We start from the raw sequence: 59809 nt of genomic DNA, 5'->3' as shown, positions 1-59809 counted from the left end.
TTCCATTGATGCAATGCATCTAACCCCTCCTTCCTCTTTCATTAAACAATAACAACAAATGTGCTACAACCTCATTAATGCTTTCTCTCCTCAATCATTCACTTAATGAATTGGCAACATCCACAAGATTTCATCAATTCATTGCCTCAAGTGGGTTCCATCCACACTGTTCCCCTTGGATTTGCCTTCTGCTTTGTCATCTTACTACAATTCTTGCACTTACACTTCCAAAATGGATAAGCTATTTTCTTGTTTTACCGACAAACTAGATTTTTAAACTACTTCTTGACAAAGCATCACCTCTGGCTCAATTCACACCACTGTTATCTGAGCATAAAACATCAACTGAAAATTACTGCTATCTATTTTTCCCTCACACTCCCCCCTCTTAATTTACATGCTCCTTTCCAAAGAGACCAAAAGAGTCATGGAAGGAAATTCTTAGACAGATCACATAACACATACTAATAATGTTCCTTCCTTTTAAATAGGATTTTACTTTCAGTCTTACACATGACAAAAACAAAGAGAAACAGCAGTAAAAATGATAAACCGGATTTATTTATGAACTGATATGATCAGTTAAATACTAGTACTGCATAATTTATGTAACCAACTTGTGAGATAATATAATATTGTGATTGTGATAAAGGTTGACCACTAAGTTTGATGGTTCTAATTTCATTAACAGCACCTTTAGTTAGGTTCATCTTATTATAAAAAGACTGAGTAGGGATCAGTCGACATAGCCAAGTGAAATAGCGACACCTCCTGAGAGAAATTGGAAAGAAAAACACTGTTGAATTTGCAACAAAAAAGAAACACTTGTTAATATTATTGTTGTTGCCGTAGGTCCTACGAGACATGGACCTCCCAGTTGATTATTCATTGTCACAACAATTCAATCTGGGTCCATGTGTGGAACTTGGTAGAACATATGGAATCACGTGAATAGTTTTTCACAGTAGTTTTCGCAGGTAAAATATTTGCCAAGAATTTTTCAGCAAGATTTGGAATTAGTTATGTGAGATTTATTTATGTACGATTAATATTCTCAACCACCAAAAAGAGACATATCCGAATAACCAGCCAAATTCAAATTCAACTTAGAATCTCTAAGTTCAGATTGACAAGTAACTAGCAGACATCTTTGGCAATTGACAGGAAACTAATACTTTGGATTAACTCAAATGCTAAACACTGAAACTCAAGTCTTGGGTTTTTATTACATTTGAGGTTACCCAATTGATTATTTTTGCTGCCATGATAGTTAAATTTATTTCTCAAAGAAAATGGAGAAAGGGAATTCATCAAATTCAATAAATTCAATAGTTTTCTGAATGTGTATAGCAATCAGAATAATATGATCCGAAAACAATTTTATTCCCAAAATCATAAAGAGATATTCGCCTTTACTACTCAGAAGATGAAAGAATCCTTGTACTGGTTTGAACTTTTAAACTTTGAGGTGGAAATGTATCTAGCAAGATAATTGATCATGCATGAATGGATAACTATAACTGAATAATGCCCTTTTGTTACACAACACTTACTGCCACTGCAAACATATCAAACAAAGAAGTTTTAGGTTCAAGATTTTGCATGCACAAGGGCTATTAATTCCAATAATTGTTGGATTAATTAATAACTAGCCTGAATGCACATGCTTTGGTCGAAGGCAGAAATACATCGTAGAATTATTTCTTCTTATTATATTTTTCCCTTTATGATTGTTGTTATTTGAGGAATGATTATTGGTGTCTGTGTATTTGGCCAGATATTGTCAAATCTGCAAGTACTGCAACCCACCACACCATTCCACAGATAAAAAATATATATGAAATGTGGGCTTTTTTCTTTTTATTAACTTCCATTTGATTTCTACACATGTCTGAAGGATTGTACAAGCAAGAATGTCCACTTGTGCAAGCAGCACAGAGTGGAAACAAATTGATCTTTGTAGAAAGTAAAAGTAAAAGAGCAGATGAAGTGTGATCTCATGTCTTGTATGGCTGCTGAGTTAAAACGTCCAAAACTGAAGTCAAAGTGGCCAACTTGGTTGAAAGCAAGAAACTCCTCCATACCCTTCTCTCTTATACCTCCCTAACTCTTTTGCCTCTGATGCTCTTGCTCTCTGCCACAAATTAAAAAAATCAACATGAATATAATATAATATACTTTGAATTTGATCATTCAGTGACACAACTACTCTTAGATTCATTCTTATCCATCCAAACAGTTTGCACATACATGAATTAAGAGGTTTTCATGCTTATTAATTAAATACCTTGAATTAAGAGGTTGTCATCCAAAAAAGGAGCTTTCGTTAAAGCAACACAAAGCTTTATTTAACATTAAATAAGACCTTGAAAACTTTAGAAGTAGGTACCTGCATTGTTTCTAAAGCATCTGTCTCGGAATTGAAGTCATAAAAGGTGCTTGCTGCAGTAAGCTTCAGAGAAAGGAACTGCAAAAAAGCCAAACGTGGATTGCTATCAATATTAGTAAGGCTATGTTGAAACATAAAAGTATCTTTTCTAACAACAAATGAACACCATCTTTTTCTAAAAGAAATTTTGATCACTTACCTCTACTTGATGCTGCAGGGACTGCACATAGTTTATGATTTCGTCCAACATTACTGCCATACCCATGGTCTGCAAACATTAATTTAAAAGTTGAAATATGAGAGTTTGGTTCATGAAGTTGCACACAGATTGGAGCTTTTGAAGGAAACATGTCTCTACCTTGTAACATCCTGGAACAATATTCTGTAAGCACCTTAATTTCTCATTGATTTTCCCTCTTCTCACCTGAACAACAATAAATGGTATACAAATATGCATCAGTCCACGTTCAACACCATCAAACAGACAACAAAAGTAGCCAAAGTGAGATTGAATATGTTATTTGATTGTTTCATTTGTTTTTTAACTTGTGTTGGTATTTAACAATTCTTTCTTGGTTCGAAGAAAGTGAAGTAGGAATTATATATATACACACCCTTTCTGCTAAACTGTGACTATCGGTAGCTTGACCTCTTCTGGCTCTCACATGGACCACTTCCTTTGCTTTCTCTTCTTCTGTCACATTGCTTTTTGCTCTCTTTCCTTTTCCAGAACTCTGAAATTATTCAGAAAACAAAAACCAAACTCAGTCTTGCTCTTGCATATATATTTTCAAACAAATTATTATCCAACACATGCATGGGGAAGAGAAGTGAAAAAAGAAGAAAAATTTACTTGTTTTATCTTGCTTCCAGTCTCAGAAACTGCAGGAGTTGAGTTAGCTGAACTGGTCTCTGGAAGATCCACCGATTTCCTCTTTTTACCTTCGTGGATCTCATTTTCTGCTTGGAAAATGGGGAGGGAAACAGGAAGTGCATTGTGGTTGACATGATGAACAAGGGCAGGGAAATTTTCCTCCAAGTTTCCCGGAAACTCAGGTTCTTGAGGGCCCAAGAAGGTGTCACAGGAAAATGGCATCAAGTTGTGCATAGTCAAGTTTGAGTTGTCTATGACATGTTGGTTGATCCCAATGAATTGGTTTATGAGTTCCATGCTTGGATCAATGTCTAAGAATGGAAAAGAAGAGGGTCTAATGCTTTGAAGTTGCAAATTTTCTGAGAATTCAGCCATGTGATTATATATCACAGAATGAGAGAGTGAGTGAGTGTTTATGAGATGTTTAAGTGGTATTTGGATAATGTGGGTTACACTTGTTGTATTTATACTGTGGAATTGTGGCTACATTGGTGAATAGAAGCTATTCTTAGGTGGCCACGTGGCACCTCAAGCTTCTGTAGTTTTTGTTCCCTTAGTTGGCCCCTTGCACAGGGAAAAATGTCCAATATCAATAAGGACCCATGTTTTTGTGAGAAAAGCACGCCTAGTTTTGGACCTTTTAGACTTTTTAATTTCAATTTTTAGCTCTAGTGGGAATTTGAAAAGTGCACTTCTTTAGTGGGGAAGCATGCCTTTGGTGCTAAATCTTCCAAAATATATCACCTTTCTTCACTTCCTTATTCTATGTCACCACCATAACTTCCATTTTCCTTTTTTCTGACTCATCTTCTCATATTCACAACATATTAAACAAACCATTTTCTTAACATTCAAACCTAAGATCATTAACAAAAGTTTGATGCATTCAATGATTTCATTTTCGTATGACATTTTATATTACAACTTAGATAAAGTTACTTCATCTTATAAGATTGAATTAAATCTAAAATCTATTGTTTTATGTATTATTATTTAACGAAAAAATATTTTAAAATGTCTTGTGAGAATAAACAATCTAATAATTATTTTTGTTATCTAGTTAGACAAAAATTATATAAATAAAGAAAAATATATATTCAAACGTGATTAATTATTTCACTATACAGTATTGTCCATTCCAAAGAAAATTGTACCAATCAAATCGATTGTACCTACGTCACTGTTCACTACCTAGTATCTGTATGTGTACGAGAATTTCTTCCGTGAAATTATTAATATTTTTTTCAAAATAACTACGTAATAACTTTTTTTTAATAATAAAGCAATATATTGAGATGATGGTAATAAAATATATATAAAGAAAATTTTAAAATAAAAGAATAATATATTTAGCTGAATAATAATCATATAAAACAGTAAACAGGTCAAAATATCATTAATGTAAATGAAGATTAATAGTGTAAGAGTGTTTGCATCAGATAATACGAGGAATAAAATTAACTCAAAGAAGTTGAGTTGTGTTTTCAATTGAGTCAAATTTGGTTGTTGAGTTGGTATCTAACTCAACTCAACTAAAATTTTAAATAATATTAACATTAGTAATAATATCAATATAATTATTTCATTATTATAATTATATTAACTAAATGTATCTTTTAAAATATTAAAATATTTAATCATTTAAACATTACTAATTGAATTAAATTCAGCTTAATTAAAGATGTGTTAAGATAAATTGAGTAAATTAATATCTTATTCCATTAATTAATACCCACGTATATACTTTTTAATACTCTATTATCTACTCTTTAAAATTAAATTTATATCTCAAATTCTAAAATAATGTCGAGATCGATCTCAAATTCATTAAATGGTCACATATCATATTATTGATTTAATATCACCCTACTAGACTACCTTTTTGGATTTCATTATTTGTTTCCTTTTTTTTTCAAAGAGTAAAATCAAAAGTAAATTTGTATATAGTTAAAGTATAAATTGGATAAAATTAACGAAGGAGGAAAAAGCAGCCTAGAAAGATTGTCACTTAGTTTTGCACCCCATTACAAGCATTAACCATGGTGAACTCAACTTTTCAAATGGTGTATGTTGTGATGTATACTGTGCACAGAAACTGTCATTGTTAGAGTGCGATCTTTTCTGCAACTTGTTCTTCTGCTTTGTCCATACTTGAGGCCACATAGGCATGGTGCTTTATATTCAGTACCATGAACCTTTGCTCCACCCCATTAAAAGTGTTCTTGTTACGTAATGGACGAGAGGGTATAGACCCATTAACTCGCCAACATCAATGTGTGAGAAAAGGACGAAACAATAGTTTTCTTAGTGAACAAGTCACATTAGCACACTGTGTTTGGTCAATCTATCAACCAACCTAACCAAGGACCTAAACATCAACTTCAAAACAAAAAAACATTGGTAAAATTTGTTTAGTACCAAAGAATTGCCATGCAAACTGATACCACGGCTACTAAACAAATATAGTTTCATAAAACTAACTCGTTTAGTAAAAACTTTAAAATAATCATAACCAGCTGAAAATCTCACCTCTACTAAAGATAAACTAATTTATAATAAGTAAATATAAATCTCAAACTTACAAGTTGGTTTTGTAAAGTTAAATTAAGTTTAAAATACTCTTTTGGTTTTATGAAATTTGAGTTAGATTTATAATCCATTTCTTAAGATTAACCTTCTTTTTGTGGTTCTGGTTTTTGTGGTGGCTGTCTTTCTACTGTTATTCTTTATATTTTTCTTGTTATATATGAACATGATTCAGTGCTAAAATTAATACAAGGATACTGCATAATTAAACATTTTTCCAGACAAGAATTGTCATGTATGAACTGTTCATGTATAAACTTAACCTTAAATCTTGTAAATAGGTTAAAAGAATATGTAAACCATGCTTATAGATTTGGAAGAGTACTCCAAGTTGTTAAACCTTTCAATTTCTACTGTTTGGCCACAGAATTTGTTGTCCTATGTTTGCTCAGACTGCCTCTGATTTGAACTGATATATGAGAAATGAATGAACCAAACTTTGAAACAGGTTTCTGACATGTGGGGTGTGTGTTTGGCCTGTGGCAGTTCATTAAATTCTCATTAAGGGTTACATTCCTTGGTCTCACTGACACTCCAAAGAAACAATATGGGCATTGAAAAGTTGGAGTTGCCCCTATATGTACACACACCCAATTGTAGCCTTGCCAAAAATGGACATCATTATCATCATTTGCTTGTAGCCATTGACGGCTCACACAGAAAGACACATTAGAGTTACTTAGCTTTGGAAGCAAACCTTTCCTACAGTAGAAACCCTTCATCAGCGTTTTGCAAATCTACACGGTTAGGGTTTTGAAAACTAAATGCAAGACCTTAGGACTATAAATAAAGGATTTGGTTGTGATGTCACATTCCCCTATGGGAGAATATCTTCCATATTCTAAACGTGCAATGGTGAACTTGCCCATGCATTTTCCTTTAAGCCTTAGTATGAATGAAAGGTGTGCATCCAAACAAGTTACTTTGGAAGAGAATGCCATATGAAGATTGCCTAGTCTATGGCTACAGTAGGTATAGGCCGGATTTACCTAACATAACTGTAATTGTCTTGACTTTTGACATTTGGGAGCTAAAATGTACTATGTTGCACTTGTTTTCAAATACCTCTCTTTATCTTGTCTTCAATTTTTTAAGGTAGCATTTCTCATGACCACTAATATTTTCTTAAAAAATGTCAGATATGCATGTCAGTTTAGATACTGAGAAAATGTGAGAGAAAGAGAAGAATTGCCTATATTGAGAAATTAATTTGGTGAAAGAATTACTTGCACTTAATGGATTGTACTATTCAGCAAGTTATCTTAGCTGTGTTTTTCAAAATTACAAGTTAAATACCTTTTATATGTATCTCTCATTAACGTGATAAAGGTATGAGAAAGATATTATATAGTAAGTTTAGTAAAACTGTGAAAGCCAAGAGGTATAATTTCAAACTTCTTTTCGGTATCTCTCTTGGTATCAGCAACCACTCTTGGGAGTTAAATACCGAAAAAATGTAACAGAAAGAGAGTGATGATTATGCAGATAAGTTTGAGAAGTTAATTTTGTGAAAATATGACTTAATTGATATACTTTTAGCAAGTTCTTCAATTCAAAAACATAGATTGAATACATTTTTATAACCCCTTTAAAACTCTTGTTCAAGAAAAACTATCAATACAAAATAGATAGAACAACACACATGATCTGATTTAAAACTGACACACACAATTATCATATCCTCTTAATTTTTCTGTGTAAAGTCCGAACCGAGTAGGTAAGTTTCACTTCAACACTCAAGTTAGTTAATTATATTGATCAGTTATCATAGTTAAGTCTTAAATATTCAATAAATACAATCATTTACTTCTTTATTTTACCTTTATATTTATAGATTTCGAAGTGAATTTTTGGTTAAGACTGACCCAATTGTGGACCAATAGCCTATAAGTATGTTTTATTTTTTGTTTAATCATATTGAATTTATGCTGATGACTTTAATACAAATGTTACCAAACGAGATAATGACCTATCTGTGATCGTGGTCTCCAAGATTACTAAAAAGTACTAATTCTTGATAGTAGACCGATCGTGCAAAGGATGTGTTGATTGGGTGGTCTATACGGTATACCACCGAAGAATTTAAAATATCATGATTTGGTTAAAAACTAACACACAATTAACATACCCTCTTAATATTTTTTTGGTTTTAGACACAAAACTTGAAAGTCATCCTTTTCCTTTTCCATTGAAAGTTATATTATAAAAAAGTAGCGGTACCTTGACACGCCAACGTGACAAAAACACTCATTTGACACGTCAAATGTCATTAAATTTTTAAAGCATGTATTGTGATGGTATGAAAATTCAGTTAAAATAGATTCCATAATGTCAAATAAATGTTAAAAATCAAACTGTGTCAAAATATTATTATTAATTCTAAAATAACTTGAAACAGTTAAAAGAGATTATTGTTCATCCGAGGAATTTAAAATAGCATGAAGAGGATTGGATCCTAAACACTGTATGAGAAAGTTGTGTCATTTCCTGCAATGAGAAAGTTGGTGTTTTCTTTCAAAAGAAAAAAAAAATTGTAACCCCACTATATGAAACTTCAACAGTGTCACCACATATTAGGACATATATATAGGCTATTATTACGTGGTTCAATTTAAATCACCTCAACTCGTAATGAAGTTCAAATATAATAATATACTTAATAACCATGTTGAACATTACCTTAAAATATTTATCTGAAATCTATGGTGCAATCATGTAGTTGAACAACCTAGGAAAGATGACAGATTAAGTGACAAAATATAGTCTGCTTTTTTTGACCTAAAAGATGATTTGATGATTGATAAGATGTCCACTTACTTATACTATGTCTAAATGCATTTGAAGGAAACATTTTCAAGCAGAAAAATTGTAAGTGGGTGCGTATGATGAAATCAACTATAAATGGAAAAGAAAGAAAGTTGCAATCTCTCAACAGTTCATTACTACATTAATTTTATTGTGGCTGAAGGGTATCATTATTCTTATACTATTAACATATATTTGTAAAGAGGGTTCATTGAATCCTTGGGATTTATTATAGTGGCTTTACGAAGTGATTGATTTACAATATCTTTTGTAATACAATGTGCACATCAAACAAATTGCTTTTTAGTATATAATCATCGTTTTTAAATTGTTTTATTACATAAACTTCTACATTTGATTACAACTCAGTTGCATATATGTTATGCATTCAAATTCACCACCTCCCCTAAAATAATTACAAATAATAATTTTTAATGTCGTGGTTATAAAAAAAAATGTCATGGTTATAAATATAATTATAAAAAATTATAAATCCACCTTTAAAATCTAACAATAATAATAATAATAATAATATATAATTTATAAAAAAAAATTATGATTTGGAAATCTAAAGAGTATCTTCCACTATGCAATAGTATAAAACATCGTAAATTTGATATTTTTAATAAATTATAGCAACCACTATCATGGTTTGGTCTAATTACATATACATTCTCAATTTAGTTAGTTGTTAGTATTACATTAACGCACAACTTGATTTTCAATCAAAATTTAAAGATGAAATGGTATACTTACACATACATTCTTTAAAGATGAATTTGTCTCATCTCCTTTATTAAGTAACATATTTCAGATTTTTCATTCATGATCTTATAGAAACGAGTTTTTCTTTTCGTCAGAATCACTACACTAGTGATGTTTTTCTTCTCAAATTTAAATGTTCATTTTATCGGTAATTTTTTTATTGAACTTTTCTATATTTATTTTATATTTCGCGTGACTAGCTCGGAAAACATTGAAATTACACATTCTATTCTATATTAAATAGATCATCTTTAATATTTTTATATTTTAGCAAATTAGTGTGATCAGAATACTATTTTTTTATATAAACTATTATGGAAACATTGGTTATATTTCTTTTTCTTTCTATAATTTTTTTATTCTTTGTTTTTATGTTATGTATACTTCTGATATTCTTACACTTATTAAACCTTTTCTTGTGAGCACATCTGATTAGATAATTAGTGCTTATCCCAATAATGTTGTGTTTTTTTATATTTTGAAAAAAAAATGGAAATATAAGCATATACAATTCAATAGATTCGTTTGAAATTTGATGATTTCAATAGCTCAGAAATCCTCTTGTAATTTGTCTTTTTCATTCTCATGCAAAATGAGTTTTTCTGCTTCACCATCATTCTCCAATGGTCCTTACAACCATGTCAAATCACACAACCTCAACCACCATAACCCAACTACAAGTTACAACATTCTTAACTATGAAAGACTAGTGTCTTGCACAAGTTAATTTTGACCAAATTAAATTGATATTGAGATTTTAATTCAATAAAGGAAATATATAAATATAATATAGACGATACAATTCTCCAGGTCTCAAGGCATTGAAAGATGGCCAAATAATTATAAATTGACTTGGCAACATATAATTCAATATAAATTATAGATACATAAAATATTAAGAAAGATATATCCAAAGAAAATTAGGTAGAATGAAACCTCAAAAGATTAAGAGGTTTTTAACTTTTGTCCAAATAATGCTACCATACCCTTGGTTCGGTAGTAATGATAACAGTATGGTATAAGATAATGTTTAATTAATACAATTAAAATTTAATCATAATTAGACGTCTCAGTTATTAATTTTGTTATTGCCGGATCTATAATTTTCATTTTTCTTTTAAGAGTAGAAATATAAGTCGTTGTTAGTAATTAGTAATAATAATATAATTTTTGTATATATCTTTTTTATTCACACAATATAAAGATGATAAGTTTAGTCACACTAATTAATTTAAAATGAAGTTAAGTCACACTAATTAGTTTATAAAATATTATTCTCTAACCCAAAAAAGTTATTATTGGTCAAAATTCATTGTTCTTAACACACCTTTTATTTAATTTTTTTCCTTTCTTATTTCACTTTTAACACTACGAGTTTTTTCCTTAAAATTGACAACTCAATGGTGTTATCATTAAATTATCCATCAACCTATAACATAATTAGTAATAAGGTTAAGGTTGAAAGTGATATATTTAGGGGCTAAAATAAAAAAAATATTATGAAGATTAAAAGAATTACAACTCTTTTTTAAATTTCAAATGATATGTGATTGATTGACAAAATTATATACTATAAGGATAGTTAGTACGTAATCAGTGCAGTCTAATTATGTTTTCTTCATAAAGCAGAGGAAAATAACATATTTAAGAATGTATATGTTTTCAAATATACGAGAAGTTTTCATAATGGAACAAAAAATCATCTGCATATATATTAGATATTATAGTTTTTTGTATTTTTTTTTTTAAAAAGAAGAAATCCTTCTGCTTTCGAGAATTACTATTTTTACACAACTAACAAGTGTAGACCTTTTTTCTCTAACTTGACCTATTTTACTAAATTTTCATGTTGGTCGGTCGATCTATTTTATTGGTATTAATAAAAGCTAACATTTGTAAATAATTAGTCTTATAGAAGAAAACTTATAATTAATTGAGTATTGTATTGTGAATTTTAATAATAATGATAAATATTATCCCACTTGCTAAAAATAAAAAGTTCGGTAAATCATGTTAATATTAAAAATGATTGATTTGGAAACTTTTAAGCATGGATAATTTATATAAAATATATAAAATTATTAATCAATTTTAGTGAAAACATTTGTAAAATATATTTTACAAATATTTCAGTTTTATTTCAATTATTTTGATATATATTTTTTTCTTTTTTATGTAATTATGTTTAAATGAATAATATTAATTTCAATTATTCAAATAATTTTTAGATCTCACATTTAATTATTTGTACTCTGTTTTATTATTATTGTTTACTTTTTACTCTTTTGCATGAATATGTTTTATTCTCTCAATTTGTGTTTAATCACATAATGTTTTTATTTATTGGGTAATATAAAAAAATATCTTCTTTATTTTATTTTAACCTTAATTTTTGTTTTATTTGAAAATTCTTTTATTGTACTCAAGTAATTTTTATTATCTCTTAATAGTTTAATTAGTTTGATATCTATAAAGGTTTTTTTACATCTTTAAGTATTTTCTATCTTATTAATTTTTAATTATATTTTTTTATGTAACTTTATTCAACAGTGTATCAAATAGTTTCATAAACATACATTTGACTTTCTTACTTTTTAATACTTATTATTTTTATCCTAAAATATTTTCTAAAAAATCATTTTGGTTGCTTTCTCCCAACAAGCATACAAACAAAAGATAAAATCCTAAACAAATATTCAGAAAAATAAAATCTGAATTTGGAACATTATTTTATTTTAATCAAAGGCTAATATCTGTTATCATAGGTGATGATGAATGATGTCATATCAGTGAGTCTTTGTAACTATTATCACCACAGTTGATAAATGATCACCATTTAATCATATCATAATAATAGTAATCATCATTTTTATAATTATCTTTTTGACCTTCAAAGAATCACTCTCATCTATTATGTGGCCTTTCTTCTTGCTCTGACTTTTGCAAACAACCTTCTTCTGCAATGGATCATGCCTGCTTACTTGGCACTTTCACTGTGCTAATTACATGCTTGCCTCATGTCACACTCACCAACATTTCAATTGCATTATTGCAACATAAATTCAACACTACAAAAACAAATTAAGATTAATATTAATTAATCAATAATTAGGAGATTAACTTGAGCAAAATGGAGAATGGGCTGGGCTTTCAGCTTTATATGTTATAGAACAAACAGGAAATGGTTACTGACTGGTTGTTACCTATGCAGAATAGTTACCTAAACCCTACAACAGTAGCTACTTCTTAATGCTATGGCTTATGGGTCACCAAATATAGACACCCTTTTATTTTTTTCTCCCATACTTTATGGAATGTATTTCAACTACGAACTTGTACAACTTTTTCACTCAACCTGTCCAATCTCATGTCACCTTTTCAAAATCCATATCTATGACCTGTATATCTATTTGAAAATTTTTAAATCCTAGATATTCGTACATTTGACAAAATTATATGTTTATATCTATTTTATCTTAATTTGTTATTAAGAGTAACACACCTACCACTTTTATATCGTTTATGAATCGAGGTGTAAGGCTGTTTATTTTTTTTTTCATCATTAGAAACATTTTAATGATAAAACAATAACGAAGTTCTACATTTTTAAGTGTCGCAATACTTTAAATGTATGATAATCGATCTTAACAATATTACTCAATTGACTTGAGATTGAAATATTGACATTCATGATAAAGTCAATAACATAATTATACTAGTTTTTAAAGTCTTTCATTCGAAATGACCAAATAATTATATCTAAAACCAAAATTCATATTAATCACATAAAAAACATGTTTGAAATAAAGTTAGTATAAATATTTTGTTTTCACAAAATTGAGTTTTCAAGTTGTATCGTATGATCTTTCGGTCAACCTTGAATCCAAAAGTCCAAACGGTTAATTATGCCACCAACATAACCATGCACTACTCTTGTGACCATACAACCATTACCAACAAGACGAATGAACAATTATGACGAAAATATCTTAACACGGATCAATTTAAGATAGATAAATTATAATTATTATCAATTGGACCGTAATTAAGTCCCAACCAATCAAAAGTTCATTTCAAAATCTGTAAATACATATTTAAGATAAAAAGGTAATTGATTGCATTTAATACATCCTTCCTCTGCGGGTAATATTCAAATATAACATATGAACAAAAATAAACACTAATACAAAGATAAATACTTAGACCATTATAAACTGGTGACTTTGATCTTCCAAAATACAAATCAATGTTTATTTTACATCAACATAGGTAAGAGTAATCATATGCATACATTATTGAAGTTATTTTTAAACCTAATTTAGAATGCTTCAAACAAAAAAAGTCAAACATAGTGATCATTTCACGTTTAAAATCCTAATTAGAACAGAAACAAGTTATATTACAGAAAACTTAATTATAGAAGACAGCAATTGCAATTAATTGTAGAGAAGATTTAGTTATTTTACCAAGCATGCAAGAAAAAAAATTTAACTTTCATTGTTGACTAAGCTTTTTTTTATTAGCCTTATTGACAAATATATACCTACCACATTGAACTCAACCACAAAATTTAATTTAATATTTATTTCACTTTTCTCCTGTTGATTGTTCAACCAAGTTGATTGAGACAAGATGATGAAGCAGGCACCATTTATCACCCTCTTGGTTGTTCAAGTTTAATGGCATCCCCTTGATATGGAAGTTATAAACATGTGTATTGGAAGACAATTATAGGAATAGTAAAACATTATAGATGACTATTCTCAGTGTTTGTGTCTTCTTCTCATTGAATTTTCCGCCAGAAGAGAACCCAATGAAGATTTATAATCTGGACAAAGGAGAACCACATTGAATCTATTCTTATACCAAAGCAGACATCATGGGACAATTATCAACCAAGAAAAAAAATGTGGGTGAGGTGTAAGATTCGTAGCAGTGTTTCAATGTCGCCAACACACTACAGCAACAACATTAACATCAATTTTTTTATCTGGGAGTATTTATCTCATAGGTTTAATTGAAATTTTGATTTTTATACGTAGACATTTGATTTAATTTTGGTTATTATATTTGTTTTTAACTTTGTTATTATATTTGTTTCTAACTTATAAATTAAAGAAAACCAAATAAATTAAAAATTTAAACCAAATAAAATTAAATTTAACCCAATTGAATAAAAGAAAACCAAATAAATTAAAAATTTAAATGTAAAAACCAAATTGTTAATTAAACTTATGTTATATATCTTATGCTCTTTCTTTAGGTAATCATGGAAACTATATTACATAAATTCATCGATTCAATCGATAAAATAATAAAATGTGTGCAGTAAAGAAAATTATGCTCAAAATTCATAAGACCAGATTTATTAGTAGAAATTTGAGTAATCCCTAGAAAATATTAGATTTTAACTTCATTGTTGCTATTCTGTAACAAACAGAAAATGAACGAGCTTAATTACATCTTTGGTTTCCCATATATTATAAATAAATGTGAAATTTGTTTTGCAACTTCTAATTGATGAATTAAATGGTATTGTTACTATTCTAATTTCTTTATTTAAAAAGAAAAAACTCAAGATATTCCATTAAAGATAGAATTAAAATCAGACTATTTCAGTGCCAACAAAACTAAAATTACAACCTGGCCTTAGAATATGGTATAAAGTAAGAATATCTCACACATTAATAACTGTAGATTTTTATAATGCAACCTTTTCATTATAAATTAATAATGGTCAAAATCACATTATTGTGGTTAGTGATACAAATACCCTAATTTATTTGGTTTCACACACCTGTATTAACTTGATTCTATACCAGAATTACCTACAAATGCATAAAATCACTTAAAAAGAAATTCTTAACAATTAATTTATTACTTACAAAAAAAACATAAAACTAGTGCAGCAACACAAAATGTACAGGGAAAAAGAACATTGCAATTCAAAGAACTAAAAGATATTTTATTCATATAACTTTTATTTTCTACCTTGAAGAGAAAAAGGGAAATCTTTCTTGATGCTAGTATAAAATATATTTTTTGGTCTAATATCCCTTTAGCATCTGTACTTGGAACTCACTTTTTAACTGTAATTGTGTTTATAAAGACAAATTTCTCTTTTAAGACCTATTATTTTTAGGGTAATAATATGTTAACACAACATTTTGACACTTGTCAATTTTTATTAAGTTTAGAATACATTAATACAAACAAATAAAAAATATCACATGTGCTATGTAAAAAAAAATAACACATGTGTCATGTCAAAAAATTTATGTAAAAATATCTTTTATTTTTTATTTTTAGTATCAAAACTCGAATAAATACGTCTAATTTGGAATTCACTTTTTAATTGAAGTTGTGTTCTCTTTTAACACTTATTATTTTTAGGGTAATGACATGTTAACACAACATTTTGACACAGTATACCTGTCATTTATTATTAAGTTTAGAATACATTGATACAATAACAAATAAATAATGAACCAATAAAAAATAACACTTTTTCTTATTTTTAGTACCAAAATTCGAATAAGTACATTCAATACATCTTTCACGCCAAGGTATAACGTGAGATTAGACATTAATAAATAGTTCGACAGTGACTTGATATTGGGTGAAACAATATGTTCATACAAATTTCGCTAGGATAGGTTCTAACCTGACTCTTATAGTATCTTAAGAAGTGAATGTCTAACTCAATCCATAAAATTAGCTTGTAAAGTGAAGTTTGCATCCACTTAGATATTATAAATTAGTCTTATCTCTAGTCGATATGGAATTTTCAACACGCAAAATGTTTATTTATAGAGTGCGATTCAAGTGAATTTGTTCTTTGACTGCAATAACATAGCCAAGTTCCAGTTATCAACTTATAAACTTTGTCCCTTATGATAGAAGAATAGTTAATATGAGTATGTGATAGAAATAAGCTGTAATTTTTTATATTCTTCTAGAAACGAGGTAAGATGCTGAACAATGAACCTGTCCAACTTTTAAAGTTTCATGGGGCAGAGACCATGAAAAGTATAAGGAAGCCACAATATGGAATTTGCAACAGCAGTAGTAGTTTTTTTCCTGTCTTTAGAAAAAAGCAACAAAGTTCATATTGTTCACGTTGACAAAATCCACAAAAATATGTTACACTGTTAATAGATTCAAACCAGTGTACTTATATATCTGGCGTAGGCTAATTTACATACTTATAATGACTCTCCTCTGCATATATATGCATGGTGTTTCTAGTTTTGATCAATGAGACTTGCCATGTCTGCTTCTTCAAAGAGCATCATCTGTTACAGTGAAGAAGATACTGAACTTAGAAGAGGGCCATGGAGTATTGAAGAGGATGATCTTCTTGGGAATTACATTGCCAATCATGGAGAAGGGAGATGGAATTTGCTTGCTATACGTGCAGGTAATCCAAGATAAGAATGAAAAGAAACCTTGTTGGTGGTAACTTTTATATTCTTGTGAACAATTTGCATGCTAATTCTGATTACTTTCTTTATCTTTTGTGATGACTAAATTTTCTCAAGGCTTAAGGAGAACAGGAAAGAGTTGCAGATTAAGGTGGCTAAATTATCTAAAGCCAGATGTTAAACGAGGCAATTTAACCTCAGAGGAGCAGCTTTTGATTTTTGAACTCCACTCAAGGTGGGGTAACAGGTGCATAGCTCATATTTACTTGTCTTAGTGAAACTGTGCTTATTCAAACGCTTTTTATTGTTGAGAAAGAAGCAAAACGGGCCACTAGCCATGTGCTAGTCAAATTCAGAATAATATCCTTTCTTTGGATTCTTATTCCCACTTATGTGATTGTTGTAGGTGGTCAAAAATTGCACAACAGCTGCCAGGCAGAACAGACAATGAAATAAAGAACTATTGGAGAACAAGGATTCAGAAACAAGCAAGATATATGAAATCTGAGACACAGAGAACAACAGGATTTGTAGAATTTTTCAAGGCTCTACAGATGACAAGATGTCTTCATAAAGCACAAGAATCATCTCCTTCAGCCATGTCACTCCAAGACCAAGAAATTCATATGCCTTCTAATGGTGGTTTTCATTATTCATCATTTGGGATTGAGGCAACACCAGAAACACAAATCACTAGCCAGCGAGGTGTCAACCATTTGAATCAGCATGAGCAGAACTCAGACTCTGAGCACAACAATGGTTCAAGCATTTCCAATTCAGAATCAGTAAATATCCAATATATGACTCAGCCTTTGGGGTGCACTACAAATCAATTCCAGGCCTTAGACAACTATGACTTTGGCATCTGTTCATATGATGGCTACAACATAGACAACAGTGCCTATGACATGGATTCATTCAACCTGGCAGCCACAGTGGATGCTCAGAATCTGGAACTACCAGTGATTGGTTGCCAAATATCAGAAACCAACTCGCTAAATATGGAATCTGAATGTAGCACAAGGAGCAATGATGAATTATGGCAATTTATGAACATATAAAGAAGAATATTTAGATTTTAGAGCACTCTTTCAAAACCCCTCACAAACTTTCTTTCATATGCAGTGCTAGCTATTAGATAGATAATCAATATAAATGTAAAGACTAATTGTTTTATAATTTAAATTCTCTGAAGTGAATACTGTGATTAGTGCATTGTTGGAAAGTTGAAAGGGCGTAGATATTCACAAGCCCATAATATAAAAATTGAAACTTTGAGTGTAAAACCACAACACTGTCAAAGATTTTATAAATTTCATAAATGTGCTTGAACAGTCAAGACTTGAATTTGAATCTAGGACTACGGCTGGAAGGGAATATATGCAAATTTCATGGACATTTCAAAATAACCATTTTTTCAAACCTTGATGGGAAGATTACTTTTTTCAGTACAAGTCAGAGTGCAGCCACCGCCAACTTTGATGGAACAGATGATTCATCGAGAAGAAAGCGAAAATTTGCAAACGACTCTGAAACATCTGCTTTTGAAATCTATTTTCTCATAATTTTCTTCTCTGTACGGTCTTCTTACTCTACCTTTTTCTTTAATTTTTCATATGTTGGTTGATGAATTTATTTTATTTAAATGTTTTTTATTTTTAGAAACAAGTCAATAATAAAGTATTGATAATTTGATTATTCAATACAAAGTTTCCTTGAAGCTTTTTCAATTTAAAATCAATTATATTCTCAATTAATACCATAATGTTCAACCAAACATACAAATATACTATTTTTTTCAAAATTCTTCTAAAAAAATTATTTCAGTTTAACCAATACTATTTAATTTAAATATAAATATATAACTATATTAGATATTTTTAAAATATAATTATCTCTCTTAAAGAAATTTGTAATCTACAAAAAAAAATATTTTACTAAAGTTCAAACACTGCATATATTACAAAGAAAAAAAAAATCATATAATGTCACTTTTTCTTCTGGTTACTGTAGTTTCATAAAAGGAATTTAGAACTTACACTAAATCCGCAAATATATTACTGAAATTACAGTGTTCCTGAAAAAATATTAAATATTTTTACTTAAATAAGAAAAATAGTAAAAAAGAAAAAATAGTTAATCGAACGGCTAGTATACATAGTTTCTCTCACGGAATCAGAACCGTCCATGTGTGCTAACACTCGATCTGAGTCGCTCATTAAATCTTTATATACTAAATTTAATCACTCACATTAGGGTTTCACTGCAGCGAAAAAAGAGCAGAGACTCACTCTTCAGCAGCGGCACTCGGTGGCTTTCATCTTCTTGGCTGAGGTAGGATTCTGACACCCTTTTAGAATTTGAGTCACTCTGCAACGACTTTACCAAAATCAGCGGGAACGGAATACAAGTTCTCATTTTTAGGTTTTGTGTAATTTTTGTTCATTTGGGTAATTGCTGCTATGGAAATTCGATCGGTGATTCTCTTTTGTTTTGTTTGGATAATGGGAACTGACTTTAAAAAAAAAGGGTCTTGCTTTTTTATTTATATTTTTGTATTTGTATTTCTTTTAATGAAATTCTGAAACATGTTGCACCTTCAGCATTACCTATTGGTGATGATAATAGTTGGTTTCTCCGAGTTTACTTATCTGTAACCTCAGAGAAGTGACATGAATCTCAGTCTTAGTTGTTGTGTCGCCCTTTTTGAGAACTAATCGGTGTTATAAACTTTAGCATTGGTTATTTATCTATATTTTCATTGGTAGAATTCTTCTCATCTTCATGATATATTGTTTCAATGAGAGAAGTATATCACTGAACTTTCTGGCCAATGTTTTAAGTTTTACAATGGTTAATCGATGGGGAAAAGTGGACGATTGTTGTATCGCGGAGGTTGTTGTTATCTTCACAATGCCGAGAATATTTGGCTTATTCGTGCTGAATGTGTTCTGTAATCTGGGCAGTCTGTTGATTAAAAATTATGAGATGTGACTGGGATTAGTAGCTTGTTCTTCATTATTTTAGACCAGTGTAGCATCTAATACAGTTTTAATTAATCTATTAGTTGATGATTAGATTGTGCTTGTTGTGAGGTGATTAAGTGTTAAACATTCATTTTATGAAGCTTAATCTACAACATTTATCTAATTCCGTTGTTTGTTTGTAGTTGTCAAGATGTACACATCAAGGAAGAAAATCCACAAAGATAAGGATGCTGAGCCAACTGAATTTGAGGAATCAGTTGGACAGGTTTATTTTGGTTCTTTAAACTGTTGTTGATGCTGTATGGAGCTGATAATCAGTTTCAAGTGCAATGCTTAAATCTTCTTTGTTCATACTTTGTTTGTTGCAGGCATTCTTTGATCTTGAAAATACCAACAATGAGCTGAAAAGTGACCTGAAAGATTTATACATAAATTCAGCTGTGTAAGAATGTGTTTTAATGGTTGTTTGTGGGCAGATGATGAATTATTTGCATGTCTATTAGTATTGACTATCATTTTTCATAATCTACAGCCAAATAGATGTTTCTGGGAACCGCAAGGCTGTGGTTATTCATGTCCCCTACAGATTAAGGAAGGGATTCAGGAAGATCCATGTCAGGCTTGTAAGAGAACTTGAGAAAAAATTTAGCGGGAAGGTAGGCAGAGTCTTATCCATTTGTCATACATATGAATTCAATAGATTAAAAGTTAGTCTTGTTATCCATAATATCTGTTGTCTAGTCTTCTTTTTTTTTTTCAATAACTCTTATTTCTCCGTGGTCTTCAGTTGCTTTTCTTTTTGTATTGAACTGTTTAGTGAGCTATAAAGCTTAAATTAAGTAAGGTGCTGTGCAGTTAATGTGATGACATGATAAATTACCTATGAAAATCATCTACCCTTTAAAGGCATATCCTTTTTTAGGCATCTGTAGTTCGTTTTTTTTTTTGGAAATGTGTGATACTTCATTTATTATATGTTAATGGCTGTTAATCTTGTAGGATGTAGTCCTGATTGCCACCAGGAGGATAGTGAGGCCACCAAAGAAAGGTTCTGCTGTTCAGCGTCCTCGCAGCCGCACACTCACTGCTGTGCATGAGGCAATGCTGGAGGATATTGTATTACCTGCTGAGATTGTTGGAAAGCGTGTTAGGTTTAGAATTGATGGTTCCAAGATTATGAAGGTAAAGTTTATACCCAAAGAACTTCCGAAATTACTTATTGAGTATCTAATCCTATCTGTTGTTAACCATACTACTGTGAGCATATGAATGTAGTATCAGAAAAATGCTTAAATTGTTCTCTTCTGGATAGGTGTTTTTGGACCCCAAGGAGAGAAACAACACTGAGTACAAGTTGGAGACTTTTGCTGCAGTATACAGGAAGCTTTCAGGCAAAGATGTTGTTTTTGAATATCCTACATCTGAGGCTTAGGTTCTATTTGTAGGCTTTGAGTTTGTTCCTCCTGAATTACATTACCCATGGTGGATGCTGGTTTTGTTGAGTTGGTTTTATTTCCGAATTTCCTTTAGAGATTTTAGAAAATACTGTTTCCTGGTTTATCAATGTAGAATTTGATTACCCAAATGATTCCCTTATTTCTAAGATTTTGTCAATCGGTGTTCGGTTCTGAAATGGAGGCGAATCTGTTTTTGTTTTGCTTGAAGGGTACTGATGTTTTATTTCGATAAGTTTCTTTATAAATGCATATTCAAGAAAAGCAAGAAAAATAAAGTTTAATTTATTCCATTTTATGCATTAATTAAAAATAAGCTTTGTATGATTATGTAATTATGTGAGTGTATGGATGCCAATGGGCAGGTGTAGGATTTGAGTATATAGATCTCCAACATAAAATTTAATGTGTATGATTTTCGAGTATACCATGTCTGCATTTTCTCTTATTGTAACTTTAGTATAAGTTGTTTCTCAATTTAGTTAATTTGATGAAAGAGAATGAAGAATTGACAAAAGTACCAAGCACTTCTATTTTCCCGTGACTTTAAAAGGACTGTTATTCTAAAACCAAAAATGTTTCTAAAAGGAGATTCATATAACGATGCAATTACATCATAAATTAGTTCAACTATCACATAAGCACCTAAGTTTTTCATAACTGAAGATCCTTAAGCTTGTTATCAAATTATTTTATAGCCAGATAAAAACTCTGTACAAGAGTATCCTTGATGCAGCAAAGCAAAAAGGCCTCAATCCTTAAATATTATCAAATTCCCCAAACTATTTCTCCTTTCTTTACACCACCAAGCATATCTCCGAATAATAAATAGTTCTGATCCTTTCGATATGTAAAGATTATTGAATTGACATTTATCTTTCTAAATAAAATACGGTCAAGAATCAACTTTGCTTAATTTTGTTCGTCATCAAACCATTCCTCTATTAAGATAACTACAGTAATACAAAAAGAATACCCTAAATAGAGCTTCTATTGCACCCTATACATTATGGATGGAGGTCATCTGCCTTCATCAAAAGAAGAGGTAGATATAGAATTTCTAGAATAATCCTCTACAAAACTACCACTACCACCTGAGACCCTGGTAGTGTTACTAGCATTGGTATTGGTCAAAGCAGATGTAGTTGTGGTCCAACGTCCTGTACGACCTTGAATTCCAGGTTTACCTGGTCTTGGCAAAGTGAAGGAATCACTTGAGATCATGAGATGAACAGCATTCATGTCAGGTCTTTCAATTATGCTTGCTTGGCAGCACAACAAACCTAGCTGAATGCACATTGCTGCCTCATCACCATTGTATTTGCCGAGGGTTGGATCAATCAATTCCATTATTCTCCCTCCTTGATAAAGCGACCATGCCTACAAAATTCAATGAAGAAAATGAACAAGTGTGAATGAAATGGTCACATTATTTTTCTTAATGATTGGTTTGAGTGTATGTTTTGAAATTCATGTTAATTCCCTTTGACCACTTAAGTCAAATAATACAGGGACTATACATGTCACGGTCCCATATTTTTTGTTCTCCAGTTTCATACGTTAGATTTCACCAGAAACAGTTTCATGTTAGATGCTCTATGATGCCAATTTAAATACAAAAAATTTACAGTTTACCAGCAAAGACAAACCAAATCATACGATTGCCGAGTATCAACAAACGGTTCCCAGTCACATCGGATCATAATACATAATAAAAAAATAGCAAAGCTGGCAAACAAATCAACGTCAAATGAAATATGATCATAATCACAATCACTTCCCCGACAAAAGTTGGTAAAAGGAAATATTGGCTTATCAAGAACATAAAGTAGGGATTACCGGCATGTGACCTTTATCCATACCTCAAACTCATTTGAAATTTGTACCTTGATCATCGAATAAGATAAATTTTAACACAAGAGTGTTCTGGTGGACATGACTCCACTATTCTGGATTCAAGGTAGAAAGGGTTAAATCTATGCTACTTCAATCCATGTAGGGGGAGAGAGCTTAATTTGTGACTAGAGTTGTGACCAACCCAGTTTACATTATCCGAAAGTTCACCCTTAAACATACATGGTAGTAGAGAAAGACTAGTGGAAGCAGTTGTGTCACAGAATTAATTCAGAAGCATGCTTGTTTGGGTAACCTTAACATATACGAGTGAATATCAAGAACAAGCATCATTACTAATGTAATGACACAACAGTTTTCCATTTTATTAACATCGTCCGCACAAGCTTAGAAAATATGCCTTTTTCTTGGTAAAAAACATGTACGTTAATTAAACTATAACAAGAATCTAAGTCCATGAGCATAAGTTGTCCATACTAAATTTGCATTAGTGTCTGCAATCTGATCAACTTACATAGCTCAAGAGATCTGCTTTTTCTGGTCCAAGTCGCATATCTTGGTTTTTTCTCCCACTAACTATTTCCAACACCAGGACTCCATAACTGAAAACATCCGTCTTCACTGACAGATATCCTCGCAATGCATATTCAGGAGCCATGTAACCACTGCATTCATCAAATATAAAGTGTAAGGATACCAACATCTGAATGACAAGCACCAAGAAGGGAAGAGTCTACTCACTGTGTACCGGAAATCTTAAATGTCTGTACGTGAGTGTCCTCCCCAGGAAACAACCTTGCCAAACCAAAGTCTGAAATTTTCGGAATTAACTTGTCATCCAACAATATGTTACTAGCTTTAATGTCCCTGTGTATAATTCTTTCTGGTGCCTCTTCATGCAGGTAGAGAAGTCCTCTTGCCACACCAGTAACTATTCTGAATCGTTTTGCCCAGTCCAAAGATGAAGACTTCCTCTTATCTGAAAAAAATTGTCTTACAACTTTTGTCAATCATTTTCTACAAGCAACAACAAAACAAAAGTAAAAAAATAGATGAAGAAACATCTCTTTTCAATACCAAACAGAAAGTGATCAAGACTTTTGTTAGGTAGATACTCATAGACAAGCATCTTTTCAGGCCCTTCTGCACAACAACCAAGTAATGTAACCAAGTTCTTGTGCTGAATTCTGAGTAATAGCCTGACTTCGTTGGTGAATTCTTTAACTCCTTGCCTAGATTCCAATGACAGCTTCTTAACCGCCACTTCTTGACCATTTGGCATCATTCCCTGCACAAAGCATGCAAAATATAATTAATTAATTAAATCGTCCTTCTCCGAAAAATTGAAAAAAGGGTATATTTAGTAATTGACTTGAAATAATACTTCAGTAATCTTATTGATTAATTTGCTTCCTAATCAAGCAAAAAACGCCATTTTAGTCTATAAACTTATCAAATGACCAGGGTCGTTTTAGCCCTGAAATTTCAACAATAAGGACTACTGTCTCGTGACTGATCTTTGGTCATACAGTAACTAAAATCTAAAACGACACTTTTATAAGAATTCATAATTTTTAAGAATTTAACCAGAACTAGAATGCAACCAAACTGAAAACATTTTTTATAATCATAAATTACCATGATAAAACCATTGCCTTGTGCAACAAGTATTTTAAAATTTTATATAGAGTTATAGTTAATTGAAAACATAATTCATTCAGTACATTTTTCATATATTTTAGTACTACAGTAAGATTTTAATCGTTTTTTCATCCCACTCTGGTTTGTGAATTGGCTTTTTCGTCCGAGGGGCATAACCTGGTGAGAAAAATAATTACTAAATATTTTTAGAATTGATTTGAAGGTGAAATTTGGTAAATCACTCGTATTTTGGTTTGTGAATTGTATTTTTATTATTGAGATTTTACAAATCAGTAACTATTTTAGTTCCTTAGTCCCACGTGTGCCAACAAGATCTTCTTCCACAGTTAATACAGATTTCATACTTTAAGATTACAATTATGTCAATCCAATTTTAAAAGTTTTTGTACTTGTGTGATTTAATTTTTCTACAGGTTGGAATTTATTGATCAGCCACTGACTCGTGATTGAGAACCGGAACCAGGAAACTAAAATCACAAATCTACTATACCAGAACGTATAATTAATATTAAAGTGGCAAGAACCCAGGACTCATTGTGAAAATTTTATCGTGATGAAGCAACTAATTAGGTTTGGAAATTTGAAGAGGAGAAAGGGGTATGGTACCTTGAAGACAGGGCCAAAGCCTCCATGACCTAGCTGGTTGAGGCTGCTGAAGAAGTTGGTAGCGAGTTGGAGAGTGTGGAGGTCGAAAATCAGGTCCAAGGAGTCCGCCGGCCCGCTGTGATCGTCGTGGTGGTCGCCGCCGTCGCCGGAGGTTGCGGCTCCCTTGCAGAAACAGGGGCACAGCCTGGAGAAAAAGGACATGAGAACAACGTTGTTAATCGCGATTTCCAAGGTGGCAGCACTGACTATATAGTTGACTATGCTGTCCGGTCATGAGTCCTCTCAGTGCAACGTTTCATGTTCCCTTCCGCAACCCATCTATCTCTCTCTGTTTTATTATGACGTTTTTCATATAACCAAAAATATTCTATATATAGTTAAGTAAAATAAATGAAAATGTAGGTAATAATGTAATTTTCATTTATTTGAATATAAAATTATAAGAAAAAAAATGGGAATTTCTTTGTACGTAAAAACTTAATTGGAACGTTGCAGGTCTGCGATTTTATGAATCCAGTTGTCCTAACTTTAATAGATCGTCTTTTTTTAATGATGATAATGTTGAGTCAGTCAAACACGGCAATTTCCCTCAATTGTCTTCCAAGTCATTATTATTGTTCCTCTGTTCAACACCTTTACATAGAAACAAGAAAACCTCAAAGGAAAGTGAGTACAATTCTTTTCCTACTTCTCACAATGTTATGAGTACTTTGAGAAGAAATTACTTAACATTACTCTTTACAACTTTTCACGTAGGATGGCAAAATATTGGAAATGCACCATGTTGTAATTTTTCTTTTAATTATGGAAAATATTTTAAAAGATTTTCTAAGTTAACATTTGATCAAAACTCTATAGTAAAATTTCAATTAATACAAAAAAATAATTATAAATTATCATTAATACACTATTTATAGTGTTTACTTTGTTAATAATGAATCTATTCAAATGAGTTACAACTTATATAAATCTATTAACGTGAAACTCAAAGTGCAATACCCAATTTCTGACATCTAATCTCGTTTTTTTCAAAGTACTTTTATATCTAAACTATAGATCTCGATTGACTGAATTGATAAGTCTTCCGTCATATACAATACATTTTCATTTAACACGATTTCTTCACAATAAAATTATATGAAGTTAATATGATTTATTTGTTTTTGTATTTTCTTTATTTAAAAAAAAGATTATATTATTTTAGCATTTTGTCAAAAACATGAGATGAGAATATAAATTTTATTGATATGTAAAGTATGTAATATAATACAAAGATTTTTATTTTGAAATGGTGTTTTTGTCATTTTTTTTTTATAAAAGACATCATTTGGTGGATAGTGTGGTTTTAGAATATGTAAATATAAATATAATTTAAGAAAATATTAAAGATTCTTGGAGGGAAGATCAAATTAAATGAATTGATTGACTTTCACGATGTTGACCATTGAAGCTTGAACTTCCAAAGCGATGATTCTTAATGCCATGATTAAGTTTATTAGTAGATGAAATAATGCTATTTAGGCTATGTCTCAATCCTCTAATTGCAATTTTGGAAATATAATTAAATTATGAACACACTCGTTTGGTCAACAAGTTTGTGGGTACATTTTTTCTTGTAAAGATATTTTTAACACCAAGTTGTAATTCTCCTTCTTCTTTCCCTCATCTCTTTGGTATTTCTTTATTGCTGTACTCCATGGACCACACATCATTAATAAAAACAAGTAATAAGAATTTTTCAGAGTCAATTTTTTTTATGTTCAAAATGTGCTGGTTTTGGAATTGGAATTAAAAGAATATATATATATAATAAATTTTAAATTTAAGTCAATTTTAAGACTTGTAGAATGAACACATTTCTTTATCTTCAAATATATATGAGAATAAATATTAATAATAATCATATAAAACAATAGATTTAACAGACATCAAATATCACTGTATTATATGAATTTCAGATAATTTTAATATTATATTAAAAAGTAAATTTTAAATTTAATTCAATCTTTAAAAACTAATTTACATTATAAAATTAGCATTTATTTATATTTATAAATTTTGATTCAAAATACCCAAACCATCCAAAGCCTTTGAGACTTGTTCTCGTGTATCCAGAAAATGTCGCAGATCTTAGGAGAGCGTCTTCGACTAACTACTATCGACAAGATTTTTAACGACAAAAACATTATTAGTCAAATCCAAACTTTAAAACAAACTATATCTTAAATACCGTCAAACTAATGATGTCTGTTAAACCTATTGTGATTGGAACAAAATTATATCTAATGTAAATAGTTTTAAATTGCAAAAATGAAATAATTTATTTCACATAAAACTCTTTAAAAGATTAATATTATCGGGATGATGACGTAAAAAAGAGAGAGAAAATATAAATATAAATATAAAAAAATTTAGAGAATGACATTCATTATGAATTTTATGCATATGATTAGTAAAAGTGGACTTTCAATCTTAGTCCTAATTATCAATTAGTGTTCCTTCATTAATGAAAAGTAGAGATTACTTGTTTGAACAGCTCATTGTTTTTTCAACTAATAGGAGCTTTGGTAATTTGACTTAATAAAGTGAAAGAGCAATTCCATTGAATTTACCCTTTTAAGATAAAGATGAGGAGGTGAGGTTATTAATTACAAATACCACAAGATTTGAATTAACACCATGTTGAATTCAGTGATTGAATATTTGAATTTAATTTCTTATAATTTATACAGTTTTTATGATTAATTAATACCTCTTCGTAATATAAATTTTTTTACGTAACTAGATTATTTTTCTTAAACCCTGGTTTCTTCTACAGAGATATTTTATACTATATTTCTAATATTTTTAACAAGAATTGTCCCTATTTATTAAAACTAAAAAGAGATAACGATGACATATTGAATATTTAACTTAAATAATATGGAGAGATTAATGGTTTTTAATCTATATTTTATCTATTTCATAAAATTTTATCTATTTCATAAAATTTTATCGATTATATTTGTAAGAATGATAATAAAATGGATGTGGATTGACTATCCAATCTTATTTTTGAATTAAAAATTAATTTTTATCCTCACTTAATATTAAACAAATATGAATTTTTGTCTCATTTTTATTAAAAAAATGTCCCTATTCCTTTAATATTATAAAGGTTAATTAAATATTTATTTTATAAAAAATAAAAATTACAACAAATAATACATCATTTTATCACGTTTTCGTATTTAATAACTAAATGTGTGTTTTAAAAAATCTTAAAAAATTAAGATAAAAATTTATATAAATTTTGTGTGTTATCCAACAAATTAAATTGTTATAATACTTTACAAGTTTAGAGCAAGATGAATATATATATATATATATATATATTATCATCTTCATAACCAATTTTTAAAAAATAAGATATTACCTACTTGATGTATATTTTTATAAATAAAAATAAGTTTATATAATATCCGTAAATATGAGTTTGTTAATGTGTTTATATTAAATTTTGAAAAGATATTTAATTACGATTAATTTTGTGTCACTCATTGAGTTACTCAATGTTAAATATCATAAAAAATGTGTGAACTAGACATAATCCTAATTAAATTATGTATTAAGTTTTCTTTAATAAATACAGTCACACTTTTGATTTAAAAAAATAATAATTTTTTCAATATATTGATATAACTCAATTTCTAATATGAGTATAGACATCATAAATATAGATTAAAGTTACTTTAGGTTTGATACATAAGTAATGACTTTGAAACAAGTGAAATAATTTATTTTTTTTCGTTTTTTTATTTTCACAAGTAATTATTAATTTTCAAATAATTACACATTTATTTTACTAATCACATGTTATTAAATATTTAATTGAGATTTCAGTGGAAAGTATTTATATGGTGCAATATTTAAAAATCCCATTATAAGAAAAAAGAGAGGAGAAAATACGGGTATGGCGACGCGGGAGCGGCCAAATAGACCATGAAGCAAACCCGCGTTTCCATATTTACCCTCACAACAACCCCAAATTACAATTATCGCATTCATTCACCTCATCGCTTCAACCCGATCTAATTTCTACACCGCCGTCGATGATCGATCACCGTTAGCTTCGTCATCCAAGCTTTGCGCAGTTCCGGTGTCGTCGTTTCGTTTGTGGGAAGAAAACGACGGCGACGACGGTGAAACGCTGCGTTGCGTGAAACGATAAGAGAAACCGATGAGGTCCTCTTCTTCGGATAGGATCAGCATCGCTGCCAGTGCTCAGAAACTCGATGTCGATAACCGAATCGCGCTGCGATTCTACTATCGCATCGCCGATAACATCCTCCGACAGGTCCTTTTCTTCGCCTTCCTGATATTTCAATGTGGCGTCTGGGAATTGGGACGAAGAATCCTAGGTTTAGATAGACAGCGTCTACTTTGGAACTTGTTTTTGTCTTCTAAGAAATATTTAACAAATTTTTTCCCATAAATATATGCTTTCATTTCAATTCATAGATTTTACTGTCGCCGCTCGGGAAGAGAGGAGAGTAGGTTTACTGAGAAGTGCAATTTATATTAGTGAATGCGGTGCAATATTTTGTGGGATAGAGGTGGTGATTTTTATATTTGATAAAAAAGGGAAGCATTTTTGTTTGTTTGGGATTTTGTGTAAAATGTCGTTGTAATATTTTAGAAGTACCTGTGAAAGAGATTCAATGCATCAGAATAATAAAAGGAGTTACAAGGGGGTATTTTTTGTCGTCCCCTTACTCATGAGAGTATCATTAATATGAAAACCATAGAACATGGGTTTATTCCCTTGATTCATTTGACTCTACTAATTGCACACAAAGCTGGCAAATTGGCTATTTTCTAGAGTGTACCACTTTTGTATGGACAAGAATTGAACTTAACCAGGACTTGCACAAAAAGCTTTCGATTTTACAAAATATTTATAATTGTTTAAAGATAGTTCATCGTTTAATCATGAAATACATTGTTAGATTTGAATGTGTAATGCGGGCATATTAGGTTTGTTCATCAACTTTAGTTAGAATTTAGAATGTACCAAGGGATAGTGAACGCGATGATATTAGAGTGATATGAAAAATGACGTGCATGAATGCAACTGTCTGGTTTCATCTTTGCCTTTTCCTTGCACTATTGTTGCTGGTGATTGATTTTTTCTGTCTCAGTAAAGTGTGTGCTTTTACTCATAGCTTGTGCTAAAATATTTTTTTCCATCCTGGATTTTATTGTCATGCTTTATTTTTTTATTTATTTGTGTGTTCTTGATGTGTTCTTGACTGTTTAGTTGCACTGCCTAACCTTCAAGCTCAAACTATTGGTTTTAACTTTGCAGGCTGATATCTTCCGCGCCGAGAAGAATATTATTGACCTATATGTTATGCTTTTAAGATTTTCTAGGTAAAGCATTTGTATCAACATTTGCATGTAGTGTTTTTGCCGTTAGTTGAATTGAACTTTTTAAAACATTTGGACTTTATTGTATTTGTTACTTTGTCATTGAATCTCGTTGAGGTGTCCTTCCTTTTATTTCGTTTGCTTTTAGTTTGGTGTCTGAGACAATACCACGTCACCGAGATTATAGATCATCTCCACAATGGCAGAAAGAATCATTGAAAAAGGTTAATTGTTGACACTCTTCTCCGAATGAAATTTGTTGCTATAAAATCCTGAGTTTAATCTGATTTTCAATTTCTTGGCACAGAAATTGTTAATTTCTTTGAATGAACTGGAGAAATTGAAACCAGTGGTCCAACAGAAGATCAATGAGCTTAACAACAATATCGCATACCAACAAAATGGGCGTGGAAATTTTAGTTCAAATAATTCACTGGATTTTTCTCCCATGAAAAAGCAAACATCAGCTAGTTATGGCCAAATAAAGGTAAAATTTGTTGCATGAGAATTCACTCAAACTAATGTTGTCATTCATTAGTAATAATCTTTCCCTAAAATAAAATCTTTTATGCTTTTCTGCCCCTTCTAAAAAGAACTCTAGCATCCATATATTATTGTATATTTGACCAGGCAGCCAGACCTACTAGAACTGGGGAGCTTCTTTTCCAAGGATCTAGGACCCAACAATTCTCTTATGTCAGGCCCGTGGAAGAGCATGTACGAAGACTGTAAGTATTGGACTAAAAAATAATGTATAATGGACTTCTTAGTGGTGGTGGTAATACTGTGACGGGTATTGCTTGTACATGTCAGTTTATTTTTTCACAGGAATGAAGTTAAGTGAAGGGAAGCTTTCCTTCATCTTTTGGTTGCTTTCTAGAATCATGAGAAAACTTATTTAAAAGTCAAATGCTAGATGGTCCTTCATTATGCAATGTCAGTAGTATGATTATCTAGTTATCTAAAGTTTTGTTATGCAAGTAATTCAGGTTTAGTTGTTTCTTTTACAATTTTGTGTTACTTTTTAATATAAAATTTGACCCAGTTAAGTGAGCAGAGATTACACAGTTATAACATTTCCTTTTCCTGGCTTATAACCTGCTGCTGGTTGAAATACAATTTATCTTTGTTGAAAACTGTACAGAGTATTTGGGTTGTATTGCAGATACATTACGAAATTTTAGGATGTTGCTGGATATGATTTCCTGTTTCTGAATCTCACTGGAAAACCTTGAGAAATGTTACGTTAATAAAAATACTTTAAAAAGTTAAAGAAGATAATTAACTATATTTAAATAAATTAAAAAAACCATATACCAAATGATTGTGGAAATGTTAAATAATAAGAAATGGGCATCTTCAAGAATTAGCAACTGGCTACATCAAGGTTTGACTACAGTTTTTGGTTTAAAAACTTGCTTTATTATATTTGATGTAGTAGCACTGCTTGAAATAAAAAGTTTTAGTCTGTGTTGGTTTTTTAAATTAGTTCACAGATTACTTTATCCTGCATTAAATTTTTCGAAAATAAGAGGTCCCCTTCATTTTTGCTGAATTTCTGTAGATCTCTAACTCTTCCACCTCCAAAGGAGGAAACTCTCTCTAGACATTCTATCCTTGGTCCCAATGGGTTAAATGGGCAGTGGAGACCACCTTCCACTGATAAATGGGTATGTTGTTTTGGATCTGTATGTTTTAATTCTATTTTATTCGATGATTGTCCTGACTTTTCTGTCTGGATGTGGATGTAGATCAGGTATCCAAACAACATTGATCTGTCTCCTGTTGAATTGCCAAGGTTATTTCTTATTTTAAGTTTCTATTGTGCTTTTCTTTATTGTTGGCTTTCCAAGTTATTCTAAGAAAAGTGATTTGTATGTCAATGCTAACCATTTTTAAAATGATGGAACTATATTTGAAGTCATGTTTTAAAAGGATTCGTTTGGTTTATCAGAGTTCAATATTTTAACAACCAAGATTTTTGTCCATGATGCTTCTGGAGTTGGTTTATCTATTTATTGTTTATATTAATTATGTGATTATGTCCTACCTACTTTTGGAACATACAGCCTACAAAATCCTTCGGAACATGAATCTGTGAGTAAGAAAGATGATAGCATTACGGAACACTATAAGTCAGATTTAGATTCACTTGTTACCCAAAGTGAGGACTGCCAGCCCCACCCTCAGCCTCAACTTCATGATCAGGAACCTCCTTCTCTTATTTCGTTTGAAACAACCGAAACAACTCCTGCAATAGAGGTTATCAGGCAGCCTTCTCCTCCACCTGTACTTGCTGAGGTACTAGATTTGGTCCCTGCAGCATCACCTTGTGTTCAGGAAGCAGGATGTAAGGCAGATATTTCATCAACTGATAGCTGTGTTCATGCGGAGGCTCCTCTGCAACTGCACATTGTGAGTCAATAACACTTTCTTATCTATTTTTTGTGATTTAATTTTAGGTTGATGTTTCTGGGGGTAGGCATAGTTAAGTCCGTGTTCAGTATTTAGTTTCTTCCAGTATACGTACAATTTCTAAATTATTTATCATTGAATGAGGTTTGGTGTCTCTTTCTAATAAGGGGTTCTATTTCAGTCAACTTCTTTGATGGAGAGTTTTATGAAGCTTGCCAAGTCAAATACAAAAAAGAATTTAGAGACTTGTGGAGTCCTTGCCGGTATGCTTGTAAGTGCTGCTAATTTTTTTCATTTGTCTTAACATAGAGCTACATGCAAAGGTCGATTCAAAAGGGTCTCGGAATCCCAGAATTGGATTCTGGATTAACTGGCCTAGGAATAGTATACGTACAATTTAGAGTACGTATGTGTGTATATGCATATATAACTCATTGCCCTAATCCCTGCAACCATATGTGTGTGTGTGTCTAGTGTATGCATATGTTTTTGTGTGAATACAATAACGCTTCGCTTTTTTACCTTTTCTGTTTGTTATGGATCAACCCGACACATGCATGGTATTTATGTGTACTCCTTTGTAAAATTTTCCAAAGTGTAGTTGTGCTATAATGGCTTAGTCGCTCTAGCCTTCAATATTTTATGCTCAACTGTTAAGATATTGATTGGAATCTTGTAAAACCCTTGATATGCAGAAAAACAGAAAATTTTATATCACTGCCCTTATAATCCCAAAGCAGGAGTCAACATCAGATTCTGTAAGAGTTTCTTTCACCATAAATATTTTGGGAATGTATTACTATTATTCTTTAAACATAACATTTGTCATTGTTCTTCCTGAGCAGTGCCAGACTACAAATGAAGAGGAAATATTTGAAGTGCAGGATAAACGATCGCTTTTTCCACTTGGGTGGATCCATGTGAGTTTCTAAACTGTGTATGGTAGAAACTAGTTCAGGTCCTGGAAGATTGTTTTTCTTCTTACTTCCAAAAGTAGATGATGAATGATTATGTAGAATAAAATTTGTCATTTTGTAAGCACATTTTCATCTGGTGTATTGAAGAAATACAATTCTTATCCGCATTTCTTATATTTTACTTTATTATTCTTCCATTGTTGTAACACTAAACTATATTATTCTTAATTGCCAGACACATCCTACTCAATCTTGTTTCATGTCCTCAATTGATCTGCACACCCACTACTCCTATCAGGTGAGTTCATGTTTTAATTAACCTCCATAAACATTATTTGCTTGGCCTTTGGACGTCTACTTGCTTTGTTTAATGAGGAAATGGTTGAAGTGAAAACTGAAGAACGATAGGAGTATTTTATACTCTAGTTATATCTCTAAATTCTTGTACTGTTTTGTATTATTGTACCTGGCCATCCTAGAGTTGATTTCTTTAACTTTATTTACAGATCATATTTATAATTCATGTGGAAAAGTTAAAATATATATGAAACATGTTACTTCCAATCAATCTCATACATATGACATTGTTTTTTCTTCTATTGTTTCTGTCAAAGATGGGGCTATCCTGTAAAACATGCATTCCGCATTTATTTATACTTTTATTCACATGTGCAAATTCTTGTTTCTTTAGATTATGCTGCCAGAATCTGTTGCAATAGTCATGGCGCCAAAAGATAGTACAAGGTAAGATCACATGTCAGACGTGTTTTTGATGAATTGGATGATATAAAAAAACATCTTAGTAACAGCATTATTGCTTTGGTCAAATTCTAAAAATGATCACAAGTTTGCTATATAGACGTGACCTTATAAATTTAGGAAGCCCAAAGACATAATAGAATCTGGAAAGGAGGCAAAAGCATTTTTTGGAATAACGTAACATGTAATGTTCAGCAGAACTCAAATTCTATGATAGTTCCAAAAAATAGTTAATAATCCATGTTTCAAAAAGGAGTAAAATATTTTTGCATAGAAAAAAATACTTGAAAAGGATATAGTTACTTCCCTCTTTTTTGGCATATTAGCATATTGGCCACCCCTTTGCCCCATAAAGCTGGCAAGGTATTGAATTTCGGGCATTGTTTGATCATTATTTGAATTTTTTGGTCTCTGAATATTAATGTGTTACCTGTCGTTAAGATGTTTTCCCTACATATTTTATAATTACTTTTTCAATTTGAATGCACAGAAACCATGGCATTTTTCGGTTGACCAGCCCCGGTGGAATGTCTGTGATTAAACAATGTGATCAGCGTGGCTTTCATCCACACAGTCAACCTCCAGACGGTGGTCCTATTTACAAGACATGTACAGACGTATACATGAACCCAGATTTAAAATTTGATGTCATTGATCTTCGATAAGAGTTATTTATGCCATCATTGTTTATAGACCAAGCTCTCTCCTTTATACAAATAGGTTTTACTTTTACCATTAATTCAGCTGTGGCCATAAGGAATGTCCCGGCCGTGTTTGTAAAAAGAAATCTTCTTCTCTGGCTGTTTAATTTTTTAGGCAACACCTTTTTAAGTTTGTATTGCTGTGCTGCATGCATGGCCATTTCTATTGATATCAAACTTGTGAACATCCTACCATTGGTTTCTGCTGACTATGCTGTTAAAATGCATACCGATTTGTATAAGTTATCATAAGAACTGTTTTTCATGAGTTCATTCACTTATGAAATAGCCTGTCATAATCATTATAAAGTAACCTAAGAATGATGCATCTTCTGCCTCTAATGCTTGATGCAATCTAAAACATACGTTTCTGATAAAAGGTTTTGATGATAATTTATCTTTCCTTTGAATTTTTCAGTTTAATGATGCCTTCTATTCGCCCACTTCCTCCTCACTTTTCAACATCACGCAGTTTAATGATCTCAGATAAAATTTTATCAGTCTATATATCTTAAAAAGCTTTATATTTTTTTGCATGTCCTACTACAGTAATAAAAATAGTTTATTATTACTTGTAACTAAATTATCTTGTTCTTCGTTATTTATGTATGGTTCTTATTCTTTATTCTCAGCTATATACTTTACATTTTCTAGTTTTCCACTGCTCTGAAAATGCATAAATTCTAGGACGTGTTTAAAAAAATATCAGCAACATCTTTGAGATTCAATGCTATTTTCAATCTGTTTAATTATCCAGTGTTTCAGACAACTTGAAAGTTAACAAAAGAAAGAACTTTAGCTTTTTTTTTTCGGTTTTAATTCACACAAAATTATCTCATTTAATTTATCTTTATTGTTTTCACCCTTATCCCTCCCACTAAACCAACCATTAGGGTTACGAAAGAGAGCATGTATTAAAATGCAACCGATTGAACTGATTTATTTTTAAAAGATTATTTGGCTAATTGGATGGGATGCTTATCTTTATTTTGCATACGACTTCACTAATGAATATGAAGGGGTATTAGCTTGGAATTTTTTTAATGATTCACTTTTATTTATTTTACTTCCTGTATATAAAGAAATATATATTTTATTTCTTTAATTGGAAATATTAAATAAGACTGTTAATTAGTGAGTAAAAATTAAATACTGAATATTTATAAATTTAAATTTATATAGGAATATCTATAATACTTTGATTTTGGTACGGAGAAGTCGGGTTCGCTTTCTGATCCAAACTCCCCTCAAAGTTTATAGCAGGGGTGTTGCTCCCTCCACCACCACTCTATACTTTCTCCACCTCCCCACATTATTTTAAATACAATTTTATTTTTAAGTTAAAAAGATTTTTACTTTTTATTCTATTTTAAATAATTTGAAACCCTAATTTTACTTTCTCAGCACCCACCCACTGAACTCTCTTCTCCTTTCCCCATTTCCATTTCACTTCCCCACCTTCCGCACTTCCATTCCTTTTTTTTCCAATTTTTTTTTTTGATTTGAAAGCTTCCATTGCCGCCATGGTGTGAAAGAGCGTCGCCGCCGTGGTGTGGAGGAACATCGAGGAGCGTCCAGAGCATCAACCAGCGTGAGGAAGTATACATCAACGGAGGTGACATCCTTCAACCCCTAATAAAACAAACTCTAAAATTTAAAAAACGTAACCTTTAAACGAAGGTGACATCTTCAACGGATGTCAACATCCGTTTAAGGTAAAACGGATGTCGACATCCATTTTTCCTTAAACAGATGTTGACATTCGTTGAAGGATGTCACCTCCGTTTAAATGTTACGTTTTTTTATTTTAGGGTTTTATTTCAAGGTTTATTCGAATACGAGGAAGCACGACACGTATTAGCGGCGTGAAGGGGGTGTGTTGGAAGTCCCACATCGACTAGAGATAAGGCCAAATGATAATATATAAGTGAGGTGCAAACCTCACCTTACAAGCCGGTTTTGTGGGGATGAGTTAGGCATAAACTCACTTTCTAATAACACGCACTGTACCATGAGAGCGACACTGCACCACGAGAGGGAGACTGCTTGATAATTCTTTCCACCACCACCAACTTTTGCAACTTGTAGTATATCACAATGACGAAAGAAAGAGAGGAAGAAATATAATGTTAAAATGAAAGAAAAGTATTTTACTCATGTACGAGACCAGAATAGGTTATTAGTGAAATAGATTGTGAATGGGTAAAATTAAAAAATAATAACCCTAAAAATAAAATTTTACTGAGGGACAAAATAGTAAAGGAGAGATGGAGGGAGAAAAGTGTGGTGGTGGAGGGAGCAACACCCCCTTATAGCAGTCAGATTCGGATACAGATCTTTCTATTCATTCCTGTCTAATCCGACCCAATTTGTTTTCTAAAAATTATTTATTATTTATTTTTAATTTTCCTTGTCTTTAAATTATTTTTTCTTAAAAAAGTTATGTTTTCTTAAATGAGCATACGATATTTTTTCTTAAATTGATTAAAAAGTACGATAAAATGTAATATTGTAGTAAATTGTCCAATTATAAAACGAAACTTGTACTTTCATCTCATTAATTTACATTTTAATAAATATATTATAATTTTTGAGATAAAATTTTTTAATATGAATATTGTATATTCAACTAATCTAATAAGTTAAATAATCAGATACAAAATTTAAGTTATATTATATAAATTAAATTAGATTTCAACCTAATTCGATTTATACTCATTCCTACTTTTGTTTATGCACACAATGAATGCATCCAAACAATTGAATATTGAATTCGTCTCTGCCACTTCAACAAAAAGAGAAATATGGAGAAGGAAATTATAGTGACAACGGAAAAAAGAAGAAATCAAAGATTATAGAGATTTCAAACATTTGAGTGAAATTAGTAAACCAATGCAATGTTTATAAATTTTATTACACACACAAAATTGACTCTATAATATAATTTAATAGAATTTGTATATTTTTAATATCAGAAGACTTTTAAAAGTTGTAAAAATCCTTGTACCATCAACTTTTGACACTCTTCAAAAGAGGTTTGGTACCAATTAATATGGTTTTTATTATTAAATGCTTTACAAAAATCCAGAAAAATCTGAATATGAAAACTCATTTTTCATATATTTTTAATTAAGTGATCGAAACTCATCTTCAAATTTTTCTTACCCAAAGAAAAATCTTCTTTTTAAGAAAATGTTTGAATTGGGAAGATGATTTAAGAAAAAAAAAATGAGTAGATGGATTTGAAGGTACGGAAAGAGGACTGTGATGTTATTTAGATTAAGAAATTTGAAAAAGAAAATTATGAAAGTTTATATATGGTGTGATGAGTATGATAGATTAGAAAAAAACCATTTTAATGAATAAAATTAAATAATTATTATTTTATTTTTAAAGATAAATGTGATATAAAGTTAAATATAAATAATAAAAATTATGTTATGTAACATCCCAATAAATAGTAATTACCATTAATTAGAATTAATTACAATTAACAGTAAACAGTCAACAGTTTTTACAGCTAAACAAGAACACAAGCCGAACGGCTAGGAGTACAGCGTTACAACGTCGAGTCCCAAAAATAGCGAACGCTAACAACGAACGGTTTTACAACATAAGTAACCGAACGTCCTAAAACATAAACAAAACTATTAACAACTGCAAAAACGAGCGATCTACTGCTCGGCCTTAACTTCCACTTCGACTAGGTTGGCGTCCTCCAAATTTTCTTCTTCCAGCATAGCCTCAAGTGGCGCCTCTCCATCTGCTCACATCCACAACGGATGATCATTGCATTGACAAGACGGACGTACATAAACAGTAGACAACACAAGGAATTACAAGGGTAAGCTTAGGTAATTTAATTCATACATATCACATACAATTTAACATACGAATTTAACACACAAGACATGCATCAATACATCAAAGCATAATATAATTCATCCAAAACTCTCCTAAGACCGACCGTCCGGACTGTGTGAATCCATGTAACCGTAGGCGTTCATGCACCCGGTTGGTGTAGTAACTGGGACCCTCATCAGCTGCCAACCGAGGTTAACCCTATCAGCCTCAAAGTACTCAATAGGGCTAGGGCCTCCTGCCATTCCCACGCATGACCTACTCTTCTCTACCTGAGAAGAGCACTCACGGAATATCAGGATGATCAGCCATCAGCGATTTTACCATGGTCACACTTTACAACTCATCATAATCATTCATAGAGACGTTCCTCCTTGGAACGCTCGTTCAAATTCCAAAATCATAATCTCATCTCATATATGGTTCGCACACTTCATAATCCACTCAACATCACACTTTCATTCTTAGTTACACTTCTTTAAAAAGACGAACGTTAATTAACTGTATAAACGAACGTTATTTAAGATCGGGACGAACGCTATTTAAAAGTCAGGACGAACGCTATTTATGATCGGGACGAACGCTATTTAGAATCAGGACGAACGCTTTCAAAAATCAATAATTACTCAATTTGCACGATCGCTGGATAGGAGACCTTGCGCGATTTAGAACGGACGCTCGTTATAAGGCCGAGCGCTATTTCGGACGAACGCTTGGTAGAATACCGTACGCCGTTTAAGACGAACTCTCGACATAAGATCAAACGCTACCAAAGACGAACGCTCGACATAAGGTCGAACGCTATCAAAGACGAACGCTCGACATAAGGTCGAACGCTATCAAAGACGCACGCTCAACATGAGGTCGAACGCTACCAAAGACGCATGCTCGACAGAAGGTCGAACGCTATTTATCATTTATCTTTTTTAAACGAACGTTCGGTCTATGACCGAACGCCACTTAGGACGAACACTCAATTAGCATTTCAAATGGGGACGCTCGTTCTAAGACAGAATACTTTCCAAAAGAAAGAATTTAACTCTAATTCAAATTTAGAGAAGACGAACGGTATATGACCGTACAAGGACGAGCGTATTTTATCAAGCAGAGAACATGATATTTTCCAGATTTTTCAGTTTACAATAACTTTACAGTTTTCATACGATTCATAACTGATAATTTCTCTTCACCATAAATCTCATACATTACAAAATTCATATTATCATCCCAAACCATACAGAAACTTAATCATATTTCAAATCATACGTTTCATTCTCAGCATACAGTTCCAAACAATATTCATCATATACATCCAGTGCAACCATGCTCGTTCATGCATACTTAAACATCAAATATTTCATACATTTCAGACATCCAGTATACTTCAGGCATTTCATACACATCAAACAAGTATTAAATTAAATTACTAAAGCTTCCCTTACCTGGTCTAGCAGTGAACTCCCTAAGCGAATGCGTTTAACTTGTCCAAATACAGTTTCCTACCCTCAACGTGCTTCTCGAATGTTTCACTAAATCTAACCACAAGAAACGGAGACAAACTCAGCTTATACTCTAACATGCAGCAGGACCAGCGTCCGCATGCAACTCTGAACGGAGCGTTTTAGGGTTCGAAAACTTACCAGTTTAGATTTCAGTTCCGCTCGGTTCAAATGAAAGCTCACGACACAGTGAACGATCCTACGGTTCTGAAATGGAAGTAGAGATGCTGGTGGTGAGTGATCTTAGAGAGAAAATGAAAAGAGTTTAGAGAGAAGCTGGAGAAAAGAAATGGCCAGAGTTTCGTGGAGAAGAAGATGAATGCAGAAATGAGAGAAAGTGTTTTGCAGAGAAATCATTTCTCTCCCACGTCAAACGGCCATGCAACTCACGCCCTGCCACCTGGTTTTCCACTACCGCTTTTAGAAGCTTCTGACGTGACAGAATGGCGTCAGCGCATGCAGAATGCAGAGAGCGTTCCCGCAGGACGAACGTCCATTCTCTGCATGCCACTTGCTTTCCACCAACGATCTGGAACGCTCCCTCAGTGACACATGGCAGGCGCATGCAGATTGGGTTTTGACGTGGCACAGTGCATTAAATGGGGTTCAGAGTGTGGGATTTAAGCGCTTAATTATTCAGGTTCTCACAATCCCCCTAACTACAAAAATTTTCGTCCTCGAAAATTCTAGGACTTACCAGGGAACAATTGAGGGTATAGCTCCTTCATGGCCTCTGCAACCTCCCATGTTGAGTCGCCAGACTTCGCGTCCCACACCACTTTCACAAGACGAACGTCCTTTCCTTTGTAGAGTCTGGTGCGGCTGTCTTCAATGCAGACTGGTTGCATCTCCAGCGTTCGGTCTGGGCGAAGTTGGACATCTTCCAACTCCAGCACGTGTGAAGGATCAGCTACATACTTCCGGAGCTGAGAAACGTGAAAGACTGGATGTAGGTTGGACAGTTGAGGTGGTAAAGCTAGTTCATACGCAACTGATCCAATCTTCTTCAGAATTTGATAAGGCCCTACGAACTTGGGTGAAAGCTTCTTTGGACGAAGGACTCTTCCCACTCCAGTGATTGGATTCAACCTGAGAAGCACGTGATCTCCAGCAGCGAACTCCAAGGGTCTTCTCCTCTTATCGGCATAGGATTTCTGCCTGCTTTGAGACGTCTTCAACCGTTCTTGGATCAGTTTCACCTTCTCGGTCGTTTGCTGGATTAATTCTGGTCCAGTCAAAACGTTCTCGCCTTCTTGGAACCAACACAAAGGTGTTCGACACTTCCTTCCATAGAGAGCTTCAAACGGAGCCATTCCTATGCTCGCTTGAAAGCTGTTGTTATACGTGAATTCAACGAGCGGCAAAACTTCATCCCATACTCCCATATGATCTAGGACGCATGTCCTCAATAAGTCCTCGAGCGTTTGGATGGTTCGCTCAGATTGGCCGTCCGTCTGAGGGTGATAAGCAGAACTCATTCGCAACTTGCTTCCCAATTCTCCTTGCAACGATTGCCAAAAACGAGATGTGAATCTCGTGTCTCGGTCTGAAATGATGCTGGACGGTACTCCATGTAGACGAACGATCTCTTTGATGTAGAGCTTGGCCAAGTTGGTCATTGACATCTTCAAGTTAACGGCCAGGAAGTGAGCACTCTTCGTTAGACGATCCACTACTACCCAAATAGAATCGTGATTCTTGACCGTGCGAGGTAAGTGAGTCACGAAGTCCATTGAAATGCTGTCCCACTTCCATTCGGGAATCTCCAAAGGTTGTAGTAAGCCGCCCGGTCTTTGATACTCCGCTTTGGCACGTTGACAGGTTAAACATGATGCCACAAAACGTGCGACATCACTCTTCATTCCAGGCCACCAGAACGAACTCCGAAGATCTTGGTACATCTTAGTCATACCAGGATGAATGTTAAGACGACTATGATGTGCTTCCTCCAATATGATTCGCTTCAGCTAGCCATCATTAGGAACGCACGTCCTACCCAAGTAACGCAACATACCGTCCGTTCCAGCGTTGAAATGTTTGGCCTGATCCGTACCGAGCGCGCTTAAAATCTTCACTAGCTCATCATCCTCACGTTGCTTCATCCAGATTCGGTCGAACACATCACTTGTTATTCTAAAGGTGCAGCATTTGATACTGTTCGGCTCCAACTTGAACTGCAACTTTAGGTCTCTAAAGCTCTCCACTAGATTGAGTTCTTTCACCATCATAGCTGAAACATGAACCGACTTCCTGCTTAGTGCGTCCGCTACTACGTTAGCCTTTCCCGGATGGTAAAGTAACTCAAATTCATAATCTTTCAAAAATTCTAGCCACCTCCTTTGCCTCATATTCAGCTCCTTTTGATCAAAGAGATACTTAAGACTCTTGTGATCACTAAAGACTTGAAACGTTGCTCCATACAGATGATGCCTCCAGATTTTTAATGCAAACACGACTGCTGCCAGCTCTAAGTCGTGTGTGGGATAGTTCTTCTCATGGATCTTCAACTGTCTAGAAGCGTACGCCACTACTTTCCTTTCCTGCATCAATACGCAACCCAAACCTTGATACGACGCATCACAATACACCTCAAAAGGTTTGGCCGTGTCTGGAATGACTAACACTGGGGCGCTCGTCAATTTCTTCTTCAATTCCTGGAAGCTCTCCTCACAACGATCAGTCCATGCGAACGGCTGATCCTTCCTGGTGAGATAAGTCAGAGGGGCTACTATCTTAGAGAATCCCTCAATGAACCGCCTATAGTAGCCCGCGAGCCCCACGAAGCTTCTAACCTCTGTGACCGAACGTGGGCTCTCCCAATCCAGCACTGCTTTCACCTTGGCTGGATCCACTGCAATACCTCCTGCAGAAACGACGTGCCCCAAGAACTGGATTTCCTTCATCCAGAATTCACACTTTGACTTCTTGGCATACAATTCCTTCTCCCTCAACACGCCCAAGACAATCCTCAAGTGGTCTTCATGCTCCTCAAAGCTCTTGGAATAGATAAGGATGTCATCAATAAACACCACTACAAATTTGTCCAGGTACGGTCTGAAAATCCTGTTCATGTAGTCCATGAAAATTGCAGGTGCGTTCGTCACTCCAAAGGGCATCACCACGTATTCATAATGACCATAACGAGACCGAAATGCTGTCTTATAAATATCTCCCTCCTTCACTCTAATTTGATGATAGCCCGAACGCAGATCAATCTTTGAAAACACGCACGCACCTTGCAACTGATCCAGTAGGTCGTCTATCCTTGGAAGTGGATACTTGTTCTTGATAGTCAGCTTATTAAGTTGCCTATAATCAATGCAGAGCCGAGAGCTGCCATCCTTCTTCTTGACCAGCAACACAGGTGCTCCCCATGGTGAAACACTCGGCCTGATGAACCTCTTATCCATCAACTCCTCAATTTGCCTCTTAAGCTCTACCAACTCGGCGGGTGCCATTCTATAAGGTTGAACCGAGATGGGTGCAGCAGTGGTCACCAAGTCGATCGTGAATTCGACCTCACGAATGGGAGGTAGACCAGGGACTTCATCCGGAAAGACGTCCGGAAAGTCATCCACTACCGTTCGTCCTCCACTGCTCTCATCATTGGACGAACGCTCCACTTCGTTGTCTTCATACGTCATGATCAGAAAACAGCTCGCTCCTTCCATGATATCTTCCTTCAACTGTCCGCGATCCAAAGACAACTCCTCCTCCTCTTCACCTGGGAAGACCAACTCCTTCTTTCCACAATCAATGAGGATCCGATTGGTAGCCAACCAATCCATCCCCAAAATTACTTCTAAGTCTTGAAGGGGTAAGCAAATGAGATTGACCTTATATCTACGCCCCTCAACTTCTATTGGACATCTCACACAAGCTGTAGACGTCTTAATCCCACCAGCCGCTGGGGTTGACACCACCAAGTCGAACTGTAATTCACTCTCCACTAGTCCCAGTTTCTCAACGCATGCCTTCGAGATGAAGGAATGAGTTGCCCCCGAATCATACAACACTACACAGGGCTTTCCAAACAAGAAGCAAGTGCTGGTGATGAGCGTACCTGATCGAGCAGCTTCAGCACCCGTAATTGCATAAACTCTTCCTGTAGCTTGTGCACGTCCACCTCTTCCTTGTTGGGCTCTTCCAGCGTTCGACGACCTCATTGCCGCATGTCCTCCCACATAGCACTCGTTCTCCAAGTGCCCATTCCTTCTGCATTTAGTGCAGTACTTTCCCCCATGAGGACAAGCCCACCTCAGGTGTGGTCCTCCACACTGGAAACATGCCACACTCCTTGGCTGTCCAGACTGGCCGACAGTAGCCAAGGCTTGGGATCCACTCGCGTTGACTGCTGGACGAGCGTAAGGGGATCCTCTCTGATTAACATTTCCCCTTGAGACAGTCGGCCCCCTTACTGTTTGCTGTTTCTTGTGCCGTTCCGCCTCTGCCAGGTTCTTCTCCAACACCTTGGCCCTCTCCACCATAGCAGGGAATGTTCTGATACACAAACTGGAAACCACAACCTTCAGATCACTGCGTAGACCGTTCTCAAATTTTCTGCACTGCCACTCCTCACTGGTGGCCATTGTATTGAAGCGAATCAAGTGTTTGAACTTGTTCGTATATTCGGAGACTGACATCCCCCCCTGAACCAGCTGTAAAAACTCAACATCCTTTGCAAAACGGACACTGTCAGGGAAGTACTCTTCATAGAATTTGTTTCTGAACACTTCCCAAGTAATCTGCTGATGAGCGTTCGTCAGAATGGCTCTGGCGCTCGCCCACCAGTGGCTGGCTTCTCCAGTCAGCAAGTACTCCGCATATGCCAAGCGGTTTTCATCCGGACATCTCTTGGCGTTGAAAATTCTCTCCATGTCTCTCAGCCACTGGTCCGCTTCATCCGGAAGACACTTGCCACTGAACTTGGACGGATGGTGCTGGAGAAAACTCTCCAAACTCCATTCAGCATTGGCATGTTGAGTGGCGTTTGAAGAAGAAGCTCCAGGTGTACCTCTAGTGACCGCCAAGATCTCCATCAATTGCCTTTGCGTGTTTTCAGAATTAACACGCGAGGCCTCCAACCCTTGCATAGCAGCTTGGTTTTGCTGCATCAGGGTGGCGTTTTGTTCCATGAGGGTGGTATTTTGCTGTTGGAGTCTCTCAATGACGTTCTCCAACAATCTAGAGTTGTTGGAAGCATCAGGTTCACTCGGTTGAGGTGGGGGAGGAAGTCTAGGAGCCATTCGTTCTCTGGTTCATCAGAAAACGAGCGTTAGAATTGTTCAAGAGTTAAATAATTCCATAACTCATTAAACACAATACAAGCACACAACGAAAACATAGTGTACTCATAACCTACACGTCCTTTAAAGAACAAAACTGCTCTGATACCAATAAATGTAACATCCCAATAAATAGTAATTACCATTAATTAGAATTAATTACAATTAACAGTAAACAGTCAACAGTTTTTACAGCTAAACAAGAACACAAGCCGAACGGCTAGGAGTACAGCGTTACAACGTCGAGTCCCAAAAATAGCGAACGCTAACAACGAACGGTTTTACAACATAAGTAACCGAACGTCCTAAAACATAAACAAAACTATTAACAACTGCAAAAACGAGCGATCTACTGCTCGGCCTTAACTTCCACTTCGACTAGGTTGGCGTCCTCCAAATTTTCTTCTTCCAGCATAGCCTCAAGTGGCGCCTCTCCATCTGCTCACATCCACAACGGATGATCATTGCATTGACAAGACGGACGTACATAAACAGTAGACAACACAAGGAATTACAAGGGTAAGCTTAGGTAATTTAATTCATACATATCACATACAATTTAACATACGAATTTAACACACAAGACATGCATCAATACATCAAAGCATAATATAATTAATCCAAAACTCTCCTAAGACCGACCGTCCGGACTGTGTGAATCCATGTAACCGCAGGCGTTCATGCACCCGGTTGGTGTAGTAACTGGGACCCTCATCAGCTGCCAACCGAGGTTAACCCTATCAGCCTCATAGTACTCAATAGGGCTAGGGCCTCCTGCCATTCCCACGCATGACCTACTCTCCTCTACCTGAGAAGAGCACTCACGGAATATCAGGATGATCATCCATCAGCGATTTTACCATGGTCACACTTTACAACTCATCATAATCATTCATAGAGACGTTCCTCCTTGGAACGCTCGTTCAAATTCCAAAATCATAATCTCATCTCATATATGGTTCGCACACTTCATAATCCACTCAACATCACACTTTCATTCTTAGTTACACTTCTTTAAAAAGACGAACGTTAATTAACTGTATAAACGAACGTTATTTAAGATCGGGACGAACGCTATTTAAAAGTCAGGACGAACGCTATTTGTGATCGGGACGAACGCTATTTAGAATCAGGACGAACGCTTTCAAAAATCAATAATTACTCAATTTGCACGATCGCTGGATAGGAGACCTTGCGCGATTTAGAACGGACGCTCGTTATAAGGCCGAGCGCTATTTCGGACGAACGCTTGGTAGAATACCGTACGCCGTTTAAGACGAACTCTCGACATAAGATCAAACGCTACCAAAGACGAACGCTCGACATAAGGTCGAACGCTATCAAAGACGAACGCTCGACATAAGGTCGAACGCTATCAAAGACGCACGCTCAACATGAGGTCGAACGCTACCAAAGACGCATGCTCGACAGAAGGTCGAACGCTATTTATCATTTATCTTTTTTAAACGAACGTTCGGTCTATGACCGAACGCCACTTAGGACGAACACTCAATTAGCATTTCAAATGGGGACGCTCGTTCTAAGACAGAATACTTTCCAAAAGAAAGAATTTAACTCTAATTCAAATTTAGAGAAGACGAACGGTATATGACCGTACAAGGACGAGCGTATTTTATCAAGCAGAGAACATGATATTTTCCAGATTTTTCAGTTTACAATAACTTTACAGTTTTCATACGATTCATAACTGATAATTTCTCTTCACCATAAATCTCATACATTACAAAATTCATATTATCATCCCAAACCATACAGAAACTTAATCATATTTCAAATCATACGTTTCATTCTCAGCATACAGTTCCAAACAATATTCATCATATACATCCAGTGCAACCATGCTCGTTCATGCATACTTAAACATCAAATATTTCATACATTTCAGACATCCAGTATACTTCAGGCATTTCATACACATCAAACAAGTATTAAATTAAATTACTAAAGCTTCCCTTACCTGGTCTAGCAGTGAACTCCCTAAGCGAATGCGTTTAACTTGTCCAAATACAGTTTCCTACCCTCAACGTGCTTCTCGAATGTTTCACTAAATCTAACCACAAGAAACGGAGACAAACTCAGCTTATACTCTAACATGCAGCAGGACCAGCGTCCGCATGCAACTCTGAACGGAGCGTTTTAGGGTTCGAAAACTTACCAGTTCAGATTTCAGTTCCGCTCGGTTCAAATGAAAGCTCACGACACAGTGAACGATCCTACGGTTCTGAAATGGAAGTAGAGATGCTGGTGGTGAGTGATCTTAGAGAGAAAATGAAAAGAGTTTAGAGAGAAGCTGGAGAAAAGAAATGGCCAGAGTTTCGTGGAGAAGAAGATGAATGCAGAAATGAGAGAAAGTGTTTTGCAGAGAAATCATTTCTCTCCCACGTCAAACGGCCATGCAACTCACGCCCTGCCACCTGGTTTTCCACTACCGCTTTTAGAAGCTTCTGACGTGACAGAATGGCGTCAGCGCATGCAGAATGCAGAGAGCGTTCCCGCAGGACGAACGTCCATTCTCTGCATGCCACTTGCTTTCCACCAACGATCTGGAACGCTCCCTCAGTGACACATGGCAGGCGCATGCAGATTGGGTTTTGACGTGGCACAGTGCATTAAATGGGGTTCAGAGTGTGGGATTTAAGCGCTTAATTATTCAGGTTCTCACATGTTAAAATAAATTTTTTTATTTAAAATTACAAAAATATTATTATTATAATTATAATAATAATAATTATTATTTATATATATGATAAAAGATATATATATATATATATATTGAAGTTGTAATTAAAAATAAAAAAAATAAAAAAATTGCAATATAAATAATAATTACTATTAATATTATGAATGTTATGAATGTATTAATAATAATAATATTATTAATAATATTATTATATAATTATTAGTATTGTGTACATAAAGGGGAGGGGATTGATTATGTGAAAAAGAAGAGCTAGTAAATTATTATGACATACAAATTAATTTGATGAGCCAGTGCATTATTTATTATGATAAGATAATCGATTCTAAAAAGAAAAAAATCCATTATCTTTCTTTATATGATTCAAAATCGATTTTAACATTTTTAAATCGCCCACAATCAATTATATAACTAACACAATTGATTCCAAACCATCACAAACACATGTAAAATCAATTCCAACACCACTATAATTGATTTTATTGTCTGAAAAATATATCTAGACTCGATTCCATTTATTTATTTATTTATCCAAAATCGATTCAGTAATAGAATCTATTCCAAAAATAACCTTCAAATGCTAAAAACAAACACATTATTCATTTGCAAATCCATCCACAAATATAATACATTGACAAAAACAAACACAATTACAAAAATTTAAAATGTTTTCTCTCTAAAGATTAATTATCTTGAAATTGATGGAAGAGTATCTCGATATATAATTTTTTTTAAAATCTATATTTTGAGTCAAGATCTTTTATTAGTATTTTTTTTTTGTCTTTCCAGTGAACTTTTGAAATATACTGATATTAATATATTAAAAAAAATATTTTTAAACATTAAAATTCGTGTATTTTAAAGATTTAGATGAATATATTTAAAAAAATTGAATTGAGAATAGAAATTGTTACTTTTTTTTCTTGACACATGACAAGGCATATTAATGAGCACGAGCATCGCCACCTACATAGGTGAATTATTATTACTCATTTCCTTCCAATAAAGCAATAAGAGCGAAGTATGATGAGAATAGGTCTAAGTGAGAGTGTAACGTTGATGTCATTTTTATACTTCATATCATACTTTTGGTTAAATCCATTACATCTTTTCTTCCACCAAACAACTGTTTCTGGTTATGCCATTTCTTGACCAAGAAGAGATGCTTTGAGGGTCCTAGGCTCCCATGTTCTGCCCTTCAAGGACTCTTTTGTCATTCTCCCATTTTCGGACATTACTCACATGCCAAACTTCACTAACTAAATCCGATTTTTTCTTTTGGTGAAATCAAGGAAATTGTAATTATGTGTGGACACTTTGTCTCCTCCATTCTCACATCTCACCCCCACAACCCATGCCTTATAGACTATACATGCCCATCAAGGGCTAAATAACCTATATTCTTTTTCACCTTACATATTTTTCTTAACAAAAAATTTAAATTATATTAATTAAACTTGCACAAGTATATATTGATGATCTAATGTGAATTCCATTATGAAAAGTATATTCATAATCTTTAAAAGTGAGATTAATTCTTATATTAATTAAAAATGAGATATTTAAGTATCTTATAAGAAAAACAGTTTATTGTTCTAAAAGGATAGACTTTTTATCATTTATCTCTATTCATTTCTCTATATATGTATAGAGAGAATTGAAAGTATATTTTTCTTTGTTTTTTAATAAAAAATCAGTTAGGGTATATTGATATCTAGGACAATCTATAATTTTGATGTAGTTATTCTTTATTTATTGTTAAAAATCTTTCTAAGTTATCAATCATAAAATCTTCTATGACTCCAAGATTCTGATAGAACTTTTAACAAATGACCCTCTCTTTTGCTTCTTATACCTAGTAGATTTTAAGACATTTTTTTTCCTTTCATTAAATTTTTAATTTTGGTTGTGAATTGACTTCTCTTTTACTTTGGAAACTGTCAACACCCAATTTCGTCCGGATAAATATAATTTATCACAAAAAAAAAATACTAAAAAAAAAATCAAAAATAAACCAAAATGAAAAAACTATTTATTTTACTTTTTGTACCCCTAAATTTTCTTTTAAACACTTAATCCAATGGCCCAAAATAATCTCACTTTTTTTACTTCCTCACCACCCATCTTTTCTTATCACACCCCATTCTCCACATCACCATCCACCTCACCCTCCACATCATCTACCTTTTTCATTTACTTTTTCCACATCATTTCCATATTAATTTTATATATCAAATTTTCTAATTATTCCACTTACATTTTTTAATTATATCTTCTCCATCAACATTTTTTATTATCCATTTTTCTCCACCTTATTTTTCCACCCACTTTTTATATTATTTCTTTCACTTATTTTCCACATTAACTTTTACTATTCACTATATTTTATTTTACCTACTTTCTCCACCAACTTTTTATATTATTTCTTTCACTTAATTTTCATACCTAATTTCTCCACCACCTTTTTATATTATTTCTTTCACTTAATTTCCATACCTAATTTCTCCACCAACTTTTTATATTATTTCTTTCACTTATTTTCCACATTAACTTTTACTATTCACTATATTTTATTTTACCTACTTTCTCCACCAACTTTTTATATTATTTCTTTCACTTAATTTCCATACCTAATTTCTCCACCACCTTTTTATATTATTTCTTTCACTTAATTTCATTACCTAATTTCTCCACCAACTTTTTATATTATTTCTTTCACTTATTTTCCACATTAACTTTTACTATTCACTATATTTTATTTCACCTAATTTTTCCACAAACTTTTTATATTATTTCTTTCACTTATTTTCCACATTAACTTTTTCTATTCATCTTTTTTTATTATATTTTATTTCATCTAAATTTTCTACCAACTTATTATATTATTTTTATTCATCAACTTTCTTCATCCTTAACTCTATAAATACCTACATTCTCTTCACTTCACAGGAAAAAAAGTTACATAATATCCATCTTCTTTCTCTCACACACCAAACCTCTTCATCCTAAAACTCTACTTCATTTTTCTCTCACATTTTACTATCTCTCTATACATATAAAATCTCATACCACATTTCTACTACAAATTCATCTTCTTCACCATCAATCTACCTCTTCTCACAACTTATTACAAGCAAAGTCTTACTTCATCTTTCAAATCCTTAACAAGGTACACATTTTCTTTTCATTCTACTTATATTCATTTTGATCATTTTTTAGTTTATAAATTTATCCTATTTTCTACCACGATTTTATCCTATGCTTTTTAATATTTTTACGTCATAGATATTTCAACTCACCTCTCTTTCTTAATAAAAAAATAAAAAAATATAAAACTTTAAAAAACATGTAATAATAAATATCGGTATGAGTACTCGTGCGATCGTACGCATCAGCCTAGTACTCGTTACCCAAAATATAAAAAAAAAAACAAAAAAAGCCGTATGAGTGCTCGTGCGATCGTACGCATCAGCCTAGTACTCATTACGCAAAACAATAAAAAATAAAAAAAAGCCGTATGAGTGCTCGTGCGATCGTACGCATCAGCCTAGTACTCATTACGCAAAACAATAAAAAACAAAGAAAAAGCCGTGTGAGTGCTCGTGCGATCGTACGCATCAGCCTAGTACTCATTACGCAAAACAATAAAAAACAAAGAAAAAGCCGTGTGAGTGCTCGTGCGATCGTACGCATCAGCCTAGTGCTCATTACGCAAAAAAAAAAATCTAAACATTACATCAAAAAATACCAAAAAATATAAAAATCTTCAAAAACTAAAAACATCCACATTTTCAAACAACAATCAATATTGCTAGCAGAACTACGTGATCCTTGATTCTCCATCAAAAGTGGAGATACGTAGGAGCAAGGCCAGTCCTTGTCAGGCTCACTCTCCCAAAAATCCAAATCATTTTCTAAACAACTTTCCAAGCAAATTTCTCAAACAGTTTTCTAAAGGAACTACGGAACCCTGATTTCTCATTCTGAATGAGAATACGTAGGAGCAAGGTCAATCCTTGTCGGGCCCAAAAAAAACTTAAAATATTGTTTGTTTCTTTTGAATTTTATTTTAAGGGAAAGTTAAACATTTTGAAAACGACATCATATTCGCATATTTAATTAAAGGTACTGCCCTAAGGCAGGCGTTGTAGGATGCTAATACCTTCCCTACACGTAACCGACTCCCGAACCAAGAATCTGGTTCTATTTGACCATGCCTTATCATTTTATGGTTTTTCCGTAGTTTTCCAGAATAAACTATGGTGGCGACTCCAATCTCTTTTCTCAAAATTATTATTTTCTTTTTTCGGATCGTCGTCCCGTCGCGATTCCGGTTGCGACAGATGGCGACTCCACTGGGGAAATGAAAGAGAGTCAGGCCATTTAATTAGATAAGCGAATTCGATATGGTTTTTCTTTGTGTTTTTATTCCCTTTGTCTTTATCTATGTTTAATATTTGGAATAATTGCATGTGAGTTTCTTTTACTTTTTATTTATGTTTGAAATAATTGTTTCTACTTATCTGTGTTTATTTTTGCAATTGTTGTTTTACAATATAATCTCCCTCCACACAATATGCATATCATGAGTAAGGCCCTATACCCGGGTCTGAGCGCAACTTAGAAATAGAGGGGTTGTGTAGCGGTGTCACTCTGGGATGTACTTCCTGTCTGGCTATCGTGAGAACTCCAGCTAGAGTCTGTTCTCTTCATTTGTGTCTCCACATCTAGTTGATTACTCTGACTGTTGTGGAGAGACAGTGGAAAGAGCCATAGCTCTGGTGGCCTTGATTTAAGAATTAGGAAACCATCCTGGTGAGTGCATGTATGTGGTCTTAGAACTTTAAGTACCATCCTTCGATTAAGACACGAAAGAGAGATCGTTTTGTCATTTCTTTAGAGCAATAAAAATGTACATGTTCTGATTCATATGTATTTTGTTTATCTTGTTATCGAGTTCATGGAATAATTTTCAAAAAAAAAATAAATAAAATAAAATAAAATAAAAAATATTTCCCTCATCATGTTTCATAATTTTCACATAATGTCAAACTTCACTTTAAAACAAAAAAAATAAAAATATTTTCAATTCCTTGTGTCGCACTCACATTTGGGTACGTCCGGCCCGTTAAGCTCAGATTGCTTTGCATTTGGTTCGATTTTTGTTCAGGTCCAAGCTTGACCTAGTTTTCTTTGTAGTCTTGCAAAATAAAAGTCAATCCAAAAATCTCAAAAAAGTATCAAAGTGCAAATTTTCAACAATGTCTTTAGAGTACAATCTTCCAAGTTGTCATTTTCTTTGAATTTGTAGTAAAAATCTGAGAATGAAAGATGAACAGTTTTTGAGCCCATTAGGCCCCGTTGTCATATGCGGTTTCTCTTGAACCAGTGCATCTGAATTTCTGGAAAAAATAAAAAAATGTTTATGAAGATTTTGTGTTTTCAATTCATAATTTCCCTTTCCATTTGTGTGAACAAGTATTTGTGCAAAAAAATAAAAATAGAGGAATTCACACCCTTGTCATGGTTGTAAAAAGAATAGTGTTGGGCCCATTGAGTCTAGTAGTGTTGCAAAATTTTCTTTAGTTCAATCTTGTGAAATCCTCTCATAACAAAAAAATGAAAAAAAATTTCTTTTAGCTTGTTCCATATACTATAAAAAAAATGTTTTCTTTGTCATCTTCTTGTGTCAAGTTCAACGGCTCAGGTCATCTGATACATTGGGTCAATGTGCCTGGTAAGTCCAACTTCCTTCTATGTTACTTCTCCTCAGGTCCGATCCGATCTGGATTTTCCCGTGTCGGAAAGTAAAAAAAAAAAAAAGATCGGTTCGGAGCCCATTGAGTCCAATTGTCCTTCTCTGTCAAAAAAAAAATACAAAAAGATTTCTTTCCGTAAATTGCATAATTTTCCTTCAGTAATATATTTGTCAAATAAAAAAAAACAGCATAAGTGTGAAAGATACAAATTGTTAACAATGTGTTTTAGTACAGTCTTCCAAATTATCAGCATGATTTTCTTGGAATTTGTTGTCAAAAAAAAAATAAGAATTAAAAAAGCCCAGTTTCCACATTGGCCGAAAAATCTCAATTTTCACATTGGCCCAGAAAAGCCCATTTCCTATACTGGCTTGCAAAGCCCAGTTTCCACATTGGCCGAAAAATCTCATATTCCACATTGGCCCAGAAAGCCCATTTCCTATACTGGCTTGCAAAGCCCAGTTTCCATGTTGGTTCGCAAGGCCCAGTTTCCACATTGGCCGAAAAATCTCAGATTCCACATTGGCCCAGAAAGCCCATTTCCCATACTGGCTTGCAAAGCCCAAGTTCCATGCTGACCCGCAAGGCCCAGATTCCACATTGGCTGAGAAATCCCAATTTCCACAATAGCTCTCAAAGCCCATTTCCCATACTGGCTTGCAAAACCCAACTTCCATGCTGACCCTCAAGGCCCAGTTTCCATTGGCCAAGAAATCCCAATTTCCACAATAGCTCTCAAAGCCCATTTCCCATACTGGCTTGCAAAGCCCAGCTTCCATGCTGACCCGCAAGGCCCAGTTTCCATTGGCCAAGAAATCCCAATTTCCCCAATGGATCACAAAGCATATTTCCCATATCGGCCCGCAAGGTCCAGTTTCCAGACTGGTCCACAAAGCCCAATTCTCTCAAAAAAAATAAAACAAAAAAAAATCTGTTTTTCAACTAGTATCATCATTTTCATTTCATATTACTTTTCTTCATGCAAAAAACCAAAAAATACGCAAAAGTTGAGTCATTTGTTTTCGATGCAAATTATCCATTTTATGAGATTTCAAAAAAAAATGTAATGGATGTCATAATCTCCTGGAGTCAAATGATCAAGTCACATATTCTTAAGAGATATCTATGTGTGCATTGCTTGAAAACATCATCCTTCAGCCGTCGTTATACCAAGAGATTGGCCCAATCATGTTCTTGAGCCCAAATAATAAACACCAAGTTTTACACTGGGCAGATTTTTCGTTACCTCCACTGGCTTTCATTTGGGAGATCCTGGAATCCGTTATAAAAAAAAAAGAAAAAAGAAAAAGAAAAGAAAAATGACTCTTGTTGAGATCATGTAGTCTTGTCTCCTAATTAATCTTTTGAAAATAAAACAACCAAAATTTGAAATGACGTGTGGCCATTTTTCTTCATCAAAAAAAAAAAAACAAAAAAAAAACAAAAAAAAAACAAAAAATATATCCATTGATACCAAATTTGAGCCAATAAGAAATTTCTTTTCAAATTTACCCAAACAAGGGTTACCATCACAGTAGAAGTCAAATTGCAAAGGAACAGACTTAGTGATCAAATGAAGAGAGTTCATCAAAAGTAAAGCAAAAACGGAAAGAATCACAAAGTGATGACAAACAAAGAGAGAAGTTTGCAAATTAGCAAGGAAAGTCAAAACATATTTGACAAATAGCTGATACAAAGTGTAGATGGTAACTCTTGTTTCAAATAACCCCAAAAATTTATTTGAGCCTTTATATCCTTTCTTTCAATACCCTTCAGCCCAAGCCACATTACAAGCCCAATAAAAGTCCACACGGATTGAATAATGGTTGCTTAAATTTTCATAAAGCTTAATTTTCAGACAAGACAAAAATGACTAACAATGCAGTTATAAAAAAAATGATGATGAAAATGAATGTCCTCGGAAGAAGGGAACTCCGTGTTGATCAATTATACAAAGGAAAATCAAGCCAATTGGGGCAATCCTTTCAAGCCAATCATTTCCATATCCATCACAAATTCATATCCCATTCAAACTCTTCCCCCGATTCCCAAACTAGGGGGCAACTTTGGGCAACTTTTTGAATTTCAATGTTTTGGCCCATTCAAAATATTGGGCAACTTTGTTAATCTCGCATTTGTTTCATCTGTATATTCAAAGTTCGTACCAGGACCGGGGCATCCCTTATTGGGCCTCTCAGATTTGTCCACACTATTTTCATAAATCCACCCTCAAACAGGGGCAGACACTTTAGGGCTTTGTATGATTTTGAGTCCATCTTATCATTCGTAAACCCAAAGTGGGGGGCAACCTCTTTTTGAACCTCACTTAATTGACTCATACCCGAAACTAGGGACAACTTTGTGATTTTCATGTGTTTTGACCCATTCAAAGTATTGGGCGTCTTTGTTAATCTTTCATCTGAATATTCAAAGCTCATACAAAGACTGGGGCATCCCTTGTTGGGCCTCCCATGATTTTGGTTCGCCCCGAACTTCAAAAATCCATCATCACCAAAATGGGGCAATTTGTAAGTCCCACATGATATTCTCACTCCCTGATTCATGACTTATTCCCTCACAATTCCCAGATACATTTGTCCATACCTATCTTTTTACCATGCTCCAAACTGGAGCAGCAACTGAGTATCTACAACCTCACATTGGCATTTATAACTGCTTTAAGGAGTAAGAGGCCCAAGTAGCCAACCCGATACTCTCCAAATGCTTCCACACATTTGTCCCAACCCTTGATGTAAGGACCTATATTTTAAGGATAGGTGGGGTTACGGTTGCATTATTAGAATGCAATTATTGAAGTGCAATTATGAGGGGAGGGGAGAAAAGGAGAGGAGGCATTACGGGGGAGCTTAGCAACGAAAAAGGAGGGTCTCATTTCTTTGGCAAGGGGGGAGAGCATCCAGGGGGAAAGGAACCCTTCCTTCCTTCCATTTTCAACCGTCCAAGAGCCCAAGAGAAAGAGTACTAACTTCAGAAATACTGAGAGGAGGTTTTGGGTTCTGTAAATTCGGGAGGAGTGGAAAGCCTTACTGCTGAATCTGTGAGAGAGGTGAAGTTCAGAGTTATTGGAGCTACAAAGAAGCCTTGGTGCTACAAGTATTGGGAGAAATAGATTCAAGAAGGGTGCTGGTTCTGAATCTCTGGAGGAGTGAAGAGGCTTGCTGCAGATCTGGGAGAGGTGAAGCGGAGAGCGTCCGGAGTTGCAGCTGCAAGTCTTGAGGAAGTAGATTCAAAGATTCGCAAGGGAAGTCTTCAAGAGAGGAAGGATTGTCGCATGATCTGGTGTAGATGAAGGAAGATTTGGAAGATCAGATTAGAGGGATTCAATGAGATCTTTGCAGTCAACTATGAGCTCTAAACTTGTGTATAGATTTAAGTTTGAGGTTACATGGTGTTAATGTAATTGTATTATTACAATACTTTAAATTCTGATTTTTTAAAGGGAGAATTTTTGGGATGTTACACTTGATATCAGGCATGCATACACTGATGTTTCAAAAGAAAATGTTGAACGCACAAGTTTGAACATTTGACTTTTAGAGTTTAACATCCATCGTAAAAATAAAATGAAGGTCTAAATCTTCATAAATTTGATGATTTCAAAGAAAAGAAATTGACTCAGAAAAAAAAAGTGTGTCATAGTTTCATAATCTTCCAGTAAAACAAAAAATCACAACTCAACATCATGTACATATTTTCATCAACTTTGATTTTGTCTCCATGTATATTCATCAAATCTCCTTCCTTCAAAAAGACAAAAAAAAATGATCATCAACATGCATCAAAGTTTTCTCCTCAAATTTCGAAATTTACATCAACCATATTTCTCTCACATATCGAGATTTCAAATCCTTGTACAAAAATGCAACACTTTGTTTATTGATTTCAAAACTTTCAAAAAAAAATCATCAGAGTCAACATCATGTACATATCTTCAAAAACTTTGAATTTGTTTTCGTAAATATCAAATCTTCTTCCTTCAAAAAAAAAAAACAACAAAACAAAAAAAAAACAAAAAAAATCAACATGCATCAAAGCTTTCTCCTTCAATTTCAAAATTTACATCAACCATGTTTCTCATTTCAAAAAAATGGACACTCATTTCTATCTCAAGAAAAAAAATCGAAAAAATTTCAAAATTTCAAAACATAAAAAAGAGGCTCATATAAAAAAAATCAAAATAAAAAAATTTTCAACATCTCAAAATTTCAACAAAATCCAAATTTCAAATTCAAAACAATCAAAAAAATTTTACTTTCTGTCATCATTCATTTATCCATAGGGTTACGACACCCTCCACGAGGTTATGACACCTCATTCACTTCTACAGGGTTACGATCACCCTCCACGAGGTTATGACACCTCATTCACTTCCACAGGGTTACGACACCCTCCACGAGGTTACGACACCTCATTCACTTCTACAGGGTTATGACACCCTCCACGAGGTTATGACACCTCATTCACTTTCATAGGGTTACGACACCCTCCACGAGGTTATGACACCTCATTCACTTCCACAGGGTTACGACACCCTCCACGAGGTTATGACACCTCATTCACTTCTACAGGGTTACGATCACCCTCCACGAGGTTATGACACCTCATTCACTTCCACAGGGTTACGACACCCTCCACGAGGTTATGACACCTCATTCACTTCTATAGGGTTACGATCACCCTCCACGAGGTTATGACACCTCATTCACTTCCATAGGGTTACGACACCCTCCACGAGGTTATGACACCTCATTCACTTCTACAGGGTTACGATCACCCTCCACGAGGTTATGACACCTCATTCACTTCCACAGGGTTACGACACCCTCCACGAGGTTATGACACCTCATTCACTTCTACAGGGTTACGATCACCCTCCACGAGGTTATGACACCTCATTCACTTCCATAGGGTTACGACACCCTCCACGAGGTTATGACACCTCATTCACTTTCCTGTTGTTCATTGTCCATTTTGAAATCCAGACGAAATTAGTGTTTCTTTCTTTACTTAGCTTTTACTCCGATAATACAAAAATATCAAATTTTCATATTATCCAGT

At 33.5% G+C, this 59809-nt stretch overlaps 6 protein-coding genes and 1 long non-coding RNA gene across 8 annotated transcripts; 3 read left to right on the top strand and 4 right to left on the bottom strand.

Moving 5' to 3' along the window:
• Positions 1 to 1796: 1796 nt before the first annotated feature.
• LOC108345129 (transcription factor BEE 1) lies at positions 1797 to 3638 on the bottom strand. The gene is made up of 6 exons (XM_017583702.2): positions 3243 to 3638; positions 3004 to 3123; positions 2748 to 2813; positions 2589 to 2657; positions 2390 to 2467; positions 1797 to 2134 (listed from the first exon to the last, which is right to left on the bottom strand). The coding sequence occupies exons 1-6, from the start codon at positions 3636 to 3638 to the stop codon at positions 2042 to 2044; spliced, it is 822 nt and encodes a 273-aa protein (XP_017439191.1). The 3' UTR covers positions 1797 to 2041.
• A 12912-nt stretch (positions 3639 to 16550) lies between these two features.
• Positions 16551 to 18440, bottom strand: LOC128193541 (uncharacterized). The gene is made up of 2 exons (XR_008244845.1): positions 18267 to 18440; positions 16551 to 17851 (listed from the first exon to the last, which is right to left on the bottom strand). It is a non-coding gene; the product is annotated as an uncharacterized LOC128193541 (long non-coding RNA).
• LOC108345114 (transcription factor MYB21) lies at positions 16677 to 18085 on the top strand. Of its 2 annotated transcripts, none has more exons than XM_052867205.1 (3): positions 16677 to 16839; positions 16961 to 17078; positions 17250 to 18085. In XM_052867205.1, exons 1-3 carry the CDS (start codon positions 16677 to 16679, stop codon positions 17902 to 17904), a joined length of 936 nt encoding a protein of 311 aa, XP_052723165.1. In that variant the 3' UTR covers positions 17905 to 18085. The 2 variants fall into 2 exon arrangements, with proteins under 2 accessions (XP_052723165.1, XP_017439175.1); XM_017583686.2 differs by having other exon boundaries at positions 16961 to 17090.
• Positions 18441 to 19074: 634 nt separating the features above from the next.
• On the top strand, positions 19075 to 21494 carry LOC108344695 (40S ribosomal protein S7). The gene is made up of 6 exons (XM_017583151.2): positions 19075 to 19177; positions 20013 to 20095; positions 20199 to 20272; positions 20363 to 20486; positions 20830 to 21012; positions 21143 to 21494. The coding sequence occupies exons 2-6, from the start codon at positions 20021 to 20023 to the stop codon at positions 21260 to 21262; spliced, it is 576 nt and encodes a 191-aa protein (XP_017438640.1). The 5' UTR covers positions 19075 to 19177; positions 20013 to 20020; the 3' UTR covers positions 21263 to 21494.
• A 706-nt stretch (positions 21495 to 22200) lies between these two features.
• LOC108343940 (cysteine-rich receptor-like protein kinase 44) lies at positions 22201 to 25760 on the bottom strand. The gene is made up of 5 exons (XM_017582399.2): positions 25407 to 25760; positions 24216 to 24426; positions 23880 to 24117; positions 23653 to 23803; positions 22201 to 22664 (listed from the first exon to the last, which is right to left on the bottom strand). The coding sequence occupies exons 1-5, from the start codon at positions 25605 to 25607 to the stop codon at positions 22305 to 22307; spliced, it is 1161 nt and encodes a 386-aa protein (XP_017437888.1). The 5' UTR covers positions 25608 to 25760; the 3' UTR covers positions 22201 to 22304.
• A 3573-nt stretch (positions 25761 to 29333) lies between these two features.
• LOC108346069 (AMSH-like ubiquitin thioesterase 1) lies at positions 29334 to 35880 on the top strand. The gene is made up of 14 exons (XM_017585017.2): positions 29334 to 29742; positions 30754 to 30818; positions 30964 to 31039; positions 31123 to 31302; positions 31446 to 31543; positions 32380 to 32485; positions 32567 to 32613; positions 32885 to 33230; positions 33412 to 33501; positions 33926 to 33988; positions 34076 to 34150; positions 34383 to 34445; positions 34839 to 34891; positions 35397 to 35880. The coding sequence occupies exons 1-14, from the start codon at positions 29626 to 29628 to the stop codon at positions 35569 to 35571; spliced, it is 1554 nt and encodes a 517-aa protein (XP_017440506.1). The 5' UTR covers positions 29334 to 29625; the 3' UTR covers positions 35572 to 35880.
• A 5773-nt stretch (positions 35881 to 41653) lies between these two features.
• LOC108343993 (uncharacterized) lies at positions 41654 to 46213 on the bottom strand. The gene is made up of 3 exons (XM_052867928.1): positions 43370 to 46213; positions 42982 to 43246; positions 41654 to 42468 (listed from the first exon to the last, which is right to left on the bottom strand). Exons 1-3 carry the CDS (start codon positions 46211 to 46213, stop codon positions 41654 to 41656), a joined length of 3924 nt encoding a protein of 1307 aa, XP_052723888.1.
• Positions 46214 to 59809: the final 13596 nt, after the last annotated feature.

The sequence above is a fragment of the Vigna angularis genome, chromosome 8 (assembly GCF_016808095.1).
Source record: "Vigna angularis cultivar LongXiaoDou No.4 chromosome 8, ASM1680809v1, whole genome shotgun sequence".
Taxonomy (NCBI): Eukaryota; Viridiplantae; Streptophyta; class Magnoliopsida; order Fabales; family Fabaceae; genus Vigna; species Vigna angularis.
The sequence above is the reverse complement of the archived record's forward strand: the minus strand, read 5'-3'. Positions and strand labels throughout refer to the sequence as shown.

Coding starts and splice junctions, on each gene's coding strand:
- LOC108345129 (XM_017583702.2), bottom strand. CDS start 3,638: ATGGCTGAATTCTCAGAAAATTTGCAACTTCAAAGCATTAGACCCTCT. Junction 3,124..3,242: donor CTGGAAGCAAGATAAAACAA/GTAAATTTTTCT, acceptor GAATAATTTCAG/AGTTCTGGAAAAGGAAAGAG. Junction 2,468..2,588: donor CCCTGCAGCATCAAGTAGAG/GTAAGTGATCAA, acceptor GCTTTTTTGCAG/TTCCTTTCTCTGAAGCTTAC.
- LOC108345114 (XM_017583686.2), top strand. CDS start 16,677: ATGAGACTTGCCATGTCTGCTTCTTCAAAGAGCATCATCTGTTACAGT. Junction 16,840..16,960: donor TTTGCTTGCTATACGTGCAG/GTAATCCAAGAT, acceptor AATTTTCTCAAG/GCTTAAGGAGAACAGGAAAG. Junction 17,091..17,249: donor CACTCAAGGTGGGGTAACAG/GTGCATAGCTCA, acceptor TGATTGTTGTAG/GTGGTCAAAAATTGCACAAC.
- LOC108344695 (XM_017583151.2), top strand. CDS start 20,021: ATGTACACATCAAGGAAGAAAATCCACAAAGATAAGGATGCTGAGCCA. Junction 20,096..20,198: donor TTGAGGAATCAGTTGGACAG/GTTTATTTTGGT, acceptor TGTTTGTTGCAG/GCATTCTTTGATCTTGAAAA. Junction 20,487..20,829: donor AGAAAAAATTTAGCGGGAAG/GTAGGCAGAGTC, acceptor TTAATCTTGTAG/GATGTAGTCCTGATTGCCAC.
- LOC108343940 (XM_017582399.2), bottom strand. CDS start 25,607: ATGTCCTTTTTCTCCAGGCTGTGCCCCTGTTTCTGCAAGGGAGCCGCA. Junction 24,427..25,406: donor GCTTTGGCCCTGTCTTCAAG/GTACCATACCCC, acceptor TGCTTTGTGCAG/GGAATGATGCCAAATGGTCA. Junction 23,804..23,879: donor TTTAAGATTTCCGGTACACA/GTGAGTAGACTC, acceptor TGATGAATGCAG/TGGTTACATGGCTCCTGAAT.
- LOC108346069 (XM_017585017.2), top strand. CDS start 29,626: ATGAGGTCCTCTTCTTCGGATAGGATCAGCATCGCTGCCAGTGCTCAG. Junction 29,743..30,753: donor CCGATAACATCCTCCGACAG/GTCCTTTTCTTC, acceptor TTAACTTTGCAG/GCTGATATCTTCCGCGCCGA. Junction 33,231..33,411: donor CTCCTCTGCAACTGCACATT/GTGAGTCAATAA, acceptor GTTCTATTTCAG/TCAACTTCTTTGATGGAGAG.
- LOC108343993 (XM_052867928.1), bottom strand. CDS start 46,213: ATGGCTCCTAGACTTCCTCCCCCACCTCAACCGAGTGAACCTGATGCT. Junction 43,247..43,369: donor TGTATGGAGCAACGTTTCAA/GTCTTTAGTGAT, acceptor CATCCGGGAAAG/GCTAACGTAGTAGCGGACGC. Junction 42,469..42,981: donor TTTCAACGCTGGAACGGACG/GTATGTTGCGTT, acceptor AATCGTTGCAAG/GAGAATTGGGAAGCAAGTTG.